Source organism: Zingiber officinale, chromosome 5B (assembly GCF_018446385.1).
Source record: "Zingiber officinale cultivar Zhangliang chromosome 5B, Zo_v1.1, whole genome shotgun sequence".
Classification (NCBI taxonomy): domain Eukaryota; kingdom Viridiplantae; phylum Streptophyta; class Magnoliopsida; order Zingiberales; family Zingiberaceae; genus Zingiber; species Zingiber officinale.
This window is the reverse complement of record NC_055995.1, coordinates 73,032,102-73,104,190: the sequence shown is the minus strand read 5'-3', so window position 1 is coordinate 73,104,190 and position 72,089 is coordinate 73,032,102. Positions and strand designations below refer to the sequence as shown.

General features: G+C 36.2%; 1 protein-coding gene across 1 annotated transcript; it reads right to left on the bottom strand.

The window, feature by feature from the left end:
• Nucleotides 1-40,175: 40,175 nt before the first annotated feature.
• LOC121984517 lies at nucleotides 40,176-49,315 on the bottom strand. The gene is made up of 13 exons (XM_042537474.1): nucleotides 49,081-49,315; nucleotides 48,826-48,990; nucleotides 48,511-48,609; nucleotides 48,304-48,414; nucleotides 48,156-48,224; nucleotides 47,993-48,089; nucleotides 47,806-47,908; nucleotides 44,498-44,705; nucleotides 43,085-43,198; nucleotides 42,722-42,853; nucleotides 41,746-41,826; nucleotides 41,122-41,238; nucleotides 40,176-40,682 (listed from the first exon to the last, which is right to left on the bottom strand). Exons 1-13 carry the CDS (start codon nucleotides 49,180-49,182, stop codon nucleotides 40,569-40,571), a joined length of 1,512 nt encoding a protein of 503 aa, XP_042393408.1. The 5' UTR covers nucleotides 49,183-49,315; the 3' UTR covers nucleotides 40,176-40,568.
• Nucleotides 49,316-72,089: the final 22,774 nt, after the last annotated feature.

Here is a 72,089-nt window from a genome sequence, read left to right as displayed (position 1 = left end):
TTGATCACCTCACAAATGTACCCATTTTTGTTCATTATCACTGTTGGTTGCTACTCAGAAAACCTAATGGTTCCACTGTACAAAAATTTTGTACAAAGGTCTGAACCTTTTCCTAGCTACCATGTGTTCTTTTAAATTAAACTCGGATCGCCTGCGGAACTTAACACGTTTGATCCAAAGTTTAATCTATTTGTTCTTTTAGGTTTTGACTTGGATCTCCAGCGGAACTTAACACGTTTGATCTAAATCACCTAGGTTATTAATTTCATTAAATATTAGTTTCCAAAATTGGCTCCCAGTACTGACGTGGCGAGGCACATGACCTTCTTGGATATGGGAACAACCACCACCGACTAGACAAAGCCTATTAAGGAAAGTTAATATTTAATTTCCTTAAATAACTTTAGGTCAACCGAAAAGAACAATCAAATCACAAGGAAAAGGAAAAAAACAAAAAGAACACAACATCGAAAACAAATTCGAAATACTAGAATCGTATGCCTCTTGTATTTAGTATTATTTCCTAAAATAACTAGTATGATGTGGAAAGGAAAAATACTAGTTATACCTTTTAGAAAGACCTCTTGATCTTCTACTGTATTCCTCTTCTAACCTCGGACGTTGTGTGGGCAACGATCTTCCGAGATGAGAAACCATCAAAGCACCTTCTTCTCCTTTCTTCAAGTTTCGGCCAAGCACAATGCTTCCAAAAGATGAAGATCTTTTTCCACCAACCAAGCTCCAAGGGATGTAAGCTTTCTCTCCTTCTTCAACAAGCTAAAATCCGGCCACCACTTGATCTCCAAGGAAGAAGAGAGGTTCGGCCACAAGGATGGAGAGAAGAGAAGGGGAAGGGCCGGCCACACCAAAGAAGAAAAGAGGGAGAAAAATAATAGAGTCGTTCACCCATGAAGGCACCTCTACCCCCTTTTTTATAATCCTTGGTCTTGGCAAATAAGGAAATTTAAATAAAAACTTCCTTAATTCTTTTTCCATGAAAAGGAAATATTTATTTAATTAAAAATAATTGTTCTCTTCTCAATTTACAATGGCCGGCCATATACAAATCTCCAAGCAAATAAAATTTTAAACATAAATTAAAACTTTCTTATTTGCTTCCGGAAATTTATAAAATTTTCAATAATTTTTATCCCTTCATGATTAGTTAATAAAAAGGAAATTTTATAAATTAAAATCTTTCTTTTAAACATGTGGATAAAAAGAAAGTTATCTCTAAAAATTAAAATCTCTTTCAATCTACAAATAAGGAAAGATATCAAATCTTTTCTTAATCTTTTGTAGAAACTTATAAAAGAGAATATTTAATTTTTAAACTCTCTTTTAAATCATGAACATGTTTAAAAAGGAAAGTTTTCTTAAAATTTAAAATCCACCTTTTAATCAATAAATAAGGAAAGATTTCAAATTTTTAAACTCTCTTTTAAACATGTGGATGATTTACAAATAAGGAAAGTTTTAACTAAAAATTAAAACTATCCTTTTAATCTACAAATAAGGAAAGAGATTAATCTCTTCTCTTAATCTTTTGTAGAAAGCTATAAAAGGAAATTTTAATTTTAAAACTCTCTTTTAAATCATGATATCCACATAAGAAATAATTTTAATAAAAAACCCTTTTAATATTCTAGTGGCCGGCCACCTAAGCTTGGGACCCAAGCTTTGGCCGACCACCAACTTGGCTCATCCATTTGGTCTTGGCCGGCCCTAGCTTGGGTTCCAAGCTAGCTTGGCCGGCCCCATTGGATGGGTAAGAAGGTGGGTATGTGGTGGGTATAAATCTCTATATACAAGAGGCTACGATAGGGACCGAGAGGAGGAATTGGTTTTGGTCTCCCGATGAAATTAAGCATCCCGTGTTCGCCCCGAACACACAACTTAAATTCATCAATAATAATTCATTCCACTAAAGAACTATTATTGAACTATCGCACCAATCCCAAATTACATTTTGGGCTCCTTCTTATTATGAGTGTGTTAGTCTCCCTGTGTTTAAGATAACAAATGTCCACTAATTAAGTAAGTTACTGACAACTCACTTAATTAATATCTAGCTCCAAGAGTAGTATCACTCAACCTTATCGTCATGTCGGACTAAGTCCACCTGTAGGGTTTAACATGACAATCCTTATGAGCTCCTCTTGAGGACATTCTCAACCTAGATTACTAGGACACAATTTCCTTTTATAATCAACAACACACACTATAAGTGATATCATTTCCCAACTTATCGGGCTTATTGATTTATCGAATTAAATCTCACCCATTGATAAATTAAAGAAATAAATATCAAATATATGTGCTTGTTATTATATTAGGATTAAGAGCACACACTTCCATAATAACTGAGGTCTTTGTTCCTTTATAAAGTCAGTATAAAAGAAACGACCTCTAATGGTCCTACTCAATACACTCTAAGTGTACTAGTGTAATTATATAGTTAAGATAAACTAATACCTAATTACACTACGACCTTCTAATGGTATGTTCCTTTCCATCTTGGTCGTGAGCTACTATTTATAATTTATAAGGTACTGATAACATGATCTTTTGTGTGTGACAGCACACACCATGTTATCTACAATATAAATTAATTGAACAACTACATTTATCATAAATGTAGACATTTGACTAATGTGATTCTTATTTCTAGATAAATGTTTATACCAAAAGCTAGGCTTTTAGTATACATTCTAACAATCTCTCACTTATACTAAAAGACTAAGCTGCTATATCTGCTGCCATACATCTGATTCCCAAACCTTCAACATGTCCATCAAAAGCTCTTGCCTTTAGGGTTTTAGTGAAAGAATCTTCTAGGTTATCACTTGATGCAATCTAGGCAGCAACAACTTCTTCTCGTTTATACGATTTCTCGTATTGGGTGGTACTTGCGCTCTATTGCGTTTTCTTGCCTTATAGACTTATGGTTTCTTCGAGTTTGCTACTGCACCACTATTATTACAATGAATTATAATAATCTTTGGACAAACCAGAAATCATATCTAATTCCATCTTGAGGTTATTGAGTCATTTAGCTTTTATGGCTACCTCAGAGGCTTGCCATATACTCAGCTTCTATGGTGGAGTCAGAAAAACACCTATGCTTATCACTCTTCCATAGTTATGACTTTTCCTCCTAAAGTAAACACAAAACCTCGAGATTGACTTATTATTGTCCCTATCTGATTGGAAGTCAAAATTCGTGCAACCCACAGGGACCAAATTAACTGCCTTGTAAGCTAGCATATAATCTCTAGTGCCTCTAAGGTACTTTAATATATGCTTTATTGCAGTCCAATGTCCTTGTCTAGGGTTACTTTGATATCTGTTAACTATGCCCTTGGCAAAACAGATTTCTGATCTCGTGTATAGCATACATTAGGCTGTCTAACTTTCGAAGCATAAAGAACTGCCTACATGTCCTCAATCTCCTTTGATGTCATCGGAGACATCTCTTTAGATAAAGACACTCCATGCTTAAAAGGTAGAAAACCTTTCTTGGAGTTTTGCATGCTAAAACGAGCTTATTATATAAAGCTTGAGATAAGCACAACATTCTTTTCTTGCGAACCTTGTTCCCAAGAATATGTGCTTATTTTCCTAAGTCCTTTATAACGAATTGCTTGGACAACCATACCCTTACTTCCGATAACACCTTGATATTGTTTCCAACTATCAAAAATGTAATCTACGTATAGTACAAGAAATACCACCACGTTTCCATCACACCTTTTGTATACACAAGACTTATCCGGTTATTAAATAAATCCATAGGTTTGGATAACTTTAATAAACCGGATGTTCCAAGACCTTTGAAGCTTTGTCTCAGTCCATAAACTGATTGAGCTTGCATACAAGATGCTCTTTGCCCTTTGTAATGAACCCTTCTGGTTGCTTTATATGGATGCTTTCTTCAAGACTTCCATTTAAGGAATGCTATCTTAACATCCACTTGCCAAATAGATAAAAGAATCTGGATAGACTTAAGCATGGCTACCAGTGAAAAAGTTTCCTTTTTTATCAAGCCTTGCTTTGAAAGTTTCTACCTTTCTGTCTATCCATCTTTTCCTATTGTAGACTTATTTTCACCGAATGGCTTTTACACCATCTGGTGATTCTACAAGCTTCCATATTTTATTATATTCTAATTCTGTATTCATTGCTCTTTGCCAAGATGCTGCATCTTTATCTTGGAGTGTTTCATCATATGTCCGGGATCAGACTCATGTTCATTTGGGATCAAGTCCAAAAGACTCTCCCAAAACATGAATTTTTTAGGTTGTTTGACAACCCTCCCACTACAATGATGCACTGTCTATAATTGTGTATCAATTGTGATACGTGTTGTAGTTTCTTGTGATATTTCATCTTGTACAGTTGGTACTAGATTAGACTTGTCTTTTATTAAGAACAAATTACTTATGGGCTTATGGTTCATTATATAGTCCTCTAAAAATCAGTCATTGATGCTAACAATGACCTTCTGATTTTTTAAGACTATAAACCTACTTTCGTTTCTCTAGGATAACCCATAAATAAGTGAATTCCTATCCAGCTTATCATTGTCTCTCTTCAGCATATGTGTTGGACTACCCGAATCCGAATATGCTTTAAAATAGGCTTACGCCTATTCAGCAATTCTATATGAGTAGAGAGTTCTGACTTTGGAAGGTACTATGTTCACTTTCTTTTCCAGAGTATATCCTTAAAACGAACTTGGTAATTTTCTGAATAACTCATCAATCTAATTATTTCCATAAGAGTCCTATACCTTCTTTCTACTACACCATTATGTTGAGGGTGTACCAGGTGCAGTTAGTTGGGAGTGAATCCCTACTTCTGATAAGTAACTCCTAAATTGTCCTAAGAGGTACTTGCCACTACGATCTTACCATAGTGACTTGATACTTTTACTTTAACGTTTCTCCGCATCATCCTTGTACTCTTTGAACTAATCAAAGCACTTAGTCTTGCGGCACATTAAGTAAATGTATTTGTATCTTGAATAGTTGTCTATAAAATAGAAAAAAATATTCGATACTACCTCTTGTCTGGATAGTCATAGGATCACACAAATCAGAATAAAACAATTCCAACATATCTTTGGCTCCATACCCCTTAGACTTAAAAGCTTCTTGCTTATTATTCCTTCTAAGTAAGACTCGCAGGTTGGAAAGATTTCCACTACCAATGAACCCAAAAGTTCATCAGCTACCAATGAATCCTACTCAAGTTAATATAACCTAGCCTTAGATGCCAAAGATATAATTGGTTCATTTCCGAAGGTTGCTTTCTCTTAAAGTTAGAAGATGTGTTATAATTTCCATTTATTGCATCGTGGGAGTTATTGGATTATAAATTATCAACCAACATACCAGAATAGATAACTTCTCTATTTTTCTTGATAACAGTTTTGTTATCAAAATAGACACAATATCTATTCTATAATAGTTTAGAAACTGAAATCAGATTCTTTCTAAACTTAGTACGTAAAGACAATTTCTAATAATCCATATTTTATTCCTATTAGAGAATAAACCTCTCCCACTGCAACAGCTGCTACTTTTGCAATAGGGCCCACGTGGACGGTGTTTTAATTTTCATTTAGTTGTCGGGTTTCCTGGAACCCTGCAATGAATTACAGACATGATTAATGGTATCTGTATCTACACTCCAGGTTCTGGTAGATAACATCACTAGACATGTTTCAACTAATGAATTAAATACACCTATATTGTTCTTAGTTCTAAGAAGACAGTCTACCTTAATGTCCAAGTCCTATTTCCAATCATTACAATTGGGACTACTAAGTCTTTTCTATAGTATAACAACTAAAGAATTGACAAATATTTTAAATCCTAAGAGTCACAAAAATATTTGGTCAAGATCAACTCCTTAAAATTCCCATGAATTTTGTATGCCCCGATAGTGTGGACGTATACAAAATCAAAGAGGAGATTTTATCCATTAATTTTATTATCTCATCAACTTTTCTTTATGATGAATAAAATTAATAGTTGATCTGTCTTTGATCAAATATTTGGTCAAAACTTTTGAATTTAAAATAACATTGATTCCTCAAAAAATATTATTTAAATTCACCAACACCTCAAACACCGTGAATTTTGCATGCCACGATAATGTGGACGTATACAAAATTAAACATTTGTAAGAGGAGGGGTTTACCCATTAATTATCTTGTCAATAAATCTTTATGACAAATAAAATTACCTCAAACACCGTGAATTTTGTATGCCACGATAGTGTGGACGTATACAAAATCAAACATTTGTAAGAGGAGTTTTTAATTTTATTCTCTTGTCAACCTATTTATTTGACAAATTAATAGTTGGTTTACTTCGGTCACACAAATAATAGCAGTGACTCCGATGGGGAGGATACTATTAGACGTGCCTAAGTGTTTACCATTACTTGACACTAAGTCCATTAATAAGATTGTGCCCCTTCCGATGGGAAAGTTCACACGCTCTTAATTAACTTCCTATAGTCATCCAAAATGGAAGTTTAAGCTAGTGATCTGCAAACAAGCTCATCCGATATGGAGGAAGGCACTCAGAGCCAACGCGCAAGCTAGTTGCATCACTTATAAACCAGTAATGGAGACCGTGGAATTTATTTAAAAATAAATCCCTCTCCCACATAGTTATTTAAAGTGAGGAATTTTGACTATGCTAGCCTACTTAGCACGCATACTAACAAGCACACACAACACAACATAAAAAGCAATAAATAGAAAAACTAATTTTCAACTATTATGGCTTTTTATCTATTGCTGTCCTCTGTGTGTCGCCAACCCTAGTTGCTGCCATCTTTGGTCACCGCCACCGGGTCTAGTTGTCGCATCTATCTTGCTCCTTGTTCCGCTGCGCCTCTGGTCCTCAAAAGGTTCCACTCCTTGCAAGATTTGATCCGCGACATAAATAGAATTTTACATTTTTCAATCATATATTCCTCGAAGGAATGTACATGTAAACTAGATCGAACATAAAATAAAATTTACATCCATCGATCCTATATTCGATAAAAGGAATGTACATGTAAATAGATCAAAAAATAAAATCCTAATAAAACTAAATACAGCTCCTGCTGTATTTTATAATACAATCATGCACACACAATAAAATTTTCTTGACATGTCCAATGGTCCAATCACACACATAATAACTATAAGCCATAATAGTTGGATCCTGCATCTACAAAGTTAGCACATCCTACTATTAACCTGCCTAAATTATGTATGACATGTGCATAATTAAACTAATACCAAATACACAGAGGCAAAACCCTAGCTCTGATACCAATTGTTGGTTGCTACTCGGAAAACCTAATGGTTCCACTGTACAAAAATTTTGTACAAAGGTCTGAACCTTTTCCTAGCTACCATGTGTTCTTTTAAATTAAACTCGGATCGCCTGCGGAACTTAACACGTTTGATCCAAAGTTTAATCTATTTGTTCTTTTAGGTTTTGACTTGGATCCCCTGCGGAACTTAACACGTTTGATCCAAATTACCTAGGTTATTAATTTCATTAAATATTAGTTTCCAAAATTGGCTCCCAGTACTGACGTGGCGAGGCACATGACCTTCTTGGATATGGGAACAACCACCACCGACTAGACAAAGCCTTTTAAGGAAAGTTAATATTTAATTTCCTTAAATAACTTTAGGTCAACCGAAAAGAACAATCAAATCACAAGGAAAAGAAAAAAAACAAAAAGAATACAACATCGAAAACAAATTCGAAATACTAGAATCGTATGTCTCTTGTATTTAGTATTATTTCCTAAAATAACTAGTATGATGCGGAAAGGAAAAATACTAGTTATACCTTTTAGAAAGACCTCTTGATCTTCTACCGTATTCCTCTTCTAACCTTGGACGTTGTGTGGGTAACGATCTTCCGAGATAAGAAACCACCAAAGCACCTTCTTCTCCTTTCTTCAAGTTTCGGCCAAGCACAATGCTTCCAAAAGATGAAGATATTTTTCCACCAACCAAGCTCCAAGGGATGTAAGCTTTCTCTCCTTCTTCTCCAAGCTAAAATCCGGCCACCACTTGATCTCCAAGGAGGAAGAGAGGTTCGGCCACAAGGATGGAGAGAAGAGAAGGGGAAGGGCCGGCCACACCAAGGAAGAAAAGAGGGAGAAAAATAATAGAGTCGTTCACCCATGAAGGCACCTCTACCCCCTCTTTTATAATCCTTGGTCTTGGCAAATAAGGAAATTTAAATAAAAACTTCCTTAATTCTTTTGCCATGAAAAGGAAATATTTATTTAATTAAAAATAATTTTTTTCTTCTCAATTTACAATGGCCGACCATATACAAATCTCCAAGCAAATAAAATTTTAAACACAAATTAAAACTTCCTTATTTGCTTCCGGAAATTTATAAAGTTTTCAATAATTTTTATCCCTTCATGATTGGTTAATAAAATGGAAATTTTATAAATTAAAATCTTTCTTTTAAACATGTGGATAAAAAGAAAGTTATCTCTAAAAATTAAAATCTCTTTCAATCTACAAATAAGGAAAGATATCAAATCTTTTCTTAATCTTTTGTAGAAACTTATAAAAGAGAATATTTAATTTTTAAACTCTCTTTTAAATCAGGAACATGTTTAAAAAGGAAAGTTTTCTTAAAATTTAAAATTCACCTTTTAATCAACAAATAAGGAAAGATTTCAAATTTTTAAACTCTCTTTTAAACATGTGGATGATTTACAAATAAGGAAAGCTTTAACTAAAAATTAAAACTATCCTTTTAATCTACAAATAAGGAAAGAGATTAATCTCTTCTCTTAATCTTTTGTAGAAAGCTTTAAAAGGAAATTTTAATTTTAAAACTCTCTTTTAAATCATGATATCCACATAAGAAATAATTTTAATAAAAAACCCTTTTAATATTCTAATGGCCGGCCACCTAAGCTTGGGACCCAAGCTTTGGCCGGCCACCAACTTGACTCATCCATTTGGTCTTGGCCGGCCCTAGCTTGGGTTCCAAGCTAGCTTGGCCGGCCCCATTGGATGGGTAAGAAGGTGGGTATGTGGTGGGTATAAATCTCTATATACAAGAGGCTACGATAGGGACCGAGAGGAGGAATTGGTTTTGGTCTCCCGATGAAATTAAGCATCCCATGTTCGCCCCGAACACACAACTTAATTTCATCAATAATAATTCATTCCACTAAAGAACTATTATTGAACTACCGCACCAATCCCAAATTACATTTTGAGCTCCTTCTTATTATGAGTGTGTTAGTCTCCCTGTGTTTAAGATAACAAATGTCCACTAATTAAGTAAGTTACTGACAACTCACTTAATTAATATCTAGCTCCGAGAGTAGTACCACTCAACCTTATCGTCATGTCAGACTAAGTCCACCTGCAGGGTTTAACATGGCAATCCTTATGAGCTCCTCTTGAGGACATTCTCAACCTAGATTACTAGGACACAGTTTCCTTCTATAATCAACAACACACACTATAAGTGATATCATTTCCCAACTTATCGGGCTTATTGATTTATCGAACTAAATCTCATCCATTGATAAATTAAAGAAATAAATATCAAATATATGTGCTTGTTATTATATTAGGATTAAGAGCACACACTTCCATAATAACTGAGGTCTTTGTTCCTTTATAAAGTCAGTATAAAAGAAACTACCTCTAATGGTCCTACTCAATACACTCTAAGTGTACTAGTGTAATTATATAGTTAAGATAAACTAATACCTAATTACACTACGACCTTCTAATGGTCTGTTCCTTTCCATCTTGGTCGTGAGCTACTATTTATAATTTATAAGGTACTGATAACATGATCTTCTGTGTGTGACACCACACACCATATTTATACAATATAAATTAATTGAACAACTACATTTATCATAAATGTAGACATTTGACCAATGTGATTCTTATTTCTAGATAAATGTTTATACCAAAAGCTAGGCTTTTAGTATACATCCTAACAATATCCTTATACAACTACCCATATTGCTCAAGGATTGGTTGACCATATAATCAAAGTACATGGGCTACCAAGATCTATTGTCACTAATAGTGATCCAATATTTACAAGTAAATTTTAAAAAGAATTATTTCAATTGCAAGACACTAAACTTAATTTTAACATATCCTATCACCCATAGTAACATGGACAAACAGAAGTCGTTAATCGATGATTAGAGGATTATTTGCATCTAGTGATAGACCTAAGGAGTGGGTTCATTAGCTTCCATGGGTAGAATGGTGGTACAATATGACCTTTCACTCAGCTACTAAGATTACCCCATTTGAGGTAGTTTATGGATGTGTACCATCCTCGATCAACTCATACACATATTAATCAACAAATGTGCATCAATTCTACCAAAACCTATGTATAAGGGACCAAATATTGCAACTTTTGAAAAACAACTTATGCAATGCACAAGCAAGAATGAAGCAATTGGCGCACAATTGCATTGTTCAAAAAGAGAATTTGCAATAGGAGATTGGGTTTTTCTAAGATTTCAACCATACAAACAAGTTTCAATTCATCCTTCAACCTCTATGCAGAATTATATGCCAAGAATAACCGCAGTTTGTCGAAGTCCGAACACATCAACATAAAGTTTCTAACGGTTAAAGATAGAGTTCAGAGTCATTAGATTATGATAGAGTACATCATTACATATTCTATGTTGTTAGATCCACTCACCAAAGGCTTAGTGTCTAAGATATTTCATGCACATGTTGTAGATATGAGAGTTCTTATGAAAAAGGAATTCATCTACTTGGAGTATGTATTCATTTTATTGTTTTATGTTTATAAAAACAAATATTTTATTTTGATTATTGTACCTACTTAAAGTTCAAACATTAATAGGAATTTATATATTTGTTTGACACTCTGAATATGGTATCATGATTTACTACTGTTGTTTAGTATTTAGTATTTGTAAATATGATACAGATTCCTTTAGGAATCATAATATTTAGATTATGATTTACTATTGCAGTTTAGCATAAGGTATTTACAAATATGATCAGACCCTTTTGGGTCACTTTGGATATATAAGTTGAAAATTGACATACACTAATCACATTTCATGTAATTTTCACTCTACATATTCACATATTGATCTATGTCATTAATGACATTGGTATTGTGATTACTATTGAGGCTTGTTATAGACATATATAGTAGTTATGATGTCTTTAGTCCTATACCAATAAAGTTAATAGACTAAATTATTTACAGGGATATTCTGTACTCATAAAGTTTGATATCAACTAAAGTTATATTTGTATTTTATTTATAACTCACACATAGCCTAAGTGAGAGATTGTTAGATATTTCCTTTATGTGGACTTATTTGTAAGTTGTACATATGAATACGAACCGAACCCGTTTAAGTGATTGAACTTGAGTTTATTGGATTTCGGGTTATTGGATGTGGATTTGATGTGTAGAACTCTTTAGCCTGATCTATTATTATCTATGGGTTGATAACAGATCGGTTTACTATACAAGGGAGAGGTTCCAATGGATTAAGCATCTTAACAAACCCCTCATTTCCCATTGACGAGAGTTTATACAGTGTCGTCATCCCTAATTCCCTCGAAAGAGCTCTCTTTGTTTGCTTCTGTTTTTTTTTCTTTCTCAGGACGTTGGATACCATTGTGGCAAAGGCGAAACGCTCGCCCCCAGCGCCCCCGCCATACCCGACCCAAGGTCATCACGAGAAAGGTAAATCGCAGTATCCGAGCGAGCATGTGATGGACAGGGTGTAATACAGGGATAGGGGATTTAGGGACGTTGGATACCATGTGGCAAAAGGCGATTCGCTCGCCCCCAGCGCCCCCGCCAACCCGTTCCTAGGCCAACACGGAGGAGGTAAATCACGGGTGGCTACTAGTCATTAGTGCAAATGACCAAAGACATGGGGGAGGTTATGCTCGGCCACGCCGAGTTTCGACCCCAAGACCTCATGTGGCAATACCCTATATCTTAATCATCGCACCGTCCCGAGGAAACAGAGACGTTGGATACCATGACACTACAGGACATGGTGCTACATTCAAATTCCTTGTTACTATCGTTTACATTATTTTGTTATGACATGATTCATAGAAATAAGATCTATCAATTGGTCTTTTATTATTGTATTTCCTATTTAAATTCTTATTCGATTTTTAGAATGCACGTAAGGTTTTACAACATCTGGAGGCTTCCACTAGCCATTACGAAGAGTAAACCTTAAAAAATCATTGATGGGTTCATTGAGCAACGAGCCGAGTTTAATTTGTTTGCCTCTGCATGCTATTTTATAGCATTGCTATATGTTTTAATGGTTGTCTTGATATTTGATTTTGCTTGGATAAATACTTGTCTTTCAGTGGTTAAGCAAAAGGTTTACATTGCAATATATTGTTCATGATTACATTATGGTATTCCCAGTTTTCTATGGAAACTGATTCTTGCTATATGATGCTTCACTTTGCAAGAACATGTAGAGAGACATCTCAAAGGAAGATGAAGGAAAGAGTTAGTGATGGTACGTCTACAGCATCACTGTAAAACACGCTGGAAGAGGAATTACCCATTCATTGGGGGCAACAAAATTATGGAAACTTAGAGGCTTTCTCTATCTACTATTTGAAGTATAGCATGTACTCACTCGATCTTTAAAATATTTATCCTATTTCAAATTTAAATCTTGTGTCTATTCTTGGAGTAAGACATTAGACATTCATCACTCTCGTTGGCGTTGTCTGTTCTGGGAGTAAATCCTTTAATTAGTTGTAATGCACTATGTTTAGTAGCTATTAATTCTAATTGCTTGAATTAATTATAATGTGGACTAGTGCATGAGGTGTTATCATCATGAAGTCTGAGGTTCGAATTTCGATAAAGTCGAGGTAAATACTTCCCTTATGTATTAGTCACTATTCCAAAGGTTAGTAGCCGTCCGTGATTTATCTCCTCCGTGTTGGCCCTGGGACGGGTTGGCAGGGGCGCTGGGGGCGAGCGTATTCGCCTTTTGCCATCTTGAACTAATTATAATGTGTCCCCTCGGGATGGTCTAATGGTTAGTGCATAAGGTGTTACTATGGTATGGGGTTCAAATCTCTGCATAGCCAAGATAAATATCTCCCTTATGCGTCAGTTACTATTCCAAAGGCTAGTAATCATCCGTGATTTACCTCATTCGTGTTAGCCCTGGGAGGGGGTTTTTTTTTAGGAGGGGGGGTGCTGGGGGCGAGCATAGTCGCCTTTTGCCATCTTGAACTAATTATAATGTTATTGGATATCTCCGAAAACCCTAAACCCTATAATGGTCCCTGGGGCTATGGTATCGGGGTATGACATCCAAGTTATCATCCAAACATCCGCGGTTTGATCTCTAGCTATGATATATTTATAGAATTTTTTTCTCTAAATGGGGGGTGCAACCAAACGATGCTGAGCTGACCGCCGCGTGCACTTTCCGATTTACCCTAGTGATCGATGAGAAATTTTCATGGGGCTGGACCGATCACTCCAGGGATAGTCAATGAGACTACTTGAGATTATCATTTTGAACTAATTATAATATTCTCGGATTGTGCGATGATTAAGATATGTGATAGTATCCCATTAGGTTATGGGATCTAAAATTTTAAACTAATTATAATGTCTTTAGATGGTGAGATTATTAAGACATGAGATAGAATCATATTAAATTATGGGGTCTAAATTTAATATATGAGTATGTCTTTTCATTTATTTTAGTCATTATTAATGAATAATTATCCATAATTTACTTACTCTCAATTATTAATGTAGAGATCAATTAACAAAATGTCAGGAGTGAGTGAATCATCTTATTCTCCATTGAACTAATTATAATGTCAGTAGAAACTTTTCCAAGTCAAGCCTCACAAGTAAGAAAAGGACATGAGTTAGGCCAACTACTTGGATACGTGTGGGGTCGCCTCGGTGCCTCCTTTTTCCTCGTCGGCATCGTTCCAAAAAGTCAAAGTTTGACCTACTCCGTATCCATCCCAATTTTCCTCATAGATTACGTAACGATCTATGTTAATCATATTTCATCAAATGCCATAATTATTTATCCTAAACGAAGTTTACAACTGTTTTCAGTACAAAGATCGAATGCTACAACAACTTAACAAACAAAAACATAACAAAATGGAAAAAAAACGAAGATTTATTTCCTCTCCTTGCGAGGGAGGAAAAAAAACAATAAATAATAATAATAATATGTATTCTCCATTTCCTTCGATCTTCAATCCTTCCTCTGCTAGTTCTGGTTGTCGTTGATTCCCGGGTGCGGCCCTGCCGGCGGCATTCTCCCTCTTGGAAGAAGGCTGAGCAGCAGCGGCCTGTACTTCTCCGCCAGACGCTCCATCCCCGGCACCGCCGCCGGCGGAACAATCACTTCCCCGTCGACCGATAAAGCCGTGCTTATCGACCGAGAAGAGCCCGGCCGTGGAGCAAAAAGGAAGAGGAAGAGGAAGAGCCCAATTACGAGCGAGCCTCGCGCCATGAAAGCAGGGGAAATTAAAAACAGAGAGGTAATTATGAAGGGGAAGGGAGGAGAGAAAGTTCATGAAAAGAAAGGGCGAGTTGACTTTTTATATGTTTGTATGATCAGCATTTGACTGATTCGATTGGCTGCTTGAAGCCTACTTTTGAAAATCTTGGAGGACACGTTATCTGTTCTACGTGCACACCTAGCTAGCTAGTTGGCTTAGGGAGGAAGCCGGTGGGGAGAAGTCACTGATATGAAATGGCATGGAGAAACTAAAGATATGAGATGTTTGATTTGTCAAAGATTAGGGCTGGTGTCTGTTGGTCAGTCTGCGTAGATTAATGGCCTGTTGATCTGTAGTTTTCTGATGTCGACCATCAGCTATTGTTTTCAACAATTCAATGGAATATAATATTAGTTTAGTTTGACGGAACCGTTTCAATTCATTAGAAGATGAAATTGCGCCCAGGCACGATGTGATGATAAAAGATTGAGCATTTCCCCCTCCCTGACATCGAGGAGGGATTAGTCGACGTTACATGGATAAAAAATGATTGATGAAATCTTTTGAGGTACTTGTAATAGAGAAAGCTCACTCTTTAGTCTCTAGGTCTTTCGGATATTTCTTAGCCTCTCAATCTTTTGAGTCTACCAGCTCTCGACTCTCAAGTCATTGTCTCCTTAATTTCCCGGTCCCTTAGTGATACAAGACGTGGAATAATTTCAAGAAAAGAATAAATTATCATGTAAATCTCAAATTATTTTAGAAAAAGAATAACCATTGTACAAATCCCAAATTATTTTGAAAAAAAAATAGCAACGTGAACAAATCTTGTATTATTTAAGAAATTAAATAATTACGACATGGGAGGAGGAATGAAAGGAAAAAGTCTATATTCTCCTTGTAAAAGGTAGTCTTTTCCGGTATCCAAGTACACACGCACACCTACGTACATCAAAACTCTAATACTCATCTTTTTCATCATCTAACTTGAGCGAGGGAGTGACTACGTCGAGAAACCCCCGACCATCATTCTAACCTCTTCTTGTTTGCCTTTGTATAGGCTCTCAACCATATCACCATCCTCGTTATCGTTTGGTGATTGACAATTAATTTGGCAACAGAATCAACTCACCCGTGATTCATTCATCGGCATTCATGAGATGGATTAAATTGATGTCGTCTACAGAAAAACTTAGTTAAGACCTGAATCAGAACATGAAGATAGATAATGATGGAAGACCTAATGTCATCTCCATGGTAACAGAGGATTTTGACAAATTGGTAGCGGTGACGATGGAAGATGTCAAAGGGGTAACCCTTGCATCCTCCAACAATCAATCCTTCAACTAAACCGCCGCCCCAGTCAATTGAAACGACACCCGCGTATCAGAAGGTACCTTGGCCTACGGGAACATCACAAACTGCTTTCCCCATATCGATCGGTAAGTCTGTCATTAGAGAACCTTCTATAGAATCTTCTAGTGAAACCCCTCACCGAGATTTTCCAAGAGGAAAAGGCCTTGAATTTGGCGGATCGAAAGCTCCTTGAGGTCCTCAGTTCTAGAAGGACATCCTTCTAGATGAATTACCAAGGCACTTTCGAGTATTACAGATCGAGAAATATAATGGTACTACAAACCCCGAGGATCACATCTGTAAATTTGAGAATGTGTCCTTGTTGCATTAGTATACGGATGACCTCAAATGTCGAGTTTTCTTGATCACGCTGTTGGGCTAGGTGCAGAGATGGTTTAGTTGACTCTCTGCTTCTTCTATTCCGACCTTTGAGGAATTTAAAGTTGTCTTCATGCAACACTTTAATTTGCAACCAATCGAAGATACCAAAAAGTTCACATGATTTATTTGCTATTAGGTAGAAATTCAAAGAACCCCCAAAAGAATACTTGCAAAGGTTTAATCGAGTAGCTATGAACGCTCCCTCGATTACTCCAGAAATATAGGTCAGTGCCTTCTCAATGTTTAGTTGACGAATATTTTTTCAGGTCTTTAGTAAAAAAGCCCCCAACTAATTTCGAAGGGTTATAAGTCTGAGAACTTAAATATATTTAAGTCGAGGAAGCTCAGTCAACTAAAAGACAAGAAACACCGACTCCGACTCCTATCCTCACTCATTAAGATCAGAGAGCTCCTTCTCCACCTTTACAAAATTGGGAATTCACAAATTGAAAGGGGAAAAAAGTGGTACAAGCCATGGAGGTAGTCCTGACTCCTGCTCCTGAATCCAGACAACGATCCCCCAAGGTGACTCAATACTATGTGTATCATCAATCGAGAACTCATTCCATTTGAGATTGTCAACAGTATGCAAGGGAGTTGAAACGAGTAGTTGATCAGTGGAACACCAATCAGAGTGGGTTTGGCAAAAGGAAGTCCCCTAAACCTCACAAACGTTGTTGCCACCATGATATCGACTGGCCTGCAAGTCGGCGATCCCATTCTCCTTTATAGGAACTCCGAGGTTCCTCTCAGTCTCGTGAAAAGAATAAAGAAAAAGATGTTGGATCGAGAATTCGCTAGAGGGGGGGTGAATAGCGATTTAAAACTTTAACGATTACGCAGCGGAAAGAATAAACGAACAATGCTAACATAAGTAATTTTTTACTTGGTTTGGAGCCTTCGGCGACTCCTACTCCAAGGCCCGCACTCGTTGAGTACTTTCGTTGGGCAATCCACTAGCAATTCAAAAAGATATTATACAATTGAATTACAAGAAATGTTAGAAGAAAATTCTGACAATAATTAAGAAAAGAAGAAAGAAAGAAAGTACTTTGTCGAAGTAGCCTCGCGGCGTCGCAGGAGCACATCACACTAAAGCTAGCATTGAAAGACTTGTCGTTCTTTTTTTGCTCCAACCTTTACCCTCCTTATATAGGAGGTGCGGGGTGTCTGGATCCCTTTGGGGCGCCCTGAATGTGACGTAGCTGAGCCAACCAGGGTGCTCCATGTGGCGAAGCTCGTTGGGGATAAGTTTTGCATTCCGGGTGCCCAGATCCCTTTCGAGCGCCCGGACCTCCACTTTACCAGCTACCTGCATAAAAGTGTTAGTCTGAGGTAAAATGCAAACTACCCTGCAAAATAAAGTATTAGCACAACATAGTCATAAAAAGGAATAGTGTAGTAATTAGATTCCGTCTCATCGAGACTGGAATCTAGTCAAAATCTCAACTTAGAGTTCCGAAATAGTTCTAAGTTGGATCGACGCCTAAGTTTCCTTCCAGAGAACGCATCCTCACAGTCACTCCCCTCTAGTGACTTACCTCAACTTACCCGCCAAACGTCCGGTCAGCCCGTCGACCTGTCTGGACTTCTCCCGCACACTTGATCAAAGTGTTTAGAATACAAATGAAACTAATTTAACCTACTTTGTCATTCATCAAAACTTGAGTTAGACTGTTAGTGCTAACCGTACCAACAATCTCCCTCTTTTTGATGCAATGACAACCTGGTTAAGTTAGTGAAAAATATGTAATTAAAACAATCAATTTGGTTTTTAAGTTAGCCTTTATTTTAATTTTGGTTAAATTTGGTAGTTTGTTGTTTAACTAACTTAACCACCTAACCCTCCCCTTTGACATTCATCAAAAATAAATATAGAATATATGATAATTTAAAATGCAATGAAGTTTACAAATGTAAGTCAGATTTACTTGAGGGAGTTTAAATTGAAAACATAGGAAACTTTTGAAAATTTTGTTTTAAGCCTTATATTTTATCTTTTTGTTTAAAATAGTCAACTTTAGAAAGATAACTAGGAAAGATAGCTTTGCAAAAAAATTTTAAAGTAATTTTTCAAAGATAAACTTTACAAAATTAACCAAATTTTCAAAAAATAAGTTTTGTAAGTTTAAGACACTTTGAAAAACTCAATTTTTAAAGTTGAATTTTTTTTTTTTAAAAAAAAAAACTAAGTAGAATATAATTTCAAAATGAAGTATGACAAATTTAAGTTGCAAAATCGAGTAAAGTCTATTTTTCAAAATTAAGCTTGTAAAATCTAATTTTCAAACCTAAGTTTGTAAGTTCCAAATTTTAAAACTAATTTTATTACATTTTCAAAATATGTTTGAAAAATCAAAATTTCAAAACTAAGTAAAATCTAATTTTCAAAATCAAATTTCAAAACTAAGTTGGATCAAATTCTTAAAAACAACTTAGTTTTATATGAGTTAGATTTCAAATATAGGTTTATCAAATTAGATTTGCAAAGATAAGTTAGATTTTTCAAACACATTGAAAATATTTTCCAAAAACTAATTTCAAAATAAAGGGAAAATAAGTATGAAAATAATTAATTCTCCTCCTAAACCTGACATAATTTTTTAAGTAAATATATTAAAAAATTTGAATCCCCCCATGAATTTGATATTCCCTTAATTTATTACTCTTCCTTAATTTATCTTTCCCTGAATTTATTACTCCCCCTTAATTTAACATTAAGGTTTGGGTTTGTTAAATTTAACACATTTTTGTGCCAAAGTGTTTTAGGGGATTTAGTAATACTTATATTATTTGTATAATTATTTCTATATCCTTGGTATAATTGTTCATTTAAGTTTAATTAATCAATTATTCTAAAAATAATTAACTTTAGATTCAGATGTAATAAGTTAAACTTTAGTTTAAGGTTAAATAAGATAAGTTGTTATTAATTCAATAACAGCTAATCAATAATTTATTGGTTAACTTTTACTTGATTCAATAATTTAATACTTATTTAATTAAAATAATTTAAATTTCGTATTAATTGATTGAGTTGATTAATGAAAGTGTTCGTTATAATTTAACTTTTCATTTACTTACTTTTAAGTAGGATTAACTTAGTTTAAGGTTAGTAGTAATTTGAAGTCAACCTTAGTTCTCGAATAAGGTTAGACTTAAACAATTAAGTTTTAGTTATTTACTTATTAATTACCTAATTAAGTTTAAAGTTTAAATTTTGAGTGATTTAATCATTTTATAAAATATCTAACTTTTAAATTATTATTATTATTATTATTTTAAAAAATATTTTAAAATAATTTTAAAGAAATTTAAGATGATTTAAAGTAATTTTAAAAATAATAAAAGGATTTAAGTTTAATTTTAATTTTAAATCTTAAATTTTAAGTTTTAAATTAGGTATATATTTAATTTTTTAAGTTATAATTTAAGTTTTCATCAGGAAAATTTGGTTAATTTAGTTATTTATTATTTTTTTATGTACTGTATCAGCAACAATCTCATTTGTTTCGATGGATAGGGAGGATGAAGATCCACCTTCTTATATTTTTACATCTAGGATCCGAACTCTATCATAAATAATAAAATAGGAACTGAATATTATATTATGACAAGAAAAAGTTTGATTTAGAGGGAGAAGAAAAGGCAGAAATTGTAACAGAAATATCGTATTCATTAATTGTATATTTAAGATATCAAGAATTTACATAGGATACCAAGAAATCACGTAATATAATAACATATTATCAATATGCCCGCACTTACCTTTTTGCTTTTTTTTATTTAATTCAAGAATAGTAACCAAATCCAAAAATCTCCCCTTAATCATAATCAAGGATTTCTTATATAGCTAGAGCGGCCCTCACAAATTGCGGATACTAATTTGTTAAGAATTTTTTAAAGAATTTTTTAAAATAATTTTTTAAAAAGATTTTTAATGCCTTTAAAAGAATTTTTAAAGTTTTTTTTAAGAGAATTTTTAAAATAATTTTTTAAAATGATTTTTAAAAGTTTTTAAAAAAATTTTAAAGTAATTTTTAAAATGGTCTTTAAAGTTTTTAAAAGAATTTTTAAAGAATTTTTCAAATAATTATTAAAAAGATTTTTAAAATGAACTTTTAAAAGTAATTTTTAAAATAAATTTTTAAAGAATTTTTAAATAATTTTTAAAATAATTTTTAAAGAAATTTTAAAATGATTTTTTTAAACAATTTTTTTAAATGATTTTTAAAAGAATTTTTAAAATGATTTTTAAAGAATTTTTTAAAATGATTTTTAAAGATTTTTTAAAAATGATTTTTAAAGATTTTTTTTAAAATGATTTTTAAAGATTTTTTAAAAATGATTTTTAAAGAATTTTTTTAAAATGATTTTTAAAGAATTTTTAAAATGTTTTTTAAAGAATTTTTAAAATGATTTTTAAAAGTTTTAAAAAAGTTTTTAAAAGAATTTTTTAAAAAAATTTTAAAGTTTTTAAAAGAATTTTTTTTAAAAATTTTTAAAAAAAATTTTAAAGTTTTTTTTAAATGAATTTTTAAAAGAATTTTTTAAAATGATTTTTAAAAGTTTTAAAAGAATTTTTAAAGTAATTTTTTAAATGATTTTTAAAGTTTTTAAAGAATTTTCTAAAAGATTTTTAAAATTTTTAAAAGAATTTTTTAAAATGATTTTTTAAAGTTTTTAAAGAATTTTTAAAAGAATTTTCAGAAAGATTTTTAAAGTTTTTAAAAGAATTTTTAAAATTAGTTTTATAAATAAAAAGTTTTCGAAAGAGTCACACCATGTGACATTGGTAGGAATCCCTTCTTGAAATGTTGCATGACAAAACGTTTAATCTTCTCAATATATGTACTCTAACTTAGACCAAGAAATTTCTTAGATCTATCTCTATAGATCTTGATGCCTAAAATATAGGCCGCTTCACCTAAGTCCTTCATTGAGAAACAATTCCCAAACCAAGTTTTCACTGATTGAAGAGTAGGGATATCATTTCCAATGAGAAGTATATCATCCACATACAATATGAGAAAGATGACTGTGCTCCCACTAACCCTCTTGTAGACACAAGGTTCATCTTCATTCTTGATGAAACCAAACATTTTGATTGCATCATCAAATCAAAGATTTCAGCTTCTAGAAGTTTGCTTTAATCCATAAATGGATCGTTGCAACTTACATACTTTTCCAGCATGCTCTGGATCGACAAAACCCTCAGGTTGTGTCATGTACACATCCTCGAGTAGATTTCCGTTAAGAAATACAATTTTGACATCCATCTACTAGATCTCATAATCATAGTAAGCGACAATAGGAAGCATGATCTGAATAGACTTAAGCATCGCAGCTGGTGAAAAGATTTCATCATAGTCTATACCATGAATCTTGAATATTTTAGCCACCAATCTACCTTTATAGGTATGCATATGACCATCCATGTCAGTCTTCACTTTGAAAACCCACTTACACCCAATGTATTTGATCCCTTCAGGTGGATCAACCAAAGTCCATACTTGGTTACTGTACATGGATTTCATTTCAAATCTCATGGTCTCTAGCCATTTCTCAGAATCTGGGCCCTGTACAGCTTCCTGATAAGATGTAGGTTCATTGAGACCAACAAGAACTACATCACCATGGTTAGACAAAAGAAAAGAATATCTCTCAGGTTGACAACGGATCCTATCAGATCTACGTAGAGCTTGTGCTACTAGAACAGGTTGTTGCTCCACAACTTATTGCAATGTAACAAAATCATAATCCACAACATCTTGTGGTACCTGTTCAGTTTCCATCAAGGCGTCGGTGCTAGTTTGTGTATCCTAAATTTCTTCAAGACCGACTTTACTCTCACTAGTTTTTCTAAAAGCAAATTTCCTTTCTAGAAAAACATTATTTCTGGCAACAAACACTTTGCCATGTGTGGGATTATAAAAGTAATATCCCTTCATTTTCTTGGGATATCCTATAAAATAACACTTGTCTGATTTGAGTCCTAGTTTATCTTAGACTTATCGTCGAACGTAAGCCTTATAACCCCAAATCTTTAAGAAAGACATCTTGGGACTCTTCCCAGTCCATATCGTATATGGTGTCTTTATGACATCCTTAGATGGAACATAATTAAGTGTGAAATTAAAGCGACTGTCTCTAGAGTATACCCCTAGAAGGAAGTAGGAAGATCTGTATGACTCATCATTGATCGTACCATATCTAATAAAGTATGATTTCTATTTTCTGATACACCATTCCATTGTGGTGTTCCAGGTGGAGTAAGTTGAGATATAATTCCACACTCAACGAGATGGTCATGAAACTCTTGGCTAAGGTATTCCCCACCTCGATCTGATTAAAGCATCTTAATATGCTTACTAAGTTGGTTTTATATTTCATTCTTGAATTCTTTGAACTTTTTAAAGGATTCTGACTTGTGTCTCATCATATACACATAGCCGTATCTACTGAAATCATCAGTGAAAGTAATGAAGTAATGATAGCCTTCTCTAGCTGCTATTCTGAAAGAGTCGCATACATCAGTATGTATGAGTCCTAATAGATCATTAGTTCTTTCGTTTTGTACACTAAATGGAGTTTTAGTCATCTTGCCTTGAAGACAAGATTCGTATGCCTCATATGATTCAAAATCAAATGAGTCCAGAAGTCCATCCTTATGGAGTTGAGATATACGACTCTCATTTATGTGACCCAAGCGACAATACCAGAGATATGTTTGGTTCAAATCATTAGACTTGAACCGTTTGATATTTATGTTATAGATTGAGTTTTCAAAGTCTAGAACATAAAGTCCATTTAGCAGAGGTGCACTACAATAAAACATATCATTTAAATAAACAGAACAACATTTGTCCTTTATTATAAATGAAAACCCCTTCTTGTCTAAACAAGAAATAGAGATTATGTTTTTAGTTAAAGCAGACATATAATAACACTCTTCTAGTTCTAAAACAAGCCCAGTGGACAAAGATAAGGAATATGTTTCTACAACGACAACAGCAACTCTACCACTATTGCCTACTCGTAGGTCCACTTCGCCTTCGTCAATGCTCTACTATTTCTCAACCCCTGCATATTAGTACAAATGTGAGATGGACACACAATATCTAATACCCATGAAGAAGAAATAAATAGATTGACTTCTATAACATATATACATGAGGTAGAAGTCTCACTTCTCTTCCTTTTTGGTTCCTCTAGGTACACCTTGCAGTTCCTCTTCCAATGTCCGGTCTCACCGCAGTGGAAGTAGGTTCCTTCCTTAGCAACCCCGCCTTTAGGTTTCAGTGCATGAGTCTTGCCCTTGTCTTTGGCTTAGGCCTTACCCTTACCTTTAGGCTTCCATTTGCCTTTGCCATTTGTCACCATTAAAATGATACTAGGCTTTGCCTTCTTAAGGTTGAGTTCAGCAGTTCTCAAAATGCTCAACATCTCAAGCAGTGGGTTGTCAATTTAATTCATATTATAGTTTATGATAAATTAACTGTAGCTTTCAGGCAATGACTGCAGAATAAGATCAGTGGTAAATTCTCAGCCTAGTGGAAATCCCAACCTTTATAGATTCTCCACATACTCGATCATTTTGAGCACATAAGGCCCTACGGGACTTTCTTCTTGCATCTTGCATTGAAACAGTGCCTTAGAGATCTCAAATCTCTCATGTCTAGCTTGCCCTTGCTATAGTTGTCTAAGATGTTCAACCATATCATAAGTATCCATGTTCTCATGTTGCTTCTGAAGCTCATAGTTTATGGTAGCGAGCATAAGGCATGATACATCTAATGCATCATCTTGATGCTTCTTATAAGCATCCCTATCAGCTCTAGTGGCAGTAGTGGGGGTACTTCAGGAATGAGCTGCTCTAGGACGTACAGTTTTCTTTTTTACTTGAGAACTATTTTCAAGTTTCTATACTAGTCCAGGAAGTTAGCTCTATTGAGCTTGTCCTTATCAAAGATAGATCGCAGAGAGAGGGTATTCAACGTATTTGACGACATGGTAATTTACAACAATAAAATGTAGAAATAAGTATTATATTTAGGTTATTCAATTAGGACTTTAATTAAATGATTCTCCCACTGAATTATAAAGCTTGGTAGGAGCAAGTCACGGATGTAGTTTTACTCACACTACTAGCTCTAAATCCAATCGCGATGACATTCATGTGGGACAAGATCTATGTTATACCTCATCTTGAGTTAGCTTTGGCTAATCGCCCAAGACTTAGTATAACTTAGGTAGGTAATGTTTACCAATTACATCCTATGTCACTCTTGTATCATTCGGTGAACAAGACTATTTATTCATTTTCCCATATTATGAAATCCATATTATAACTCATCTTGAGTTAACTTTGGTTAATCGTCCAAGACTAGTATAACTTGAATTTCATCATATAGGATATGCCTCTAAGTTCTCAATCCAATTGATATAACTTAATTAAGCCACACCCAAAGTTTAATAGTCAGACATCACAATTATCCTGTCTCACTCTAGTAAGATAAATCAAGTCACTTTACTTTGGCAAAACCTAACTACAATTGATCGAGCTAGAAGTAAGTACCAAACTTTGGTAGGCATATATTACAAGGATCTAATTATTGTTGAACTACACATGTATCACATACAATTATGGCACACATCAACATATATGCTAAATTAAACGTGACATGATTTTGGCCCCATAAACTATGATCTTCTCAAGCCAATGAGAAGATCAAAAGGTCAACCTAGGTTTAAGCATCTTCTCCAAGTACTTGGTCGTCGTGTATTGTTGTCCTTCTTCCTTTTTCACCATCGTCCAGTCGACTAATTCTTCTCTAATTTATATATTACAAAATCTAAAGAAATCTCGAGTTACATTCGATGGTAGTCTAAATTTACAACAAGAGTGATAAAAGATTAAAACATGACACACAGGTCGTATTATGAATTACAACACACATCCAATCACATTGGGGTTAAAGGTCATAATCATGCACCATGTTATATATATATATATATATATATATATTGATCCGGTGGTAAGGACGGGGGACCCTCATGGGCGGAGGGTCAAAGACACGTGGAGTTCAACCCCAAGTTCGTGCCGAACGGAAGCATACCGGGCCGAACGGAAGCATGACAGGCCGAACGGAAGCATGCCGGGCCGAACGGAAGGTTGCCGGGCCGAACAGAAGGATGCCGAGCAGTTTGCCCCCTCGGCCAGGATGTCAGGCTATGAGAGCCGAGCATGCGATGACCCTGAACCTTCCCGGACGGGCGACCACTTACGCCAGATCAAAGGCGAATGTTCTGGCTGAGCGACTTGATGGTTGATCCGGGAAGAGGAAGTCAAAAGGTATGGGACAGTAGGGACGTCATCTTAGTAACTCCTGTTGCTGACAACAGGCATGTTCGAGGACTAGGCCATACTCTGTATCGTACGACAAAGGATTCTGCTGTCCCATCAAAGAGGTGATCAGACTGTATAGTATGGTGTCAGACATGTTCCTCTGACAAGCCCATGCTAAGGTATGGTACCAGGATACGTGTACGCCTCGGTAGGTGTGCCCGAGCCTCCCCACAGCTCTATATAAGAGCATTCATACTTCGCCGGAGGTATGCATTCTTAGATATTCGAAGCCACCTCTTTGTTGCCCACTTGCCTGACTTGAGCGTCGGAGGGTCGTCGCTGGGAACCCCTTCCCGGCCTGACTTCTTTGCAGGTTCGCCGGAGCACCGTCCGACCGGCCGAAGATCTACGTCAGCGACAAGGAGAGCGCCACGTGCCCAGCGTCCGTTGATTCAGCGATTCGGACAGGATCAATTTGGCGCCGTCTGTGGAAACGCACCTGCATCCGAGCGGAAGAGATGGACGAAGCTGGACGACCGCACACCGTGATGCTCTCCCAGGAGGAGCTCGACGCTCTAATCGAGGTAAGAGCAGCCAAGCTCGTGGAGCAACAGAAACAAAAGGCGCAAGCCGAGCGCCTAAAGCAACAGGCGACGTCAGCATCAGCAGGCCGAGCGGCAGCAGAGTTCCGACCGGAGAATATCTCAACATGGGGCCGAGATGAAGAGCCGATCGGCATTCAAGGGGAAGCACCACTTGCCCCGATCCCTTTTCATCGAGCTGGGTGAGAGGTACGCCGATGTAATTCATTTTAGGTATGGTCGCCTGTGTCCTTTTAATGCAGGAAGCAAAATGATAAAACGCATTTGGCATTATTCGCCGAACGGACGACTACACGAAGACCCCGTGCCGTTCGGCAGGGCGTATATCATCCGTATCAAAATTAGCCTTAAAAGGCCGTTGAGCTCCGACGTTAAAGATCGAGAGACGAGCCGACGTCTATAAACCCTCCGAGCGGAAGACTGTCGAGCTCCGACGTTAAAGATCGAGAGACGAGCCGACGTCTATAAACCCTCCGAGCGGAAGACCGTCGAGCTCCGACGTTAAAAATTGAGAGACGAGCCGGCATCTATAAATCTTCCGAGCGGAAGACCGTCGAGCTCCGACGTTAAAAATTGAGAGACGAACCGGCGTCTATAAACCCTCCGAGCGGAAGACCATCGAGTTCCGACGTTAAAAATCGAGAGACGAGCCGGCGTCTATAAACCCTCCGAGCGGAAGACCGTCGAGCTCCGACGTTAAAGATCGAGAGACGAGCCGACGTCTATAAATCTTCCGAGCGGAAGACCGTCGAGCTCCGACGTTAAAAATCGAGAGACGAGCCGGCGTCTATAAACCCTCCGAGCGGAAGACCGTCGAGCTCCGACGTTAAAAATCGAGAGACGAGCCGGCGTCTATAAACCCTCCGAGCGGAAGACCGTCGAGCTCCGACGTTAAAGATCGAGAGACGAGCCGACGTCTATAAATCTTCCGAGCGGAAGACCGCCGAGCTCCGGCGTTAAAGATCGAGAGCCAGCCGCCTATAAACCCTCCGAGCGGAAGACCGCCGAGCTCCGACGTTAAAGATCGAGAGACGAGCTCTATAAATCTTCCGAGCGGAAGAACGTTGAGCTCCGACGTTAAAATCGAGAGACGAGCCTATAAACCCTCCGAGCGGAAGACCGTCGAGCTCCGACGTTAAAAATCGAGAGACGAGCCGGCGTCTATAAACCCTCCGAGCGGAAGACCATCGAGCTCCGACGTTAAAAATCGAGAGACGAGCCGGCGTCTATAAACCCTCCGAGCGGAAGACCGTCGAGCTCCGACGTTAAAAATCGAGAGGCGAGCCGGCGTCTATAAACCCTCCGAGCGGAAGACCGTCGAGCTCCGACGTTAAAAATCGAGAGACGAGCTGGCGTCTATAAACCCTCCGAGCGGAAGACCGTCGAGCTCCGACGTTAAAAATCGAGGGACGAGTCAGCGTCTATAAACCCTCCGAGCGGAAGAACGTTGAACTCCGACGTTAAAAATCGAGTCGCGCCGGCGACTATAAACCCTTCGGCCGGAAGAAGACCTGAGCGGACCAGATATTCAAAACACTTGTAGAAATCCCTTGCAAAACGCAAGAGAGGTGGGATGAGAGGCGATTAACGAGGAGAAGCGGAGGATGGTTTCTTGGATGCGCCGCTCGGCACTACGGGCGTCCAGTCAGTCGGACTATGCGCCTCCTTCGACTAGACTTGAAGGGGAGGCATGTGATCCGGTGGTAAGGACGGGGGACCCTCATGGGCGGAGGGTCAAAGACACTTGGAGTTCAACCCCAAGTTCGTGCCGAACGGAAGCATACCGGGCCGAACGGAAGCATGGCAGGCCGAACGGAAGCATGCCAGGCTGAACGGAAGGTTGCCGGGCCGAACGGAAGGATGCCGAGCAGTTTGCCCGCTCGGCCAGGATGTCAGGCTATGAGAGCCGAGCATGCGACGACCCTGAACCTTCCCGGACGGGCGACCACCTACACCAGATCAAAGGCGAATGTTCTGGCTGAGCGGCTTGATGGTTGATCCGGGAAGAGGAAGTCAAAAGATATGGGACAGTAGGGACGTCATCTTAGTAACTCCTGTTGCTGACAACAGGCATGTTCGAGGACTAGGCCATACTCCGTATCGTACGACAAAGGATTCTGCTGTCCCATCAAAGAGGTGATCAGACTGTATAGTATGGTGTCAGGCATGTTCCTCTGACAAGCCTATGCTAAGGTATGGTACCAGGATACGTGTACGCCTCGGTAGGTGTGCCCGAGCCTCCCCACAGCTCTATATAAGAGCCTTCATACTTCGCCGGAGGTATGCATTCTTAGATATTCAAAGCCACCTCTTTGTTGCCCACTTGCCTGACTTGAGCGTCGGAGGGTCGTCGCCGGGAACCCCTTCCCGGCCCGACTTCTTTGCATGTTCACCGTAGCGTCGTCCAACCGGCCGAAGATCTACGTCAGCGACAAGGAGAGCGCCACGTGCCCAGCGTCCGTTGATTCAGCGATTCGGACAGGATCATATATATATATATATATTCATAATATCCTTATGACATAAATCTACTATGATTTCAACAACTAATTATGGGTCGCAACACTACAGCAGTCCCGTAAAAACCGAGAGATCATGTTGTTCACAACACTTTGCCTAAGACCACCTTACAGTTCACAACTTCTATTGGCCGAAACCTTGGAAGTATATTACTATCATACAAAATAAGTTATAGCACTCATTCATAACAAGTATGAAGATGTTATATCCTTTAGTTTGTTCATATACTCACTGTTTCGTTCCTAACAGAAAACTCATAAACATGCAAATCATAGTAAACCTATCATGCAAGTTCTACATCACATATATAATCTAACAACTTAGTATATATACTTGCAAGTGGCTCTGATACCACTATAAGGAACTAGGACGCTAAACACGCAAAAAACGCAACAGAAAATATCTAGTTCCTATCAGAAGATCCATGCGAAGGAAGATAACATATACTAAATTTTAACATGATAGGGAGTTATACCTTTGATGCGTCTACTCAATCTCCCAACAGCTAGGATCTCAGCACGATCACATGTCCGTGCCTCTTTCAATATCCACACAAACACAAGAAAATGGAGAAGACCAACACTCAAGGTTATGCTAGCAACCCTCTAATGAGTTTCGGCCAAAGAAAGAGAGGAGAAGAAGAAGAATGAATTCACACTCAAAAATGAGAGAAAAACAATACTTTTTGTACTTCATCCAATGAAAATACTTAATGAGCCTTAATTCACTTAATGAGACTTAATGAGCATTAGCACTCCATTAAGGTAATTTTTGAACTCTTCATTTTTTAATTCAATTTCAAAATTAAATGAATTTTGAAATTAACTCTTCTAATGTTTCATTAATCTCCATTAATCCTCTTTAGTGAATGAATTCACTTGAATCTAACTCAAATCTAATTCGGATTAGATTGAATCCATATGGTTGGATTCACTTGAGCCTAACTCAATTATTCTAATCCAGATGTATCAATCATCTCATAATTGACTCTTAGAGCTAATACTAACAAAAAAGACAGATCAAAATCAAGCCAACTGTAGTTAATGAAACCCTAATTCGTGTTGACAGATGAACCTACAAAAAAGACATAGTTATATTTTTCTTGTTTAAAGATTTAGCTACAAAAATTGTACCCTATATAAGCAAATATTTCAATAGGGGCAATATTAGACGGATGAAGCTTGTCTAAAGCTTGATCAAAACAGTCCAATTCATGTTGAAGGGACAGTGTATGAAGCTGTAAATTCATCTTTTAGGTTTTTTTTCATTTTTGTTAATTATGTCTATTTAGTACTGCTTTGTACAATGAAAAATGAGATAGAGTTTAACATGTTTAAGTGTTTTTTCTGAAGAAAGTTTAAGCCTGAATTCATTTGTAGGTTGATCCTGTCCGAGAGTCGAGTCGACGGACGCTGGGGATGTGACGCTCTCTGCTGGCTCCGCGTAGACCCTGGGATGACGTAGACTCTGGTGAACCTGCAGCAAAACCGAGCCGGGAGGGGGATCCCGACGACGACCCTCCGACGCTCAAGTCAGGTGAGAAGAAATCGGAACAGAGTAATGAGGCCAAGAGCTACAGTAGATGAGAATGCATACCTCCGTCGAAGGTGGGAAGCCCTTATATAGGGCTCCCAGGAGGCACGTGCACGCTTTCCGAGGCGTGCACGCTCCTCAAAGCATACCTAGAAATGGTCGTGTCAGAAAAGTGCGCCTGACGCCATACCTCAATTGTCCGAGCATATCCCTGACATGACAGTGGAAGCTTCGACCGTACGATTTTCTGTCTAGTCCGGCCGCCGACCATGCCATCTGTCGGTGGCACTTGTCTCAAGGAAGATATAGCTAGATGTTATTTTTTTCGATATCGGGTCGGAGCGGAAGAGACGCTCGGCCTGTCAGTCGCCCGATTGTTGGATGGGCATCACGACTGAGCCGGGCGGGTCGTCCGCTCGACCGAGGGCGACTGGCGCGGTCCTCTAAACAAAAAGGAGTCCTCCTTAGCTTGTGAGCATCGGAAGCTCGGCATAACGGCCGAGCTGTCTAAGCGTCGGCTCGGGAGCTGTCCGAGCCGATCGATCAGGCAAGCTGACTTTGACCACGACCGTTACAGGGTCGTTGACCATCATCCGGGCGAGCCGCCTTCCTTACCACTGGATCATAGGTTATTATTCTTATGAAGGATGTAACATATTAAGTATACTAATGGTTATTAGGCTTGAGATCCTTCCTAGGAATATCTTGCAATGTCAAGTGGTTCTCAAGGTTAGAGCATAGGGTTTCTATAGTTTAACAAAAATAGTTTTAAAATACTAATATTCAACATTTTTTTTATATATATTGACCTCCAATTTACTTTAAACAACCATGGTTTTATGTATTTTTTTGGCTATTACACATATGTTAGCTTGATTTGTGCTTATCAATGCTCTCATTAACATTTGTGTGAACATTTGGTTCCTCATGTCTTGATAATATAGATAACTTGAGGAGACAAGCACCTAAAGCTGCAACACCTAAATGTGGAGAAGATGACGATGCCCCAGATCTAGTGCTTGGAGAGACATTTGAGTAGATTGCTGAAAAGATACAAGTTTCGTAGGTTTCATATTTGAGCAGGCTATTGATGTATTATTTTTTCTCACTGTTTAATCTTGAGGCTATAATTTTTTTAAAATATTTCATATACATAAGATAGGCTGTCGATGTATTATTTTTTCTCACTATTTAATCTTGACGATGTAAACTTTTTTAAATACTTCATATCATTTTTGGAAGCTTTAATTAAATGTTGCAATGATGAAGAATTTATTCCCATATGCATAAGACAGTTATAACACATGAGTACTATATTTACATCTCTTTAGTTTCTTGAGGAAGGATCATATATAGCGGGTATACATAAATTTCAAATAAATAGGCATTTCATTTGAATAATTCAGAATATCAACATCCACTATATTCTCAACCTACAATGTCATCATCCTTATTCCTTGGTAGCCAACCAGTTTGCTCGGCTGAACCAAGTCTTGAAAGCCAAGATAAAGTGTGGGCAGTCATCGATGTTCCGAGTGGAAAAGCTTAAGCACTACTTCAACAAATCTTGAGAATCTGATAATGGAAGGGTAGATATTATTCTCAGAAATGCTTCTTCAAGGTCTTGGGATGATTGATTTTTGACCGGTTGGCATTGAGAAAACAATGTCTTGGCAAACGTTCAACACAAGGAGCTAATTGTTAGACAAAACAATCCGTTGCCGAAGATTTTGGGGAGTTAGTTGAATTTTAAAATTACACAGAATTTAAATTCAACTTACAATAGAGATGACCTGAGCGGATGATCTCAGGCTGCTAACAGGGGCTGGTTTCTGTTACGTATAGAAGAGCGAACTTAGTCGCCAAGCGGGCAGATCAGCCGAGCTGTAGGTCTGCGTTGTAGAGCGACTTGAGCAGATCTACAGAGAGGTCTTGACAGAGCAGTCTTGACAGAACAGGTCTTGGTAGAGCAGTCTTGACAGAGCAGTTTTGACATAGCAGGTCTTGACGGAACAGGTCTTGACAGAGCAGTTTTGACAGAGCAGTCTTGACAGAGCAATCAAGACTGCTCTGTCAAGACCTGCTCTGTCATGTCATGAAACTCGCAATGTGAGACTAAAGTCCCATTCATAATGGAGCCTCTTTCCTCTTCCACCTCTTCTCTATTCACTTATATTCAACACTAACAACTAACAAGATTCATCCTTACCTGAGAAAAATAAGAATTAAATCTATAGACTCCTACAACATCAAACTGAAAGCATATGCATTTCACTGATTCAAACTTGGAAGCTTGCTATTTTCTTGCACCAACATCACTCACAAATTTATGCAAGTGCTAAATCAATAAAACTATTAGAAATTATCAACAGAATGAAGGATGATGGCCATTCTACTTGCTAAATATCAAAATCAAGAAAGCATTGAGAATTCGAAACTGTCTAATTTATACCATAATGAGAGTCATTCACATTGAAAAAAAAAAGACTCCTCTACTAGTTTACATAAGTCCGGCAAAATGCAATATAGTTTCTTGATTAGAGAAGCAATTTTAACAGGGGCCCTAACAATGGTTAAGATTACAAGATTGTAAATAAAATCCTATATTGAAAACACATAGAAAATCTAAATACCTTCAGCCTAACACCAACAAGATTCACTAAATACCTTCAACCTTATCATCCTAGAAAAAATAACATCAGATACAGTGCAAGAGGTGTCTATCTTACGTTCAGATAAAGCTAAACTTGAATGGAATCTTCTGGAAGCCAATTCAACAATAAAACTGTATAAGACTGACTTGCTGAATTTGCATCAAGAGTCTGAGGATAAGATAGCAGGATTAGTAGCTTTACTTAATGCTTCAAAACAGAGTGAGGAAATGCTAATGGATGATATAGAGCGTATTCACCAAGAAATTGACAGTGTCAAGTATAGAGAAGAGAAACATAGGCATATGGAGAATAACGGAGAATTGATTGATAAAGCTTCTCAAGTAGTTGAAGGGATTTCCATGTCAGAAGTTCAAATTAATAAATTAGTTCATCTTAAGAATTCTGGCTTAGACCTTAAAAACACTTTTGAAATCGAAGGTTGGAAGGTTTGTTGAAGTCATTATCGAAGACGAGCGAGGAATGCCGAGGCGAGGCAAGCGAGGATCGGAGAGTGAAGATGGTGTTGTGGGAATGGCGTAGCTGAAAAGTTAGATTTTAAAAAATAAAATGAAATATGTTGCGGCAGAAGGACATGGAAATTATTGGTGCAATAACATAAGTTTGAAACATGTATTTAGGGGGAGTTACTCTTTAAGGACATGGAAATTATTTTTCGGAACCTTTGAAGGAGGTTAAACCTTCGTTTAGAAAAATAATGCTCAAGGTTGAGCGCTGAAAAATAATGGAGAGTGGATGTCTTCATTGTGGGGTTATGGATGCTCTAGAATGAGCATCATAACGTGGAGTAATGCTCAAGGGTGAGCTTTATAGATAATGAAGGGTATGAGACCCTCATTATTGGATTGGTTATTGCTCAAGGGTGAGCATTGGATACGATGAAGAGTATGAGACTTTCATTGTGGTATTGTGACCAACGAGTGAAGTTGTGAACAACGTTGGGCAACTCTTCAGGGGGAGAGTTCTTTTTGATGTGTGCCAATAGGGGGAGAATGTAGGGTTTAAGTTAGGCCTTCATCACCTAAAGAGAGAGTTTGCCCTCTAGGAAAGGGGGAGAATGAAGGAAACCCTCATTCATACATTGGCATGAAGAAAGTTGAGACTATGGGATTAGTCTAGCTTAAAGGTATTGTCAAACATCAAAAAGGGGGAGATTGTTGGTGCAATATCCCTAGGTCAAGGTTGACCTGGTTGACTAAGCTTGAGTTGGCTCAAGCTTGAGTCTTTATGTTTAGGTTTCGATGTTTGACAATACAGACAATACGTGGAGATTGCAGGTGCAATCATCCGATTGGGGAGATTACTAGAGCAATTCTCCTCTGGTTAGGGTTTGATCAGTCTGAGTATGAAGAAGAGTCAAGTAGGTCAAGGTTGATCGGATACTTAACTAGGAAGTCCTAGTGAGTGAAACTAGGCAGAAAGGAAAATCCTAGTGAGTGAAGCTAGGTGAAAGTCCTGGTGAGTGAAGCCAGGCATGTGAAAGTCCCGGTGAGTGAAGCCGGGCAGTGAAAAAATCCTGGTGAGTAAAGCCAGGTGAAAATCCTAGTGAGTGAAGTTAGGTGAAAGTCCTAGTGAGTGAAGCCAGACAGATGGGAAGTCCTAGTGAGTGAAACTAGACAGATGGAAAGACCTGGTGAGTGAAGCCAGGAATGTAAAAATCTAGGTGGGTCAAGGTTGACCAGACACCTGGTGTTTAGAAGTCCAAGTAGGTCAAAGGATTGACCTAATACTTGGCAAAAGAAAATCCAGATGGGTCAAGGATGACCGGACATCTGGTGGAAGGAAGTTCAAGTGGGTCATGAAGGACCGGACACTTGGCATGAGATGGTAAGTCCAAGTGGGTTAAGGTTGATCAGACACTTGGCACGAGGAGAAAATGTCCAGATGAGTCAAAAGTTGATCGAACACTTAGCGATCGTAAGTCCAATAGGGAGTTGGCATGGAACTAGGAAGTTAGAATGTAGTGAACTTCCAAAGGTCATAACTTTTGACTCGGATATCAGAATGAGGTGATCTTAGATGTAAAACGAAGCTCATTTCAAGATCTACACAATTTTCTACTTTCCAATCGATTGGATAATTGATTGGGGGGTTCAATCGATCATCCAATTGATTGGTTGGCGTGATTTTATGCAGAAATGGTCTGGATCGATTGGGTAATCGATCAAAACTTCCCCAATCAATTGGTCAATCTATTGGGAGAGTTTTTGAGCAAACAGTAAGCTTCTGAATCAATCAGTTGATTAATTGAAACCTCCAATCGATCAGCCGATCGATTGGGAAGCTGGAAATCACGCGATAAAGGCTGAATCGATCGAGCAATCGATTCAGGCGCTTTCCAGAGAGCACAGAGGCACTCTGGATCGATCGGATGATCAATCCAAAACCTCCCCAATCGATTGGGAGCAATCCAATTGATTGGGATTTGACCGTTGGCACAGGTTTTAGCCGTTGGCGTGCGATTCCTTCGACATAGCTTCGATTACTCTCCACAGCTCTTCACAGCGATTTCTCCAGAGCTCACCGCCAGATCTTGAAGCTTCTTGGGGCAAGGTGTTCTTGCATTTCCAAGGTCGAGAGGCGTTCCAAACAAGAAGGGAAAAGAAAGCTAGGGTTTTATGCTATAAAATCTTGTAAGATTTAGTTATATTTGCTTCTTCCTTTCCTCTTGTTGTGTGTGAGTCCTGTACAGGCTTCTCCGCCTTCGGTAGTTACCATAGAGGAGTGTTTTCATAGTGGAGGGTACGTGTGTGTGGATCCTTGGATTAGTCACCTCTTCTTGAGGTGGATACCAAGTAAATGCCTAGTGTTAGCGTTGTAGTGTTGTTTCTTGTATTTTCCGCTTCACATCATCACCAAGAAACAAGCGACGACAGCACGACGAGCTATTCCCCCCCCCCCCCCCCCCAGCATATTTTGAACCTAACATAGAGCTCATACTAATAAAAAAGACAAATCAAAATCAAGCTAACTGTAGTTAATGAAACCCTAATTCGTGTTGACAGATGAAGCTACAAAAAAAGACATAGTTATATTTTTCTTGATTAAAGATTTAGCTACAAAAATTGTACCCTATATAAGCAAATATTTCAGTGGGGGAAATATTAGACGGGTGAAGCTTGTCTAAAGCTTGATCAATACAGTCTAATTCATGTTGAAGGGACAATGTATGAAGCTGTAAATTCAGCTCTTAGGTTTCTTTTTCACTTTTGTTAATTATGTCTATTTAGTACTGCTTTGTACAATGAAAACTGGGTGATGGAGATAGAGTTTAACATGTTTAAGTGTTTTTTCTGAAGAAAGTTTAAGCCCGAATTCATTTGTAGGCTATTATTCATATGAAGGATGTAACATATTAAGTATACTAATGGTTGTTAGGCTTGAGATCCTTCCTAGGAATATCTTGCAATGTCAAATGGTTCTCAAGGTTAGAGCATAGGGTTCCTATAGTTTAACAAAAATAGTTTTAAAATACTAATATTCAACATTTTTTTAATATATATATATATTGACTTCCAATTTACTTTAAACACCCATAGTTTTCTGTATTTTTTGGCTATTACACTTATGTTAGCTTGATTTGTGCTTATCAATGCTCTCATTAACATTTGTGTGAACATTTGGTTCCTCATGTCCTGATAATATAGATAACTTGAGGAGACAAGCAACTAAAGCTGCAGCACCTAAAGGTGGAGAAGATGACGATGTCCCAGATCTAGTGCTTGGAGAGACATTTGGGTAGATTGCTAAAAAGATACAAGCTTCGTAGGTTTCATATATTTGAGCAGGTTATTGATATATTATTTTTTCTCACTATTTAATCTTGAGGTTGTAAATTTTTTTAAATATTTCATATGCATAAGACGGATTGTTGATGTATTATTTTTTCTCACTATTTAATCTTGACGATATAAACTTTTTTAAATATTTCATATTATTTTTGGAAGCTTTAATTAAATGTTGTAATGATGAAGGATTTATTCTCATATGCATAAGATAGTTACAACACACGAGTACTATATTTACATCTCTTTAGATTCTTGAGGAAGGATCATATATAGCGGGCATACATAAATTTCAAACAAATAGGCATTTCATTTGAATAATTCAGAATATCAACATCCACTACATTCTCAACCTGCAATGCCATCATCCTTATTCCTTGGTAGCCAACCAGTTTGCTCGTCGGAACCAAGTCTTGAATGCCAAGATAAAGTGTGGGCAGTCATCGATGCTCTGAGTGGAAAAGATTAAGCACTGCTTCAGCAAATCTTGAGAATCTGATAATGGAAAGGTAGATATTATTCTCAGAAATGATTCTTCAAGGTCTTGGGATGATTGATTTTTGACCGGTTGGCATTGAGAAAACAATGTCTTGGCAAACGTTCAGCACAAGGAGCTAATAACTAACAAGATTCATCCTTACCTAAGAAAAATAAGAATTAAATCTACAGACTCCTACAATGTCAAACAGAAAGCATATGCATTTCACTGATTCAAACTTGGAAGCTTGCTATTTTCTTGCACCAACATCACTCACAAATTTATGCAAGTGTTAAATCAATAAAACTATTAGAAATTATCAACAGAACGAAGGATGATGACCATTCTACTTGCTAAATATCAAAATCAAGAAAGCATTAAGAATTTGAAACTGTCTAATTTATACCATAATGAGAGTCATTCACATTGAAAAAAAAGACTCCTCTACTAGTTTACATAAGTTCGGCAAAATGCAATATATTACTTGATTAGAGAAGCAATTTTAACAGGGGCCCTAACAATGGTTGAGATTGCAAGATTGTAAATAAATCCTACGTTGAAAATACATGAAAAATCTAAATACCTTCAGCCTAACACCAACAAGATTCACTAAATACCTTCAACCTTATCATCCTAGAAAAAATAGCATCAGATGCAGTGCAAGAGGTGTCTATCTTACGTTCAGATAAAGCTAAACTTGAATGGAATATTCTGGAAGTCAATTCAAAAATAAAACTGTATAAGACTGACTTGCTGAATTTGCATCAAGAGTCTGAGGATAAGATAGCAGGATTAGTAGCTTTACTTAATGCTTCAAAGCAGAGTGAGGAAATGCTAATGGATGATATAGAGCGTATTCACCAAGCAATCGACAGTGTCAAGTATAGTGAAGAGAAACATAGGCATATAGAGAATAACGGAGAATTGATTGATAAAGCTTCTCAACTAGTTGAAGAGATTTCCATGTCAGAAGTTCAAATTAATAAATTAGTTCATCTTAAGAATTCTGGCTTAGACCTTAAAAGCACTTTTGAAATCGAAGGTTGGAAGGTTTGTTGAAGTCATTATTGAAGACGAGCTAGGAATGCCGAGGCGAGGCAAGCGAGGATCGGAGAGTGAAGTTGGTGTTGTGGGAATGGCGGAGCTGAAAAGTTAGATTTTAAAAAATAAAATGAAATATGTTGCGGCAGATAAAAGAAAAATAAAAGAAAAAAAAGTCATGCTGAGATGCCACGTTTGTCGTTGCACACAGGCGCGTAAAGACAGTAAAGAAAAAGGTGAAGTTCATTAAGTTTTTGCGCGGGGATCAGCTGCCGCTTTTAGTAATATAATAATATTATGGGAGTTTGCCTCACTTTTCTTTGCCAGAAAGGCACAGAGTTGGCAATCACACTCAATTACTTGGATAATAATAAAGTGATAAACTAATTTCCAGCGAAGGATGTCGGTTGAGTTTTAAGAAAATTTGTGATTTTTTTTTTCAAAGAACAAAAAAATGCAGTCATTTAAGGTTACCGGGTGTTTTTTTTTAACTTGAGTTCGGTTACAAGGTAACTATTGAATTTAATTATATTTGCTTTGAGAGCTTTTTTTTATTTATTATAAATTTAATAAAAACTTTATTGATGAAGATTGTTCCGGTCTGAAATTGCTCTCGAGTGATTCCGCGAAGAGCAATTGCATGAAGAAGGTTGCAGATGACAGCAAAAGGGAATCATAAAGTTTCGTTAGAATGGGCGTCAAGATTAGAATCGGCGTGGCCACTGCCGCTCAAGTTACCACAAGAGCTAAAGAAAGGTGAAAAAAATAATAAAGCGGTGGAAGAGTTTGAATGTTGTATGTGCGTACCTCTGCTCGCGGAAGTAGGATATTTTTTAAAGGGTTGTAGTTATGTCTTTATGTTATCCACATGTAGGGATGTCAAAAATAAATCCGATCCAAGTCGATCCGAAAAAGATCAAATTTGAGTTGGAGATTTTTAGATTCGGGTTGGATTCGGATTGAAGGATTTTCAAATTGAAAATTTTCGAGTCGGATTCGGGTTGACCCGAATTTAGGATTTAGTGAGATTTTTCGGATTAAATCAAATTTTATTTTAAAAATTAAGATATTTTATATCAATGTTAATATAAAATAATAAAGTACTAAAATAAAAGTGAAGAGTTATAAGAAAAATAGTTTAAAAAATCATTTTAAATCAGGTTATTTAGGTCGGGTTCAAGTTTGTCGGATTGAGTTGAGATTTTTTTTTTCAAAAAAAAAATATATAAACCTATCAAACTCATCTGAATTGTCACCTCTATCCACACGTTTGTCCACGTCTTTTGAGAGAAACGATTACATTATCCATATTCTAAAAAAAAAAAAAAAAAAAATGATATGATAAGTCACATAATATGTAGGTCTCAACTGAGAATGATTGAACTGGAAGAATCTGATGAACCGAGTCAGAGAGATTAGATGACTGAATAGGAACAGTCGGATGAATTAAGTTAGAGAAATTTAGTGAACTAAGAGAGATCGGATGAACAAATAGGAGTTGGGAGAACTGAATCAAAGAAGTTCGAAGACCAAGTAAAAAAATCAAGTGGCTACTTTGACCTCCATCTCTGACTCTTGACTCGACTTTTGACTTAGCTCTATCCTGTGTAGGGTTCCCTATATCGGTCGCATCAAATATATTAAATTTTATTTATATATATATATTCATGAATATTATCACTAATAACTGAATCTCTATTTCAACAACAATTTACTAAACCACCTAGATAGACTTTCATAATCCTCAAAACACTTGCCAACTTTTATATTTATCAATATATATAATCGTTTTTAATTATGCCATTATGCCACCTGCTTTACGAGTAGTCGTCAATAAAACTCTAAAAGACAATAAAACTTAATACATCTTGTGAAAGGCAGGCAACACTATTTAGATTTATGCACCCACGCTATCAAGTCAAAAGCTAAACGTCAAACAAATCTTCCCAATTTTGACATGAGAATAAGATACAACACATTTTGAATGGTCGAATAGAAGCTATTTTTGACTATTTCTCAACCAGTCGTACCATATCTTTGTGTAGTTCAAACTAGCTATTTATAGTTTCAAGTGGATAAGAAACATCCAAGGTTCTATCAGAATGAAATATACACTGGAGTTGGAATGTTCATGCACCACGGTCGAACCTTTACTGGTTAAAATCAGTCTCTTTCTGAAAGCCGGCCAAAGTAAAACTCATGAAATGTCATGGCGATGTTGCGTAAACATTGTTTATCACATCTGAAGTAGTCAATAGTTGTCGTGCTGCTTGTGATGAGAATTACTGAGGCACCTGTTCAGTTTTGGATGTCGATAAGGAAGCAGCCTGCAGCTTAGCTAGGTAAGTTTGGCGCCTTCCCAAGTGAAATGCTGCGGCTAGCCAGAGGAAACAAAGCTGAAATCACAAGACAATTAGTAAATAGAATTGTTCGTTCATAGCAACTGATAAATAATCATGATACATTGACCCAAAAATATGAATAATCATGATATAGGACACATTCAAGCTCATAATGCAGTTTGAAAGATACTCTTCCAGCATATACCCTTCGATTATGTATTTGATGGAACGTCTATGATAAGGGCCATAATTAATCATCCGTAACAGCAATTTCTGAATAATACCGTCATGTGGGTCACACAAACTGGAATACCTAATTTTCATATTTAAGGTTACAATTGGGAGTCGTTAAGACATCTTATTAGTGAAATAAAACATCTTAACTAACATGTATACATTAATCAGTACATTACACAAAATATGTGAAAAATGTGAGCTATTGTATCATGTCAATGCTATAGTATTGTTGGAAAAAATAAATAATAAAACATACGGGTAAAACATAGAGAGAGGCCATGGATGTCCTGTTGCTAAGGCTGCCAAAGAGCAATTTATACATTCCAGCTGCAGTTGCATCACCGAGTCTTTGGACGATAACATCTATGAAAATCTGCAAAAATTTCAGTGTCATTTACTTCAGCAAAACATTCACCAAAAAAGGACCAGCCAACAAAGTTATACCACTACAACTAGATTTTGTCAATTAAATGAGATTGATATAGAACCAGATACAATTCCATTTCTACAAGTTTTCAATCTTATCCATATAGCATAGATAAATTGATCAAATGCATGTATATACTGCACTGCAAGGTTTCTCAAGCTTAAAGAGATTTTCAATGATAAGTAAATTACGTGCCAAATTACATTTTTTTCTCAACAACAGTTCAAAATTGGTTCCCAATTTAACAAGTGATCTCTAACCATTGTGTCCTGGAACCTAAACAAGAAGCAATTCTCTTTACATCCTCACACTATTTTTTTTTTAATGAAGTTCATTCACCACATCATTAGTAACAGACACAAGTAGTTAAAGATTGACAAAATCGGAGGACTATTTTAGTAGCATCTGAAAAGTTAATTGTCCTAATTGAAAAAAGAAATTAGGAACAGGTACCTTAGCTTTGTATTTCTCATCCTGTGATACAACAGTGAATAGGAGTTCCCTTCCAGGTCTTGTTACCACATAGGTAGTTACCTGAAAGGATAAATTTATAACTAATCGAGTCAACATAGATCAGCAAATTAAACTTAAACAAAGTAGACCACAAGAAGATGTATTTAAATATCCTTCTTTTGTCAAAGTGTTTCAACATCTTTAAAATGTTTAAATTTACATGAAAAAAAACAGCATGATAAATTTGCCTTGGATCTTGTGTTGAATAGAGATGCACTAGCCCACTGGAACATTCAAAGAGAACACTCTAACTTCATTGAACAGTTGGCCTAAATAAACTTGGATATGCAAATAGACTGATGAATTTTGACTAGAATAATATTAAAAAAACACAGTTCCTCATTGAGCAATTGTCAACGGAACAGGATTTCAAAATTTAGTTGTTATATAACACTAAAGATAGATACTGTCCTAAATCATGTGAAATCAGAAGATTGATATATATAATGCAGTAGACATCATCTAATACATCACTAGAATGAGGTCTTCATGGAAAATAATCTCTCTGAGAAGGACGATCATCCTCAGCGGAAATACACAATGAGTTAAACTTCATAATTTTGTTTGGAGAAAATAATGACTACTCATTCGAGGATGAGATAAAGTTACAATTCATGAATCACAGTCATAGGCTAAGAATGACCATTACTTTGTCTTCCTTGACTACCTCACTCAAAAGCACCATCAACTTAACCGCTTGCAAGTAAAATAAATCATTAAATTCCATGAGAGAGGTATAATATAAATTTGGAAGATAATTAAGCAAAGATCCTTTTTTGACTAGATTTAAATCTATTCGGAGGTATCTAAAAATTGAAAGTGATTTTCTGATAACTAGTGAACCACAAGAAAAAATGGAATGACATAAGTTTAGTTCAAAATTGTTAAGTCTAAGACAATCATCCTTTTTACGAACCTTCCTAACAGTTTCAGTGAGAGCAACTGCTACCCATGTAGGCTGTAAAGCAAGGGCAACCATGCTCAAAGTTGCTACAAATGGCGCCGAGCAAATAGCTATAGTAACACCAGCAACTGTCAGAATACGACCCTGCAATTATTATACAAAAGGGAAACATGACAAGAAAAATAAATAGGATAAGAAACCTATATCAATAAATTGCATTAAAGTGCAATCCACATTATAGAAATAAGCTTTCAAAATCACCGAAAAATTGGTTGCATAGCTTTATAGATTTATTTTACTTGTAAGAATCAAACTCTAAGGTTCAAAAGAAAATGATATCTGCAAGTAAAAAAAGTACTCAAAGCAAATGGCTACCGTCAAAGTAAGTTGCCCAGCAAGAATAAATACAGCAATGAAGCTGTTAATTAGTGCAAATAATCTTCTCCTAGCAATAGACCCCACAGCTGTTGTTGCGATGATTGTCACTTTCTGCCATTGAAAACGTCCCAAAAGAGTTACAGTAAAATAAAGCAATCAAAAATAATTAAGGTGGCAACATTGATGATTGTCTTACTTCAGATGTTATGGTGACAATAAATGAAAATTTGAAGAAGGACATTAATTAAATGAAAGTGCTCACATGAATTAAATGATGGTATTTTGGCAATAGAATCCGAAAATAAACTGAATGAAATGCAATCACGTTTTGGTATGGCCTTGTTTTACTGAAACTATTTTATTATTTTAAAGGATAACGAGAAGAAGGAGATCTTAGTTTGTTGCAGAATTGAACTTTTGTTCTCTGACCTATGTTCCCCAACCTCCAGTTTAATATCAACAACCATAATTTAGTTCAGTGAAGAGATGTAAGAAGGATTCAAGGGAAACAGACTTGTACATAATGCACAATATCATTTTAGTCTGTGTAAAGATTTCCCATTGTGGTTCTGAGTGCTTCATATCTAGAGTATGTTTACTAGGTACGCACTGGTATGCCCTCTAAATTTACAGAGAAAAAAACATTTCAGCTATTTTATATTTTAACACATGTGACGATGTAACTACAATCTGATAAGATCAACATTATAACAGACTTTACACCCATCTCAATCATGTACACCAGAAAAAAATACTACCAAGAGTTTTGATTCAAAAGTCTCCTACTATACTTCCGGGCCCTCCATTAATATTGTGCAGGAATGAAGCTGGATTATTTGGCTTCACCACAGCAATAGAGTATCATAAGCATTTCCTCAGAGGCAATGGGAGCATGTCCTCAGAGGCAGTGGGCTTATTTAATGATGCTTCACAATATGGAGGTCATAAAAGGCATCTAAGCAGCCACTGCCATAAATCATTAAAACTGGAGGGCTGCAATCTCGATTTAGGAATTGGATGATGGATTTTGAGGTCAGAGGATAAATGCAGTTGTGTATGAACTGAATGGGTAACCAATTACCATTTAATTTTCTGTCCTTGTTCTACTGGTGCTGTATTATAGTTACACCCCCTAACCCCTTTTACTATGCTGTCCTAGCTTAGTTGATACTTCAGTTTTGAAATACAATCGAGCCAATGACGCCTCTTCGCTTGCCACAAGAAGTAGCAAGACTAATTGAGTCGTACCATGCCAAGTTGATTAACAAAAGCAATCAAGTCATACATCTTCTGACAAATATCAAGAACTGTATATAATCTTCAATTGTTTATCTACTTTCTCCTCACATGTATCAAAAACAATTGGTACTAGTAATCACTTTTAATAGCATAAACCTAAAATATATTTACCTGAAAATAGAAGAAGGAAGATACAACAGCACCCAGCCACAGAAAGAGAGACACACAGAGAAGGTAAGTTGAAGATAAGATAAGCCAAAGTCCTTCCAACATTATGAAAGGCCGAGTTTTCACGATATTTGTTACTGATTTAGGAGAAGCCATGACCAAAGCTGTTGTTTCTTCATTTGACAAAGTATTATCATCCTGCACATATTCCCTACATGAGAAGTAAAGGCAAACAACTAAATACAGAGAGAGTGAATATCAGATAATAGCATTATTACAACTGAGGAAAAGGGCAATTAAGGTAGCAAATTTTGACTAACTCACACAGTACAGTTCTTATTAATTCTAATAATATACAGGTTCGAAATAGTCCAATATTGTTTATCTAAAGATTCTAAACAATAAACTGCATGAATACATTCTGCAAGATGTATGACATAGTTTTGGATTCTTATGTTGAGAGGTAAATCACTATTCACATAAAGCCACGACCATTAGGACTAGTAGTGGAGCTAGTTAACCACCTCAATGAAATTCCTACGCTGTGCATATTCAAAAAAAGGGCAAATAATACAATAAACAACTAGCTTCAGTACCTAAGAGTTATTTTTAGCAGATATTAAGGAGTCGTACAGCATGAAAGGATTCTTTCGAACAACAGCCATCATATAGAACTACATTACATCATTTCCTCAAACAGAAAAGGATAAGTTTTATTGGAAGATGTTTGGACGCTTGATATTAAAAATGTACAAAAAACAAATATCGCAAGCAAATGCAAATGTAGCAGATATCATTTGCAACTACATTGCTGCTGCTTGAAAGAGCAATTTGTTATTGGCAACCATGCTAGTTTTGAATAGCTAGAAATTTGAGCACATTCTAACATCACATTGTAAGGTTACTCCACATGAGATATAGTTAAACAAAATCTTAATTTTATACAATTCTTTGTGCATATTATTACCACTAATTTGGACAAAATATGAAATCAAGCTCTAATCGCTTGATTGAACATAAATATAAAATCAAAAACCATTTTATATTCACGCCATAATGAAAGTTAATACCAATTCAGTGGACTTGGACTAGCATTCTTGATTGACTTTGAGAATATATTTTGTCAAGACAAATTGCACTTTCAATATTCCATATTTGCTATTAATTCAATATAGATTTCAAAAGCGTGTTAACAGTACTGGATCAAATGTGCAAAAAATAGAAATTAAAATCAAGGCTGAATATTAAAATCATTCAAGTCCCAACAATTTGGTGGGCTACGTGGTATCCCTCCAATGAACTCAATGCAACGATTTGTTTTTACTGTTTATTTATACTAAACTATAGCAATATTCTTATGCTAAGTGATTCAATCCACAAAATCAATAGATACTCTTTTTTATATAATTATCTTTTTGGTGAAAAAGTAATTTTTCATTAATTAAAAATATTGCATTTTTTAATTCAAATAATTTTTTCAAATCCAACAATTAAAATATAGTTTTACATTTCTATATTTATTTACGTTGTTTACAGAATAAAAAGATATTAGATTAATGTCCAGTGCGATTTATATATTTGTATAATTAATTATATTTTTCTTATATTATAGAAAATTAACTTGGCATTAAATGATTGGCATGGGTGAAAAATCCTTTCTATGTTTACTTTTATTGAATATGTAAATATTTTCTATTTCATTTTTTTATACTTTTCCTAGAGTTACTAACAAATTGCAATATACAATCATTTCAATTTTCAAGGCATAAAACAGACATAGAAATTGTAGCTTTAAAGTTTTACGCCATAACATGAAGTGGATGATCACCATGCAAACAAGTGGCAACTAACCAAGCTGATGATACTACATGCAACCATCTGTTTGTAAACAACTTAAAGGTCCCTAATTCTCCAGCACAACATAGGAAATGAACAGAAAATTTGAGGCATAAAAGTATTAGAGGGTGGTCCAATTTTTTGCTATTTTGAATGGCCATAGTGCCAATGTAAAATAACTCAAGCAATAGACTTCATAATTAGGGTCTTATTCAAAAAGGTGAAAAGCTAATGGGCAAAAGTCAAAAGGGAGCCCCATTTTTTCTAAATCATCAAAGGAGTGTCCCACTTTGATATTTATCGTGTATAATTACCCAACTACCCTCTAGTATTGTTCAGTACTGTTATCTCCTACATAAATCTTAAGCCGGTCGAGCGTGTTGCGGCAGCTACAGTTTTGTAGCTAGCAGCTACGATTACATAGTTGCTACAATTCATACTTAATATATTCAACGTTGATAGGAATTCACGTTGTAGTAGCTACGAAACCATACTGTTACAACACGAATTCAACCTGCTCACCTAACATTCACGTCGTAGCGGCTACGAAACTATAGCGGGCACAATGCGGATTCAACCTACTACAACATGTCAACAGTGGGGTGGGCCGCCCTTTTGATAAAAAATCAAAGTGGGGCACCCTTTTAATAAAAATAAATCAAAGTGGAGCGCCCATTTGATGATTTGGAAAAAAAATGCCTCCTTGATTTTTGCCCAAAGCAAATTACAAGCTTCAAAAGTAGGTCCTGACATTCCAGTGTTTGAAAGCTTGTTAAACACCCTTCTTTTGCACATTAATATTTTGCTTGAGATCAGTATATTCATATAATATTAACTTATTTGGCAAATATCATATAATATTAACTAAAAGTCATTTTTTTGAATTGGATCCCACTTAAGTTGTCAATACTACTATTGGGTTGACTCAGCAAACATGTTACTTGTAATTTGGCAAACAAAATTGCAGAATAACATGCAGCTCAGCAAATACAGTTCTTTTACCTCTTTAACTCGATTTAGGAAAATAACACTAGTAATAACAAGGCTAAATTATTTCTCTTTGAAATACAGAGATGAAAAATGTTGAACCTTGAATTATAACGTGATAGCTAGCATAAAACAAAGTAAAAACAACAAGAACATAAACTTAATACACTTGATATGCAGCTAAACTGGAAAAGACAGCTAAACTGGAAAAGATGAGCATAGTTCAAAAGGCATAAACATTTGCACCCACAACTATTGTTCACTTTTTCACAAATATAATTGAAGAGAGAAGTCAAAAGCACGTGTTTAGACTTTAGAATAGTACGAATTATCAGATATTACCTGCCGTTTTAGGTTCCATACTACGATTAGACCATATTATATCTGGCTTTTAAGCTTACTAGTCTATCAAGCAAATCAATAGACCATATTGGAAAATGATGTATGCATTTTTTTCTATGCCAAATGAACAAAAAGGATGATTCTACCTAATGGTTGAAAATTCTGTAGATTCAGTATGCACATCATGACGTATTCCTTTTGATGACTGTGCAGCAAGCTCCAACAAGAGGGCAGAGAACAAGAGCAAAACTAAAGCAGTGATCAGAAAGAGAAAAAAAACAAGAGGAGATGACTTGGAAAATCAATAAAACAATTTCCGTTAGAAGTTCATACATGGTCCTATCCAAGCCATGCCTGCTGCAAAGAGTGATCCGAAAAGTTGCCCTGATGTAGCACCAGCACCAATGAAACCAAATAGTCTTGAACCTGACTGAACATGTATGAAAATCAGACAAGAAACTTTACTATTAGAAGACCATTTTACACCATAAATTACCTCGTTGTCCATAACATCTATCACCCTTGCCCAAGTTGATGATATTGTCACAAGATTAAGCAACGCAACCTTCAAAATCAACCATTTTAGTCAAAATAATATAAATCAGCAGTAAGAGTACAGAACTCAGCCAAACAAGAGGTTATACCCATAAGAATAAGCTTATTCGAACTATAACATAGAACCATCCATGGTTACTCCAACTACTTGAATGAATATCCTGTTTAGGATTCAGTTCTTTAAGTGAATGCTCTGATTCCTACACATGGGAATGCATCTCAACTGAATCATGAAACAAATGATAGTAAATCCTTAGCATATAGCTCAAATGTTTGCCTTCCTTGAGTCTCCTTACCTTGGAGGCGCTACCAAAAAATCTAGGAGAAGATGCATGCCAAAGAAGGAAGAATATAATAAGGGATACACTAAAAAACCTATGTATCCAAACCAACGCCTGAAAATTTTGAAAATGATAACGGAGTCATTAGAATGTTTGAACATCAGATTAAGCAAAAAATACAGATAAGCAATTATGAAAAACATTAAATTATCCTACCAGTCTGCAGACAAGTTTTCAATAACCAAAATGCTATTTTCTAGAAGAAATCAACCGAACGGTCTAGTGTCTCTAAACAAGCGTATAAAATGAAGTTTTCTTTTAGTCTCACACCCTTGCTTTGGAGAGATTAGGCAGGGAAAAGACGAGGGTCGACACTGGAGCGGCAAGCAACGTCAGAATCAGAGATCCAACGAAAAGACCGGGGAGGTTCTCCAGTCCCAGAGATATCGCCCCCTCGTCGCGCAGGGGAAGAATCACAAAATACGCGCTCAAGAGCTGCACGAATTTACCAAGAAAAGAAATGAAACAACAGATTCTGATGTGAACAATTAGAAATCCGAAAGACCTCTGGGGGCTAGATTTTACGAAGAAGAAGCAGGAAGCAGAGTGGATCAGCGAGGAGATTTCGTGGGGATGCACAGGGACGATGGAGGAGATGATAGCCTCCGCGCGAGATCGCATTCCCATCTCGCCTTGCAGGGAGAGAGATATGACCGGACGTTGCTTCGGCAAGCAGCGACGGCGACAACGGGGAAGAGGGTGGATCGTCTTTGTGTCTGACCGCCTGCTTCATACCAAGGTTGAAACTGTTCTAGGAAATTTGCAGCGAAAGATCTGCATTATCTGATATGTCCAAATCACACATGCAGATATTCATCTTACCCCTATATGTTTTGCAATTTCTTACTGTAGCAGAGAGTTTAAAGCCCTTATGTTTACCTCGACAGTAGAGATTCTTAATCTTTAATTTAGGCATTCAACTATTCAGATTGATTAATTTTAAAAGTAATCGGTTCGGTAACTGATCTTATGATTTATTAAAATAAATCAAAAACCATTCGCGGCCCATCCAAATGTCTAATTTTCTTAAATTTGTCATTTCATTAAAAATAAATTCTATAATACACTTAGTTAAAATTCAAACCTTAAATACATGATTAATTAGTTAGAAAGTTTAACCATTACATCTTAGTCCGAAACAAATTTTGACCTTATTCGAAAGCACTTCATCTAATAGCATTTCTAATAGTTAGAGTTCTAAAAAAAAAATTTATGATCCCAATATATTATATCATGTCACGTCAACAGTCTAAAAATCTATTGAAACATCTCCAATAATTAAACATTTAAATGATTTTTATATGATCCACTTTATAATATGTGATTACATTAATTATATATATATATATTACATTAATTTCAATAAAAATTTTTTTTTGAAATTTTATTACTGTTCTTTAACAACAAACTTTAAATCTTACCTTCACAATGATTAAAATTTTTATATTTAACTTTTTCATTTTATAAATTTTTTTAAAATTCTTACATTGAGGATGCTCTAAATGTTCTCCACTTCATTTATACTAAAATATTTTCATCACAGTAATTTACTAAACAACTTGACAAATAATAAACACTTTATTGTTCATCAAATTGTTTTATTAAAAAACTAAATAAATAATATTTTGCATCTGGATTATGTTGAAATTTATCAATGTAGTGTGTACGTGTATCGGTATAATCTCGGTAAATTTACATGCAGTTCCCAATCATAAACTCAATTTTACATGCAGTCTTTATTGATCAAAATCTTTGTTTCCACTCCCTAGTCCAAAATAATATACACTAATTTACCTAATTACCCCTAATATTTTTAGGTTTAAAAAGTCTAAAAATAAGTATAATTTTTCTTAAATTCAGCACATTAAACTGTAGGTGCAGCGGAGGCCGGCAAGAGGGGGTGAATTGCCTGCAAATAAAAATTATACCCTCCTCAAACTTTCAACTCAAAAATAGCAACACTAAAATCAAACAATTAAGAAAAAAGAAATCGAGAAGACCCGGAATTAACTTAGTTACAACCAAGACGGTTGTTAATCCAAGGCAATGAAAGGCACAGTAAGAAAACTCCTTCTCTGAAGGCAGAGAAGCCTTTTACAAACTTAGAAAGCTCAACAATTGCTAGGAAATCTAATACTGAGTTGAATGAATAATTCCTACCTCCAGGGGCCTTTATATAGCTCCTGGAAAGTCTATCCCGAGGGTCCAAGGCGCCTCCAACAAGGTTCAAGGCGCCTCCAGCTCGGTCAGCGGATAAAATTTGATCCACAGCATAAACGGTCAAAACTGACCTGTTGAAGGCGCCTTCATCAATCTTTAAGGCGCCTTCATGTTGAGGGTGCCTTCATGCTTCATGAAGGTGCCTTCAAGCTGGTTTTCTAGCTTGTGCTTCTTTTCTAGCTCCATTGCGTTGGCTTCCGATGCTCCGATAGTCTGGGTGATTCGGCCAACCGAAATAGGGCTCACCCGAACCTAATTTCTGGCCTTCTCCTCGAGCAGTCTTCCTCCCCGGCTTAACGTCCCTCGAACGCCACGCACGTTCTTCTCGCCCACTGGTGTACTATTCCGTAGATCTTTCGTCCTTCGGACGCACCGAGCCCGTCGGCTCCCTTCCCGTGCCGTCCTTCTCGCTAACCACGTCTTCCGCTCGACTTCCTACGCTCCTGCACACTCAGACACAGGGATCAAATATAAAGCAGGACCTAACCAATTTGGTTGATCATATCAAAACATCCACGGGGTCCAACAATCTCCCCCTTTTTGATGTGCATCAACCCAAGTTAAAGTTAGGGTATAAAAACAAATAGTAATTTAAAGAAATTACTAACTAACAGTTTAAGCATAAAAATTACAATAAAAATTTGTAATACTAAAAGAATTTTGAAATTATTAAATATTCCTAACTCCCCCTAAACTTGTACCGATTTCTCCCCCTTTGATCACAGCAAAAACGGGGTAAACTGAATTTTTTGAAGATTTCAAGTAAACTGAATTTTTTAGAAAAAATTTTCTAAGTTAAAAATGAATTTTTAGAATTTTCAGAAGGAATTTCTAAGTAAAAATTCTAAGTAAAAATGAATTTTTAGAAATTAAAAAAAAATTCTAAGTAACCTGAATTTTTAGAATAATTAAAAATAAATAAATTTTTTAGAATTTTCAAGAAAAAGTTTGAAAAACTTTCAAAACATTATTTAATTTTTAACTTTTAATACTTTTACCAGAAAGTGGATTAAACATTTTATTTCGATATTTCGGCTTCTAGGTCGTGGCGAGGCACTAGGTCTTCTTGGTTATTGGAGCAACAACCACTTCCTTAGACAAAGCTTCATAAAGAAATTCATTGTTTAATTTACTCGCTGTAAGCTCTAACTTCAATAATTCTAATTTATCAAAGACTTTGGAATCCAGTATAGATTTCTTCCTACTGGGTTAATTAAAAATCTAGGGGGTATATAAATTTTAGGAATTTTCCTAAGTTGACCTTGATGGTTTCTAATATACCAGTTTAATTTACCAAAAATTTTTAATTTAGATTTTTGAAAAACATTTGAATATGCAGCAGATTTCAATTTTTCAATTTCATTTTTCAATTTTGCATTCTCTAATTTCAAATGTTCATTTTCTTTTTTAATTGATCTAACTCTTTAGAAAGAGACTTGATAAATAGAAATGACTGAGTAGGGGTTAGATTACGCACCTTACTTACCTGACTAGGTGATGCTCCCCCTTCACTACAGCTTTCTTCTTCTGATGCTCCTCCCCCTTCATCTATGCTCATCTCGGAGCTTGAGTCATCTTCGGGAAGATGGTTAGCCATCATCGCTAACCCGGAGAAAGCTTCGACGTCTGATTCGGAAGAAGACGAATCTGACCAAGTGGCCTTCAGGTTCTTGTGCTTGGATGATTCTAGTTTCTTGTACTTTGTCTTTTCCTTCTCCTTCCCCTTTTTCTTCAAGTCCGGGCAGTCATCTTTGATGTGTCCTTCTTCGTTACAGTTGTAGCAACGAACCGTCCTTTTTCTTTACTGATGCCTCTTTGTCTGCGATCTAAATTTATTAGATTTAAAAAATTTATTGAAGCGTCTTACTAGTAGTGCCGCTTCGGATTCGTCGACCGAGGCTTCAGAGTTAGAACCGTTTATTCTTGCCTTTTAAGGCAATGTTCTGACTAGTCTTCTCTACTCCATTGGGCTCTGCAACTCGAGATTCGTGAAGTTCAAAAGTAGAAAACAATTGTTCTAGAGTACTTACCTCGAAGTCGTTAGAGATGTAGTACGCATCTACTAAGGAGGCCCACTCTGGAGTTCTGGGGAAGGCGTTGAGCGCGTACCGGATTGAGTCCCAGTTCTTTACTTCTTCTCCAAGGTTGCTTAATTGCGTGATCAGCTCTTTAATCCTTGCTTGGAGTTGCGCTACCTTCTCACCTTGGTTCATCCGGAGGTTCGTCAACTGGGTCCGGAGGATGTCGTGCCTCGCTAGCTTCGCTTCGGAGGTACCTTCATGAAGTTCCAGGAATTTTTCCCGGAGATCTTTCGCGGAGTCGTAGCTTCTGATCCGATTTACCTCCTGAGGTGGCAGGACGCTGAGCAGGTGGAACTCAGCCTTTCCGTTAGCGACAAAATCAGCTTGCTCCTTCTTGCTCCACGTGTTTTCTTCTTTATCTTTTGGGGATGCATATCCATATTTCATTATTAAAAGTATATCAAATTCAGTTTTAAAAAATACCTACATTTTTCGCTTCAATGTAACAAAATCTCCGTCGAACTTTGGAGGATGAATATTTGCTCCGGTCATCGTCTTGATCGTTGTGCTTCAGTTGGCGGTTAGTCCTTCTGAGGCGGTCTGGCTCTGATACCAATTATAGGTGCATCGGAGGCCGACAAGAGGGGGGTGAATTGCCTGTAAATAAAAATTATACCCTCCTCAAACTTTCAACTCAAAAATAGCAACACTAAAATCAAACAATTAAGAAAAAAGAAATCGAGAAGACCCAGAATTAACTTGGTTACAACCAAGACGGTTGTTAATCCAAGGCGATGAAAGGCGCAGTAAGAAAGCTCCTTCTCTGAAGGCGGAGAAACTTTTTACACACTTAGAAAGCTCAACAGTTGCTAGGAAATCTAATACTGAGTTGAATGAATAATTCCTAGCTCCAGGGGCCTTTATATAGCTCCTGAAAAGTCTATCCCGAGGGTCCAAGGAGCCTCCAAAAAGGTTCAAGGCGCCTCCAGCTCGGTCAGCGGATAAAATTTTATCCGCAGCACAAACGGTCAAAACTGACCTGTTGAAGGCGCCTTCATCAAACTTTAAGGCGCCTTCATGTTGAGGGTGCCTTCATGCTTCATGAAGGCGCCTTCAAGCTGGTTTTCCAGCTTGTGCTTCTTTTCCAGCTCCATTGCGTTGGCTTCCGATGCTCCGATAGTTTGGGTGATTCGGCCAACCGAAATAGGGCTCACCCGAACCCAATTTCTGGCATTCTCCTCGAGCAGCCTTCCTCCCAGGCTTAACGTCCCTCGAACGTCGTGCACGTTCTTCTCGCCTACTGGTGTACTCTTCCGCAGCTCTCTTGTCCTTCGGACGCACCGAGCCCGTCGGCTCCCTTCCCATGCCGTCCTTCTCGCTAGCTGCGTCTTCCGCTCGACTTCCTGCGCTCCTAAACTCCTGCACACTTAGACACAGGGATCAAATACAAAGCAGGACCTAACCAACTTGGTTGATCACATCAAAACATCCACGGGGTCCAACATAAATTAGAATTCAGTATATTTTCTATCAAATTGAGAACGACTCTTTTTCCACTTTAATTAGATGAAAATATACTAGATTTTCTTTAAATGATACTCAATTAGATAGAAAATATACTAGATTTTCTTTGAATTGTGATGAACTTAGAAGGAATTATATTAAGTAGAAAAAAAAAGTAATGTTCAATTTGATAGAAAATATACTGGAATCTAGTTTAAAGTGTTGAATTTAAGAAGAATTATATTTATTTTTAGATTTTTTATACCTAAAAAATATGAAGGGTCAATTTTGATAAAAATATACTGAATTCTTATTTAAAGTGCTGAATTTTGATAGAAATATACTGAATTCTAGTTTAAAGTGCTAAATTTAAGAGGAATTATACTTATTTTTGAACTTTTTGTACCTAAAAAATATGAAGGGCAATTAGGTAATGATATTTGCATGAGGGAGTTGAAATAAATGAAACTTTGCAGGCAGGGAGTGAAAACAAAGTTTTTTAGATATAGGAAATGCATGTAAAGTTAAAATTGTGATTAGGAATTTTTTTCTAATTTACCGATAATCTAATTTATTTTTAATACGATACATTAATTAAACTTTGTTAATTTTATATTTTAATAATGATGCGGGTGAAGATGTGGATGCAGCATAGAAGAGGGACATTTTGATCTTTTCACTTGTTTTACTTTTGATTTGACTTTCTGAAACGATAGGGAGTGGAGGTGTCAGGTGGTTCTGTATTTAAAATTTATTAGAGGGATAGTACTTATTTATCTGTTAAAATAGTTTGAGTTGATAATTTCAAGCAGTTGATCTGGCTGAATAAGTCGATCGTCAAGTTGTCATGTCAGTGAGTGCTCCGATTGTTGAGTCAAGGATGCTGATGTCGATGGATCAAGACGGGCGTCGAACAAACACGGAGCCTGTGTCCGAATTACGTGAAGAGCGTCGCTCAAAAAATAAAAGACGTCAAATCCTATTGTAAAACAATCTCCTTAAGCCATTTATTTCCGCAACTTATTTCACAAGCTCTGTGTTCTCATGCTCTGGCTCTTGCTCCTCATAAATAAGCATTGAGCAACTTGTCATGCATGTGTATTTGTGCATGCATGACACTTGCGTAACATATACTAAGTGTATTTGCCACACGCATGACACTTGTGTTTAACATGCACTAAGGCATGTGTCATATGCAAATGTGGCTCGTTCATGTGGCAAGAAGCATGGCACAAGTGGCGTGTCAAGTGTTGCATTTCTATTAAACCACATAGGCGGAGTAAGAGCATGTAAAAGAGACTCATGACAACTTCTAACTGATATATATAGGCGTGCTCTGCCTAACCGCAATCCACTTCATGTAGTAGTGTTCACATAAGAATCCTTTAGTTGGTACAATCCGAATCCTAGATTCATACCTCCTTATGCACTATTAATCAGTCATAAATGTCACTCAATCGATGTGGGACTAATACCCACAAGTCGTGTTTCCATTCACATTTTTCTAACAACCTCCTACATGAATGGACATAAGGTATGTGATAACCTTCGGTAGTTGAATTGTGTATAGGATATGTAGGTGTTACCCTTTGAACCGTCCATTGTGAAAATATGTTTACTCACTAGTTAATCAGTAGATGTGATGTCTTTGAACTGTTATATCATTTGTGTAAGCATGGACATATCTCACCCAGACCATCCCTAATATAGCTCAGGTCTCATGAGTGTATTTGTTCTTGGTCATGAACATACCTGGTTTTATGAGAAACGCTAAGAATTGTGCCTTCTATTCTTTTCGAAGTAGCACCACTTCTTTCTTACATAGGTGATCTTTCGAAAGTATTTTCCATTACTCCACTGCGATCATTAAAAAGCAAAAATACGTACCCTTAATCTGCTTACTGATTCATCGGGTTGTTCCCCCACAATGGTTGTCTTTCAGTACAGTTAGGTTGTCCTTTGAATCTAGCTGTTGGGATCTCTAGTCAGCATAGGTTAAGTTTCCTTTGCATCTACAGTCGACATCGACACTTACATCAAGCTCATTCCTCACGATGAGCTAGCAACTAACTCTCTATTTAACCCTTGATTAGTTGTAACGCCCCGCCTTCTACTGACTGAGCTGTAAGGCCGGGGGTTACATTGTCTAACTATTGTGTGCGAAAAACTGAACTAATTAAAATCTCACTCTGCTAATGACTATTAAAATCTGTAACTTATGTTCAAAATACCTTTTCATTGTTGTACATATACTAAAGAATGGAATCTAAACTCTCCATATGGTCAAGAAACTGAAATCAGAGGTTTCCAGCCGAAATCAGGCTTCCCCAATCGATTGAGGTCGAGGCTCAATCGATTGAAACATGTCAATCGATCCACGGATCGATTCAACGTGCTTCTATGCACGGAAGAACCATCTGAATCGATTGGCTGATCGATCCAGTCTGACCGATCGATCAGCTGATCGATTCAGCAGCTATCTGTACGCGCAGGTCGCGACTCAATCGATCGGCTGATCGATCGAGGACTCCTCAATCGATCAGCTGATCGATTCAGCAACCTTCTGTTCGCGGGGTGTTACTCCCGATCGATCGACTGATCAATTGAGGACTCCTCAATCGATCAGCTGATCGATTCAGTAACGTTCTGTACGCGGGGATTTCTTCCAATCGATCGGCTGATCGATTGAGGACTCCTCAATCGATCGGCTGATCGATTGGGTTTCTGATTTTGCAGAAATTCCACCCGAACTCATACAGAATTTTCAGAAAACCACTAAAAGCATAAACATTACTACTAGGCATGACATTACTCACATTTTACTATCTATTATCAAGACAACGAGGAGTCTAAGCATGGCGTAGTGTATACCTTCATAATTCATGATACTTAAACACCCTAAAAGTGCAGAAAAATAACCAAAAACAGAAATACTAAGTCTTTAGATGGGCTACTCCCCAAGAGTCTTTATTCCAAGTTCCTTCTCACACACATCTTGACGCATTACCCTCTAGCCTCCGCTAATCCATCTTCCCTTTACCTTTATCTGCAGTATAAGGAAAAGGAAACTATAAGCTTGGGAGCTTAGTAAGAACCATCTACCTCACAAAATATGCATTCGATGAAATCATGCTTTTAAAAGATGTTATGCTGATATACATGATGAGAATCATACTAAAATACTAAAACATGTCATATTGACATATAAGTCATGGCAATCAACTACTAAACATAAACTATTTGTTGTATCAACAAGAAAACTAAACTGATACATAAGCTAATCTAAAATTAATGTTAGGTTAATGCTGAAACTGTATTGTATTCACATAGCTGATTTGTGAAGTTTTGAAAATTATTTTCATAATAGATAAAAATAATAATCATGCTGCTGATGGGCCCGACAACTGTACTTGCTATGCGTGCATCCCTAACTAGACCCGAGGTAGCTAGTCCCGAATCTAGTAGGGTTTACTAGGTAATCTAAACCTAGGGACGACTATGGGAGTCCAACCCAAGGACAACTAAGAGTCCAGCACAGTGTCACTAATAAAGTAAAATACTGATTCATAAGTTAATTTATCTTATCTTGCTCTTACTAGGTTATCTGAACATAGAGCTAAGTTATCTGAACCTAGAGGCGACTATGGGAGCCCACCCATTGGACCTTAGTCCCATATAAATTGAGGCAAGATTAAGCATGCTATTTAAAATGCTTCTATGACATTTAACTGAGCTATTAAAATGCCCACTGTAGCATATAATTGTACTAGTCATTTTATCGAGCACTTGGTGTGCTCTAACTCTGCATATGGGTGAACTAAGAATATAGAAACATACGATTAGCTACTTATACTGCAGGTGAGGGGTTACTTACTTCCTGCACTAGGTTTCTTACAATTCTGATCGCTAGATTTCCGGAGAAGAAGATCTCTTCGGCGGTCTTCTTGCGTCTACGCATTCTTCTCACGGAGAGGAGTGTCCTCGTATCGGAGACGTCGCCGGAAGGTGCTCCTACGACCCTAGGGATGGAACCCTAGATCTCTTGGGGCTTGTGCGCCGAGAGGGTGAGGAAGAGAGAGGGCGGCGTCGGGTGAGGGTTTGAGGGAGAATTGTCGATCCGAAATAATAAACTCCTACTTAAATTCCCTATTTATATTAAGTGATTAATACAACCCAACTCGATCATAAATATAATTTCTCTCCTCTTCTTTCAGCACACCCCTGCTGGGGCCCCCTGGTTACTAAGGTCATCTATAAATCGTAGGGTCTAATAGGTCTCGGGTTCAATTCCCGCTTAGGCTATTTTACGTTTTTATTTAATTTTGCTACTTCTGTTACTCCAAAAATTCCAGAAAAATAATAGAATATTTTTAAAATTTATTTTGAGAATTTTCGGACGTTACATTAGTGGATACGCTAGGTTATCCTTTGACTATACATAGTCAATAGTGATAACTTCTGTTGAGATTAGTTGTTTAATGGTATTGTGCCTACGACATATAAGTCAAGACTTACCATTATACAAATGGCTCTGTGCCCAACCAATTATCGATTGACTATCACAATATATACAAATTACCGGCATAGGTTTCAGCCATCCAAGAACATCTTCTAAGAATTATCGTAATCATTCAGCCTCGTCACTATATTTGTCAAAAGCTACAAACTCATATTCCATTGTGAATCTAGTTATTATGCTTTTCTTAGAAGATTTACATGAAATGACTGCACTTCCAAAAGTGAATACATATCCACTTATGGACTTAAAGTTTTTCATGTCCGATATCCAATTTGCGTTGTTATATCCTTTGATCATAATAGGATATCTCGTGTAGTGCAGCATATACTCATGAGTATACCGTAAGTATCTTAGTACTCTTGTTATCCCTTTCTAGCGCTCAACACCAGGATTACTGGTGTATTTACTCAGCTTGCTTATTGCATAGGCTAAGTATGATCGTGTACAACTCATTAAATATATCAAACTTCCAATCACCATGGAGTACACTATCTGAAAGATACTCTTATCTTTGTTTTTCGATAGATGATGACTCATATCTATCGGAGTCCATGCCAACGCAGTATCACTCATATTAAATTTCTTAAGAATCTTATCCACATAATGAAACTGACTGAGAACAAGTCATTTTGCTATTCTAAGAATTTTAATTCTTATAATTACTTGAATTCAACATAACTTTAGTGGATTTGATTATCTTATCATTACTTCCAATGATAAGGATGTCATCTACATATAAACATAACATGACATAGTTATTTCCTGTAGTTTTTTATGTAGATGCATTTATCACATTTATTGATCTGAAATTCACTTGGCTTCATGACATTATCAAACTTTTTATGTCATTGCTTCAGAGCTTGTTTCAAATTATATAATGACTTGACTAATTTATAAACCTTGTTTTTCTACTTTGGCATAAAAAACCCTTCAGGATACTCCATGTAGATTTCCTCTTCTAAATCTTCATTTAGAAAAATGTTCTTTACATCTATTTGATGTATCTCCAAATTTCATAAAGCGGAGATAGCCAACAATACTCTGATGGAAGTTATTCTTGATATCGAAGAATACATATCAAAGTAATCAAGGTCCTCTTATTGTCGATAACCTTTAATTATCAATCTATCCTTGTACTTATCAATCGTGTCATCTGATGTCCTTTTCTTTTTGAAAATCTACTTGCAACCAAGTGACTTATTTCTCGGAGGAAGAGTCACAAGTTTGCAGGTGTGATTTTGCAAGATAAAGTCAATTTCAGATGCAATTACCGCTTTCCATTGAGGTCCCTCATAACAACATACTGCTTCTGAATAACTTCGGAATTCACTTTCCAATATAAAAGTGATAAAATCTATTCCGAAAGATTTTTCCACCCAAGCTCTTTTGCTTCGTCTGAGCTCAACCTCAATAGGTTTATCTGCTTATTCTTTCCTTTGTGTTTTATATGTCCGTTTTGAGGAGTTAAGTTTCTCTTGGGTCTTATACGGAAACACATATTCAAAGAATGAGACATTTCTTGATTTAATAATCGAGTTCTTGTGTATTTTCAATATTTGCAATTCAAGCACAAGGAACCTATAAGCACTATTGTTATGTGCATATCTAAGAAATATACAATCAATAGTCTTTAGCCTTATCTTAATCCTCTTCAGATCAGGAACTAACACTTTGGCAAGACACCCCCATATTCACGAGTATTTGTAGGATGATTATCTACTAGTCCACAACTCATACAGGTTCTTTTCTATTTTTTTCAAGACACCTTATTTAAAAGGTAATTAGCCGTGAGTACAACTTCCCCCCACATTTACTCTGGCAGTCCAAAACTCAATAAAAGCATAGGGAGAATAGGGAGTTGTTGTTTCATATCTGATAACGTGTTTAACACATAACTCAACACCTCAATCACTCCAAACCACCTTAATTTTCCTATTAAGTTGGTTTTCAACTTCACTTTTATAGAGAATTAATTTTTTTTATAGCTTCATCCTTACTTTAGAGAAGATACACATAACCGTATTTTGTTGATCATCTATAAAAGTGATGAAGTACTTATTCCCACCACGTGTTGGTGTCCCTTTAAAATCGCACATGTCGGTGTGAATTAGGCCTAGTGGTTTAGTACTGCTTTCAACTAAAAAGGGTTAACCACCTTCCAAGGTGTATGAAAAATAGATTTTCATGTCCTTAAAGAGTAACTCCCCCTAAATGTTGGTTGCTACTCGGAATACCGTCCTAGTTCCCTTGTATAATATTTGTACAAGCATAGAACTATCCTAGCTACCCATGTGTTCTACTAAAGTTAAATTTGGATTGCAAACGATACTTAACATTATTAATCCAAATTTTTCCTTTAGAAGTTAAACTTGAATTAGGAAGGAAACTTAACATTCTTACTTCAAGTTCAACCAATGTGATCTTCCTAAGTTAAACCATATTACAGAAGTTGATCAAATATCTATTTCAAGGATCGGCTTCCAGGTCAAACGTGGCGAGGCACTAGGTATTCTTGGTATGGGATCATCCACCACTGCCTAAACAAAGCCTTTCAAAGAAATCAGATATTTAAACTTCTCACAGTAAACAAGGTTTAACAATAGAGACCTCAATAGAAACACATTATCGAAACATGAAATCGAAACGAAAATCGATAACAAAAATGATAATTAAAATTGATAAGCTCTTGTGTTTGGTTTTTCAAGATCTATACAAAAGATGAACTAGTTATGATACGAAAATTAATAACTAGTTATACCTCTTGTAACTTATAGACCTCTTGATCTTCTATTGTATTCCTCTTCTTATCTCGGACGTCGTGTGTGCGACGATCTACCAAGACGAGAATCCACCCAAGCCTTCTTCTTCCTTTCAAGTTTCGGCCACCAACTTTCCTCCCAGGGATGCTAGACAAGAGAACCTCCTTCTCTTCTTCTTCTCCTTCAAGCAACTGGCCATCAATGGATCTCCATACCAATATGTCGCCGACCACCAAGAAGGAAAACAAAGGAGAAGAGAGAAAGAGTAAGGGTCGGCCACCACCAAGGAAGAGAGGAGAGGAATATAAAATGTATTATTGTGAGGTGAGACATCTCTACCCTCTCTTTTATATTCATTGGTCTTGGCAAATAAAATTTTTTTTAAACATAATTAAACTTCCTTATATTCCTTGCCAATGACTAAAAAGGAAAGTTTTAAAACAAAAAATTAAAACGTCCTTTTCTTCTTGTCATGGCCGGCCACATGCTTGTTCTCCAAGTAAGGAAAGATTTTAAACAAAAATTAAAATCTCTCTTTTAAAAATCCCTTTTGTGGATAGTTCTAAAAGGAATGTTTTATAAATTAAAATCTCTCTCTTTTAAATCCTTTTATGGATATCTATAAAAGATAAGATTTAAAATAAAACATGGTTTAAAGAAAGAAAAGTTTTATCAAAAAATTAAAATCTTTCTTTCACATTATAGATAACTACAAATAAGGAAAGATTTCAAATCTCTCTTTTATTTCTTTGTAGAAAGCTATAAAAGGAAAGATTTTTAAAATTTAAAACTCTCTTTTAAAACCAACATAAAAGGAAAGTTTTCAACAAAATAAAAAGTTCCTTTTATTTCCTTTTATGACCGATCTAAAAAAGGAAAGTTTTATATTAAAATCATCCTTTTAATGGATCTCTATAAAAAAAAAATTACAAAATAAAACTTCCTTTTGAATTCAATGTTGCCGGCCACCCTTGCTTGGGCTCCAAGTTAGGGTCGGCCACAACTTGAACCCATCTAACCTTTGTTTGGCCGGCCCTACCTTGGGCTCCAAGCTTGGCTTGGCCGGCCACCTTAAGGTGGGTAAGAAGTTGGGTTTGGGTGGATATAAGATTTTATAAATAAGAGCTACAATAGGGATCGAGAGGAGGAATTAGTTTTGGTCTCCCGATGAGCTTGAGCTTCCCGTGTTCGCCCCGAACACTCAACTCAAGTTCATCAATAATATCTCATTCCACTAAAGAGTTATTATTGCACTACCGCACCAATCCCATATTACTATATAGGCTCCTTCTTATCATGAGTGTGTTAGTCTCCCTGTGTTTAAGATATTGAATGTCCACTAATTAAATGAGTTACTGACAACTCAATTAATTAATATCTAGCTCCAAGAGTATTACCACTCAACCTTATCGTCATGTCGGACTAAGCCCACCTGCAAGGTTTACATGACAATCCTTATAAGCTCCTCAAGGGGACATCATCAACCTAGATTACTAGGACACAGTTTCATTCTATTATCAACAACACACCATATAAATAATATCATTTCCCAACTTATCGGGCATATTGATATAACGAGCTAAATCACGCCTTTTGATAAATCAAAGAACTAAATATTAAGTATATGTGCTTGTTATTATATCATGATTAAGAGTACGCACTTCCATAATAACAGAGGTATTATTTTTTTATATAGTCAGTATAAAAAAATACTACCTCAATTGGTCCAGCTCAATACTCTCATAGTGTACTAGTGTAATTTATTAGTCAAGATAAACTAATACCTAATTACACTACAACCACTCCAATGGTTTATCCCATTCCATCTTGGTTGTGAGCAACTGTTTATAATTTATAAGGATCTGATAACATGATCTTCTGTGTGTCTCCTTATACCATGTTATCTACAATATAAATTAAATGGACAACTACACTTAGCATAAATGTAAGCATTTGACCAATATGATTCTTATATGTTTATACAAAAAGCTAAACTTTTAGTATACACTCTAACAATCTCCCACTTATACTAAAAGACTATGCTGCCATATACCCTGCCATACATCTGATTCCCAACCCTTCAACATGCCCATCAAAGCTCTTGCCTTAAGGGCCTTAGTGAAAGGATCTCCCAAGTTATTATCTGATACAATCTAGACGGCAACAACTTCTCCTCATTATACTATGTCTCGTATTGGGTGGTACTTGCGCTTTATGTGTCCACTTGCCTTATGGGCTTGTGGTTCCTTCGAGTTTGCTACTCCACCACTTATTATCACAATACACTGTAATAATTTTTGGGCAAACCAGGAATCACATCTAAGTCCATCATGAAGTTTTTGAGCCATATAGCTTCTATGGCTACCACATACTCAGCTTCCATGGTGGAGTCCAAAAAGCATCTATGCTTATCACTCCTCTATTGTTATGACTTTACCTCCTAAAGTAAACACAAAACCCCGAAGTCGATTTACTATTGTCCCTATCTGATTGGAAGTCAACATCCGTATAACCTATAGGGATCAAATCATCTGCTTGGTAAACTAGCATATAATCTCTATGCTTTACGGCAGTCCAATGTCCCTGTCTTGGATTACTTTGATATCTGCTAACCATGGCTACGGCAAAATAGATATCCGGTCTCATGCATAACATAGCATACATTAGGCTTCCTACAACTGAAGCATAAGGAACTGCCTTCATATCTTCTATCTCTTTTGATGTCTTCGGAGACATCTCTTTAGATAAAGATACTCCATGCCTAAAAGGTAGAAAACCTTTCTTGGAGTCTTGAATGCTAAAATGAGCTAGGATCGTATCGATATATGAAGCTTGGGATAAGCACAACATTCTTTTCTTGCGATCCCTTATTACCTTGATCCTGAGAATATGTGTGCATTCTCCCAAGTCTTTCATATCGAATTGCTTGGACAACCATACCCTTACTTCCGACAACACTTTGATATTGTTTCCAACTAACAAAATGTCATCTACGTATAGTACAAGAAATATCACCACGTTTTCATCATACTTCTTCTTTACACAAGACTCATCCGGACAAAAAAAATACATCCATACTACTAGATTACTTCATTAAACCGAATGTTACAAGACCTTGAAGCTTGCTTTAGTCCATAAATAGACCAATTGAGCTTACATACGAGATGCTCTTTTCCCTTTGCAATAAGCCCTTCTGGTTGCTACATATGGATGTTTTCTTCAAGACTTCCATTAAGAAAATCTGTCTTGACATCCATTTGTCAAACCTCATAATCCATATGAGCAACAATAGATAAGAGTATCCGGATAGACTTAAGCATAGCTACTGGCGAAAAGGTTTTCTCATAATCAATTCTCTCTTTCTGAGTATACCCCTTCGCAATAAGCTTTGCTTTGAAGGTTTTCACCTTCCCGTCTGTCCCTCTTTTCCTTTTGTAGATCCATTTACATCTAATAGCTTTTACACTATTTGAAGTTCTACTAGCTCCCAGACTTTGTTAGAATACATAGATTCTTTTTCTGAATTCATTGCTCTTTGCCAAGATACTGCATCTTTATCTTGAGTGCTTCGTCATATGTACGAGGATCAGGTTCATATTTAATTGGGATCAAGTCCAACGACTCTCCTATAAACATGAATCCTTCAGGTTACTTAACAACCCTCCCACTACGACGAGGCACTGTCTGTAGTTGTGTATCATTTGTGACACGTGTTGTAGTTTCTTGTGGTATCTCATCTAGTACTATTGGTACTAGATTAGATATGTCCTTTATTATTTCCTTAAGAACAAATTTACTTATGGACTTATGGTTCATAACATAGTCCTCTTCTAAAAATCGAGCATTGGTGCCAACAATGACTTCTGATTTTTAGGACTATAAACCTCCTTTCGTTTCTCCAGGATAACCCACAAACAAGTAAACTCCTGTCCAACTTTTTAGTGTCTTCCTTCAGCACATGTGCTGGACTACCCCAAATCCGAATATACTTTAGACTAGGCTTACGCCCATTCTGCAATTCTATGGGAGTAGAGGGTTCTGACTTTAGAAGGTACTATGTTCATTGCCATTTCCAGAGTATATCCCCAAAATGAATTTGGTAATTCTGAATAACTCATCATCGATATAATCATTTCCATAAAAGTCTTATACCTTTGTTCTACCACACCATTCTGTTGGGGTGTACCAGGTGTACTCAGTTGGGATTGAATCTCGACTTCTGATAAGTGACTCCTAAACTCTCCTAAGAGGTACTCGCCACTATGATCTCACCATAGTGTCTTGATACTTTTACCTTGATGCTTCTCCACATCAGTCTTGTACTCTTTGAACTTATCAAAGCACTTAGACTTACGGCGCATCAAGTAAATGTACCCATATCTCGAATAGTCATCTATAAAAGAAACGAAATATTCGAAACCGCCTCTTGCCTGGATAGTCATAGGTCCACACAAATCAGAATGAACCAATTTCAACATATCTTTGGCTCTATACCCCTTAGACTTAAAAAGCCTCTTGATCATTTTTCCTTCCAAGTAACACTCGCAGGTTGAAAAGTTTTCCACCACCAATGAACCCAAAAGTTCATCGGCTATTATCTTTTGAATCCTACTCAAGTTAATATGACATAGCCAAAGATATGATTGGTTCATTTTCGAAGGTTGCTTTCTCTTATTAGAGTTAGAAGATGTGTTATTAATTTTCATCTGTTACATCGTGGGAGTTATTAGATTTATATAAATTGCCAACCAACGTACTAGAATAGATAACTTCCCTATTTTTCTTGATAACAACTTTGTTATCAAAAGAGACAAAATATCAAGTTTCTTTAATAGTTTAGAAACTGAAATCAAGTTCATTCTAAAACTTGGTACTTAAAGATAATTTCTTAAAATCCATGTTTTATTCTTATCAAAGGCTAAACATCTCCCACTGTAACAGCTGCTCCTTTTGTAGCAGTGCCCATTTAGACGGTAATTTCCCCTTCATATAGTTGTTGGGTTTCTTGGAACCTCTACAATGAATTGCAGACATGATCAGTGACTCCCGTATCTATACACCAAGTACTGGTAGATAACACCACTAAACATGTTTCAACAACTAATGAGTAAAATACACCTTAATTGTTCTCAGTTCTGAGAAGACAACCCACCTTAGTGTCTAAGTTTTGTTTTCAATCATTATAATTGGGACTACTAAGTTTATTCTATAGTATAACAGCTAGGGTATTGAAAAACATTTTAAATCCTAAGAATCACAAAAATATTTGGTCAAGACCAACACCTCAAAATCCCCGTGAATTTTGTATGCCACGTTAGTGTGGACGTATACAAATTCAAACATTTGTAAGAGGAGATTTTATCCATTAATTTTATTATCTTGTCAACCTATCTTTATGACAAATAAAATTAATAGTTGGTCAGTCTTCAATCAAATATTTTGGTCAAAACTTTATAATTTAAAATAATATTGATTCCTCAAAACAATATCATTTAAATTTACCAACACTTCAAACACCGTGAATTTTGTATGACACGTTAGTGTGGACGTATACAAATTCAGACATTTGTAAGAGGAGGGTCTTACCCATTAATTATCTTGTCAACCTTAAATTACCTCAAACACCATGAATTTTGTATGCCACGTTAGTGTGAACGTATACAAATTCAATTATTTGTAAGAGGAGGTTTTATGCATTTTATTTTGTCAACCTAACTTTATGACAAATAAAATTACCTCAAACATCGTGAATTTTGTATGTCATGTTAGTATGAGCGTATACTAATTTAGACATTTGTAAGAGGGGATTTTACCTAGCTTTATGACAAATTAATAGTTGATATTCCTTTGGTCACACAAATAATAGCAGTGACTCCGTTGGGGAGGATACTATTAAATGTGCCTAAGTGTTTACCATTACTTGATACTTAGTCCATTAAATAGGATTGTGCCCCTTCAGTTGGAGAAGATCACACGCTCCTAAATAATTTCCTATAATCATCCATTTAGGAAGTTTGATTTAGTGATCTTCAAACAAACTCATCCGTTGTGGAGGGAGACACTCAGAGCCAACACGCAAGTTTGTTTGCATCACTTACAAACCAGTAATGGAGACTGTGGAATTTATTTACTAATCCCTCTCCCACTTAGTTTTTTTAAGATGAGGATTTTATCATGCACACACACATCACAACAAATAAAAGCAATAAATATGGAAAAATAATTTTTCAACTATTATGGCCTCTTCCATCATTGTCCTCCGTGTGCTGCCAACCCTAGCTGCTGCCATCTTTAGCCACCGCAGTCGGGTCTAGTCGCCGAATTTATCTTGCTTCTTTTTCCACTGCGCCTCTGGTCCTCAAATAGCATCACGCCTCGCAAGGATACGATCCACGACAAAAATAGAATTTTACATATATCGATCCTATATTCCACAAAGGAATGTACATAGAGTCTAGATTGAACAATAATGTAAAATCATAAAACTAATATAGCTCCTGCTATATTTAATACATACAATCATGCACACACATAAAATGCCCTTGACATGTCCGAGGGTCCAATCACACACAATCACAATAGGCCATAATAGTTGGAGCCTGCAACCATAGAGTTAATATATTTGCACATCCTACTATTATCCTGCCTAAAATATGTATGATATGTGCATAATTAACTAAAATCAAACAGACAGAGCTTAAAACCTAGCTCTGATACCAATTGTTAGTTGCTACTCGGAATACCGTCCTAGTTCCCCTGTATAAAATTTGTACAAGCATAGAACTATCCTAGCTACCCATGTGTTCTACTAAAGTTAAATTTGGATTGCAAACGATGCTTAACATTATTAATCCAAATTTTCCCTTTAGAAGTTAAACTTGAATTGGGAACGAAACTTAACATTCTTAATTCAAGTTCAACCGATGTGATCTTCCTAAGTTAAACCATATTACAGAAGTTGATCAAATATCTATTTCAAGGATCGGCTTCCAGGTCAAACGTTATGAGGCACTAGGCCTTCTTGGGTATGGGATCATTCACCACTGCCTAGACAAAGTCTTTCAAAGAAATCGGATATTTAAACTTCTCACAGTAAATAAGGTTTAACAATAGAGACCTCAATAGAAACATATTATCGAAACATGAAATTGAAACGAAATCGATAACAAAAATGATAATTAAAATCGATAACCTCTTATGTTTGGTTTTTCAAGATCTATACAAAAGATGAACTAGTTATGATGCGGAAACTAATAACTAGTTATACCTTTTGTAACTTATAGACCTCTTGATCTTCTATTGTATTCCTCTTCTTATCTCGGACGTCGTGTGGGCGACGATCTACCAAGACGAGAATCCACCCAAGCCTTCTTCTTCCTTTCAAGTTTCGACCACCAACTTTCCTCCAAGGGATGCTAGACAAGAGAACCTCCTTCTCTTCTTCTTCTCCTTCAAGCAACCGACCATCAATGGATCTCCACACCAATATGCCGCCGGCCACCAAGAAGGAAAATAAAGGAGAAGAGAGAAAGAGTAAGGGTCGGCCACCACCAAGGAAGAGAGGAGAGGAATAAAAGATGTATTATTGTGAGGTGAGACACCTCTACCCTCTCTTTTATATTCATTGGTCTTGGCAAATAAGGAAAGTTTTAAACATAATTAAAACTTCCTTATATTCCTTGCCAATGACTAAAAAGGAAAGTTTTGAAACAAAAAAATTAAAACTTCCTTTTCTTCTTGTCATGGCCGGCCACATGCTTGTTCTCCAAGTAAGGAAAGATTTTAAACAAAAATTAAAATCTCTCTTTTAAAAATCCCTTTTATGGATAGTTCTAAAAGGAATGTTTTATAAATTAAAATCTCTCTCTTTTAAATCCTTTTATGGATATCTATAAAAGATAAGATTTAAAATAAAACATGGTTTAAAGAAAGGAAAGTTTTATCAAAAAATTAAAATCTTTCTTTCACATTATAGATAACTACAAATAAGGAAAGATTTCAAATCTCTCTTTTATTTCTTTATAGAAAGCTATAAAAGGAAAGATTTTAAAATTTAAAACTCTCTTTTAAACCAAAATAAAAGGAAAGTTTTCAACAAAATAAAAAGTTCCTTTTATTTCCTTTTATGACCGATCTAAAAAAGGAAAGTTTTATATTAAAATCATCCTTTTAATGGATCTCTATAAAAAAAAATTACAAAATAAAACTTCCTTTTGAATTCAATGTTGCCGGCCACCCTTGCTTGGGCTCCAAGTTAGGGTCGGCCACAACTTGAACCCATCTAACCTTTGTTTGGCCGGCCCTACCTTGGGCTCCAAGCTTGGCTTAGCCGGCCACCTTAAGGTGGGTAAGAAGTTGGATTTGGGTGGATATAAGATTTTATAAATAAGAGCTACAATAGGGATCGAGAGGAGGAATTAGTTTTGGTCTCCCGATGAGCTTGAGCTTCCCGTGTTCGCCCCGAACACTCAACTCAAGTTCATCAATAATATCTCATTCCACTAAAGAGTTATTATTGCACTACCGCACCAATCCCATATTACTATATGGGCTCTTTCTTATCATGAGTGTGTTAGTCTCCCTGTGTTTAAGATATTGAATGTCCACTAATTAAATGAGTTACTGACAACTCAATTAATTAATATCTAGCTCCAAGAGTATTACCACTCAACCTTATCGTCATGTCGGACTAAGCCCACCTGCAAGGTTTACATGACAATCCTTATAAGCTCCTCAAGGGGACATCATCAACCTAGATTACTAGGACACAGTTTCATTCTATTATCAACAACACACCATATAAATAATATCATTTCCCAACTTATCGGGCATATTGATATAACGAGCTAAATCACGCCTTTTGATAAATCAAAGAAATAAATATTAAGTATATGTGCTTGTTATTATATCATGATTAAGAGTACGCACTTCCATAATAACAGAGGTATTATTTTTTTATATAGTCAGTATAAAAAAATACTACCTCAATTGGTCCTGCTCAATTCACTCATAGTGTACTAGTATAATTTATTAGTCAAGATAAACTAATATCTAATTACACTATAACCACTCCAATGGTTTATCCCATTCTATCTTGGTTGTGAGCAACTGTTTATAATTTATAAGGATCTGATAACATGACCTTTTGTGTGTCTCCTTATACCATGTTATCTACAATATAAATTAAATATACAACTACATTTAGCATAAATGTAGACATTTGACCAATGTGATTCTTATATATTTATACAAAAAGCTAGACTTTTAGTATACACTCTAACACTAAAGATATGCACGTAACTTCTGTCATTGCACCAACAATAACTTGGAATCCCTTAACATATAGGAACCCTAAATTTAGAAGTTTTGAGGTTCAAAAATTCAATAATGAAATCAACCTCAACCTAAACTTCTACTTAGTCTTTCTTAACCAATCCATCTTATTTTCATCGTGAAAACTCCCCATAAATATTTATAAATATATTTCAAGGGGTTTGGAATTGTTACCTAAACTGAAACTGGTTTAAATCACTGAAAGTTTACTTTCCCAGCCAAAATCAGCAGCCCCAATCGATTAGGATTGTGTCCCTATCGATTGACCCTAGTTGAATCGATCCACTGATCGATTCAGGAGATATGGATCGATCGGTGGATCGCTCTAGTGAGCTTCTGCTCGTGATAAACTCCTTTTCAATTGATTACCTGATCGATTGGTGCGTTGAAATTTCTGAAATTCAGTTTCAGTGAATTTCAGAAACTCCCCAAAAATTCTATAAAATTTTAAAAATCATGAAAATTCATGTAAACATTATTTAGGGTTTATACTATCAAGGAAAACTAGTTTTCTATGAAAATACTTCCTATTTTCAAAGATTGACACAAACTTGAAAGTTTGTAAAAACTTTAGTGTTTTCTTCCAAGTTGTATCTAACTTTTCAATGATGATTACTATCATAAGATATTCTTCACCAAAGTTTTCCAAAGTATATTTAAAATTATTTTCAAAACCAATATCCAACCATATTCTTTGGGCTCAATGCACATGACTTGTACATTAGCTTTCCTAATGATTGGAAAACACATAACTATATGTTTTAATGAACCTAAAACTCATGAGAATGCACTAAATCAGCATCTTGAGTTTTGCTCATCATCCTAACATCTCACTTGTATCTAATGTATACTCAAATCACATACAAGTCACCTTATAGTTCTTTGTGAGATGTAAAATTTTGATTTTGCCCTAAACTAGGGATCATGCATATCTATCTAGGCATTTTGAATTATGAACATCCACCAAGGATGTTACTTATTAGTGAATGTCATTTAGTCCTTAATTACAAGGAATTAAAAATAATACACGATGCGTTATGGCATACATCAAAGATAAATAATTTTCAAAAGAAAATTTCCTATAACTACATGATATATTTATGACATGACATAGTATTTTTTGTATTTTTCGTAATAAAGCATGAATGCTAAATATGATATCATGGCATGTGATGGGCC

What these genes read in the sequence shown, in the direction of transcription:
- LOC121984517 (XM_042537474.1), bottom strand. Translation starts at nt 49,182, where the DNA reads ATGGGAATGCGATCTCGCGCGGAGGCTATCATCTCCTCCATCGTCCCT. An exon ending in CTTCCTTCTTCTATTTTCAG is followed by an intron (nt 43,199 to 44,497) that starts GTAAATATATTT and finishes TTTCAATGGCAG; the next exon opens with AAAGTGACAATCATCGCAAC. An exon ending in TCACTGAAACTGTTAGGAAG is followed by an intron (nt 41,827 to 42,721) that starts GTTCGTAAAAAG and finishes TTATCCTTTCAG; the next exon opens with GTAACTACCTATGTGGTAAC.